Source organism: Passer montanus, unplaced genomic scaffold (assembly GCF_014805655.1).
Source record: "Passer montanus isolate IOZ18808 unplaced genomic scaffold, ASM1480565v1 scaffold10, whole genome shotgun sequence".
Lineage (NCBI taxonomy): Eukaryota > Metazoa > Chordata > Aves > Passeriformes > Passeridae > Passer > Passer montanus.
The window spans coordinates 28479978-28552066 of NW_024356505.1; the positions used below are offsets into that span (position 1 = coordinate 28479978).

The 72089-nt window shown below is 43.4% G+C and overlaps 1 protein-coding gene across 2 annotated transcripts; it reads right to left on the bottom strand.

Moving 5' to 3' along the window:
- Nucleotides 1-5985: 5985 nt before the first annotated feature.
- On the bottom strand, nucleotides 5986-54650 carry MKX (mohawk homeobox). 2 transcript variants are annotated; one of them, XM_039713559.1, is made up of 7 exons: nucleotides 54553-54650; nucleotides 54078-54324; nucleotides 51986-52145; nucleotides 43794-43947; nucleotides 42243-42578; nucleotides 8702-8735; nucleotides 5986-8589 (listed from the first exon to the last, which is right to left on the bottom strand). In XM_039713559.1, exons 2-7 carry the CDS (start codon nucleotides 54257-54259, stop codon nucleotides 8403-8405), a joined length of 1053 nt encoding a protein of 350 aa, XP_039569493.1. In that variant the 5' UTR covers nucleotides 54260-54324; nucleotides 54553-54650; the 3' UTR covers nucleotides 5986-8402. The 2 variants fall into 2 exon arrangements, with proteins under 2 accessions (XP_039569493.1, XP_039569503.1); XM_039713569.1 differs by lacking the exon at nucleotides 54553-54650 and having other exon boundaries at nucleotides 54078-54442.
- Between the last annotated feature and the right edge of the window lie 17439 nt (nucleotides 54651-72089).

A 72089-nucleotide genomic window follows, 5' to 3' on the forward strand; every position in this document is an offset into this window, starting at 1 on the left:
GGGGATTGATCATCTCCGAGCTTTCTTAAAAGAAATCCAAAGAAATTAAACACAGTTGTCCTGTTCCACAAAATGTTTCCAATTTGCTGACCTGGCATTTAATTCACAAAGATTTAGCTGAAATGCTGCTGACCATTTTTCATGACTACACTGGCTGCCACTGAGTACTTGGAACATTTTTAAATCCGGCCACATATTTTGTGGCCATTTCACAAGATTCCCAAAGTTAAGATTAACATTTTAAGTGCTGCCCAAAGCATTTAGCCCTGTACTTCAGCTATACACTCTTACTCTTCCCTATGAATAGAATTTTTTCTCTGTATGTGAAGGCAACAAACATGAATCTGGAATTTACTGTTGAAAAGGAACCCATTTGTGCAGTGATGGCATTGACCCCAGTGTGGTGTCTATGTCCTTTCCCAAAATGACAGTAAAGTTATCTTGCGTTGCCTGACTTCTCTATTTCTTCTGATTCTTATGAGCACATTCTCCAGTTCTCAGACCTCGGAGAAGAATTCTTTAAAAGATGCAAAACCAGAGCTTTAAACCCTTAAGAGTGAAGGTTCTCCTCCCTGTACCAGTTAATATGAGGAAAATCAGACTGCTCTGCTGAACATTCCCAAGTCACAGGGACTGCCCTAAATGAAACATCTTATCTTACACCTGAACTTGTACATCCACAAATTCCTGGGCAGCAAGTCTTTCTTAAAGACACATTTCACACTTCCTAGGGTGAGGTTATCCATGTGCTTCAGTGTGCTTCTCAGTTGATATTACAAAGGAAGGTCAGTAGTGGTGGCCTGGGCCCAGTAAGAGTCTTTGTGGTGTGGGTCCCAATGTCTTGTTTCTTGAGAGTGTGGTTTGTCTTTCCCAACTTCAGCTCTGTCAGATTTGGACATCTGGAATCAGTAGCTCAGTCTCCTGCTGCAGTCAGTGAAGAGATGGAAGTGCTGCGGAAGGTGATGCCTGCACTGGGACATGTGACTGAGATGAAGTTATAAATTACACTTAGTGTCTGAAAGCCACAGTTCCTGAGTGTGCCACTTATGAAACAGCATTGCTGTCTCCTACCACAGCAGTGAGGGACATCTCAAGACATTCCCTGGTGTTTAGAGCATCCCCAGGGAGGAGTCAGCTTGTCTGCATGGACCAAACTCAGGTAAGGCTTACCTGGACTCACACAGGGAGCCTGTGGCAGAAAAGGGCCTGCACTCCAATTCTTTACCAACAAACTATCTTTCTTATGCTCAAGATAATGTGCCTTTACTGTAAAGAAAGAAATGTCCCTAATTTGTGGTTATTTACAGCACTGTAAATCAGGCACATGCCACGAAGTACCAATAAAAATTGTTTAAAATCAGCCTTAAATAGCTAAACTCTCAAAAGCAGCTCATAAAATGAGACTTGGCAGTTCTTAGGTAGTTATGGTTAAATTGACAGTCCTTTTGGGAGTTAAGATAGCCAAAAGCAGTAGTAGTTAGGAGTGAAGTGATAGATGGTGAGCTTGTTGGTTGAAGAGCCTCTATTGCACACTCCTGATGCTTCATATGTTCACTGGCCCTGGACTGTGAGAAGGGAGATACCAAACTTTGTCATTGAGGACCAGCTTGTTGTACCACGTATCGTTTGCATATATGGCCCTAGAAACTGCAAAGCCAGAAGAATGAGCTTTGGTGTGAAGGATCCTATTGCTGTCTGCTTGAAACAGGAGACTTTTCAGGAAGGAGGAAAGATAGAAGGACAATTAAGTCCAAAGCAGGCAGAAAGGAAAGTTAAGGAAATCTGGAGAAAGGACTAATACCAAGAATGAAAAAAGCCCATCCATGAAGAAACCAGATCTCAGCTCCTTTTAAAACGTCAGGTGCACAAGTTATATTAGCCTTGAGCCAGGTCTAACTTCCGCTGCCAATAACCACTTCCACTGCCAATAACCCAAGCTGACATAACAGCAACATTAAGGAGGTTTGGTGGTTTTTTTTCTGTTGCATTAGGCATTCATGTCTCTTTTCCACTTCTTTTTTTTTCTCTTCATTTTTTTCCCCCCTCAAGGTACTTGAATTTTAGCCAACCGCCTCCCTTCTTGTTAAACAAGAGGAGTTTCAAGATGGGGCCCAAACCTAAACACTGGCTCAGCAACCCAGCACTGTGAAAGCTGTGGGTTTGGGTCTCAGTTCTGCTGCTAATGAGAATCGAGCACACCCGGGCACTTGCAAATCAGCTTGTAAAACATGAACTGGCATCAAGGCTGGATTCCTGTAGCGTCTCTCGCAGTGTGTCAGCACAGTGCTCCCCAGCAATTCATCCCTTTGCATCATGCTTCACCTTTCTTTCCTGCCCTACCTAACTAGGATGGGCAGGGATGTCACCAGAGCAGCTTCCAACTACCAATGTTCTCCTACAAACATCAGCTCAGCCCCACAAAGCTGTATTATTGTTCTCTTTGGAATACTGCGCCAAAGCACAGAGAAATTTGTGGACAACGTGAATAAGACATAGAACAATCAACGACCCCAAAGCTGCACAGACATATTCACACCATACTAAGTCCAGTTCATGCTCTTTGGGGGATCTTGGTAGAGCAGCTCAGGCTTGATGCCAAACTTGGTTACCCAAGTTTCTGTCCAGCTGGCTCAGAGGAGGCACGCAACTGCCTGCACTTGGCCATGGAAACATGCCTTGGCCCTCAGACCTTCAGAAGTGTTTCGATTTGTTAGGTAAGGAGCCTGAAACCCTTTGAGGTTCTTTCTAATTTTCCAAGAGTCTCACAGATCGTTCATAGTAGCACAGGAATGAGAACAGGGGGTTGTCATGCTTAAAGCTGTCACTGTGACCACTGAATTGGTGCCAACTGGGCTTCAGAGCTGGTAGTGGAACACTGGAGAGGATCTGGTGCTCTCAGTCTGTGCCAAGTCCAGGCTCTATTTTCCTGCAAGTACCAGGCTCAGGTTTAAGAAAGTGTAGTCACACCAAGGACTGAATGGAAGCACACTTTTGTTGAAGGTTTCATAGCAGAACATGGGGTTTCACAACAAGAAAAGTTTGTTTGTGTGAGAAAATCATTGAATTTGGCCAGAAATGTGGGGGGCACTAAAAAGATTTTTTTGCAAATGTATTAATGGTAATAGGCAGTGCAGAAGCAACTTTGGACCATTATAGGATGATGTTCACTCCACAAAGAGGGAGGGACATGGACATGGCAGAGGTGTTTAATACCTTCTTTGCCTCTATCTTCAACATGGAAGATGGACCAAGGGGGATGATGATTGGAGGACCCTGATTGTGAGAATGATCAGTTTCCATTCAACCCCAAAACTGTGCAGGATTTGCCTCCCCAGCTGGATCCCTACAAATCTATGGGATCTGATGGGAATCATTCAAGAATTCTCTAAGAGCTGGCTGATGTCATTGCAAAACCTCTCTTAATTTTTGAGCAGTCCTGGGAATCTGGAGAGGTCCCAGCTGATTGGAAGCCGTCAAACATTGTCCCAGTTTTCAAGAAGAGCAAGAAGGAGGACCCCAGAAATTACAGGCTTGTTAGTCTCACTTTACTGCCTGATAAAGTCATGGAGATTATTCTGGGAGGTATTGAAAAACACCTGAAAGACAACACAGTCATGTGGTCACAGCGTGAAGTCTGAGAGAGTTCAAGAAGTTCAAGAATGCTTTTGGGCATATGGTGTGAATCCAGAGAATGGTACTGTGCAGGGATGGGATCTGTACTCGACCCTTGTGGGTCCCTTCCAACTTAGCTTATTCCATGATTCTGTGAAAGTCAAACATGATAGAAACAGCTGCACCCTTCCCTTTGCCACACAGCAAGAGGACATCTGAGGCAATGCCAGGAGCAGTGGCAAGCTTTGCTTTTCTGTTTTTCTCTCCTGGCATTACCAGGATCATGGCTCTGCCAGGGCTGCTCCGAGGTCCTCAGTGTTCTTCTGAATGCAGAAATTATGTGTAAGACTTGTATAGCCCTGGTGGAGCTAAATTTATAGAAGCTTTTCTGCAGCATTGGAAAGTTGGGTGTTTAGTCACCCATTGACTCTCATCTTCAACCCCACACAGGGGACTCACCAGCAGACAAAGCCATCTCCTCCGGCCCCTAGAAGCCATGTGAGGAACATGGCCCAGGACTTCCACAAGACTGAAAGATACAGAGGCATGATGGAACCTGAAAGCCTCTGGAAAGGTTCCTGAAGGAGGATCCGAGCTTGGTGGCTGCGGTCCCACTACTGGCAGTGCCTTAGTAGGCAGGGGGAATTGTCCTCCACTGGCATGATCCCTGACTGGCCCTGAGTCATTCCTCATGCCAGTGATTCCTCATTCACCACTCACTGTGGTGAATCTGAGAGAGAAGGCAGTTCCCTGGCATTTCAGACCATCCCCCAGGGCAGCCACCAAGGCCTTTCCCTGGTGCACAGCCCTTTTTGACTAATGCAGAACAATTCCTAAACTGTCTCCTATTGCTGGGGATGATACACAGGGTAAAAAGGACTTTCTGAGCATTAAAAGTACAGCAAATTCCAGAAGCTCATAATTATTTTTATAACCAAAGCTGATTCCTGTAATAGCAGCTCACACTTGGTGTTGTTGATCTCCGGTGATGGATAATTTAGGTAGATAAAAAGCATAATTCATCAAAGTCAGGGAATATAATGAAAATCTATCTGAGTAAAGAAATCATGAAGAAACAGGTTTAAGCCTGCATAGGCTTTCCCATAGCAAAAGCTATATCCATTCTTCCTTTCACAGTACAGACATGTTATCAGCCTCTTCCCCCATCTTCTCCTTCTGGCTCATAGCACAGTGGCCACTTCACACATTGTGTGTGGGTATCCAAGTCTAGCTGCATCCTTTGCCAAACTCCAAGTTAAAACATAAGCCACCAAGTTATCAAATGTCCTCAGAATGGTCTATGTGTTGTCCTAGGACTTGGTCTCAGTCTCCCTGGTGGAATGTTTCACCTGGCATATGTATTTTATGCATTAGGTCACCAGTGGAGGATATGAGGCTACAAAGTGAGAACTATAGCTCAGTGGTTGCAGCAGTTGAGTGGTGCTAGGAGAGGAGTCTGCATTCCTGAGCTCAATATATATTCTAACTACTGAATTGAAAATTGGAGCTCCCCTTACTCAGTGGTTTATAGCAGTTTGGAGTGCTCAGCTCTGGCAAATGATGTGACAGAGGAGGTGGGAGCAGATTGAGTTGGTGTCTTCATGTCAGACTCGGGTACAAAGTAGGTGCCAAGTAGCTCAGCATCATTAAGATGTGGGTGTTTTTACACATTCCCAACAGCAAAAGTCAGGCTGTACATACTCCCTCAGGAACTCACGTGTCAGCTGAATATCCAGATCTCCACTGACATGTTGGGTGGCCAGAGGTGTTGCAGCAGTATGCTTTGTCACAGATCAGCAGGACATAAAACCTGAAAGTGCTGATTGCCCACCAAATCTGAGCTATCACCCTCCCACACAAGTGGAGCAGCTTTGCCAAGCACAAAATTAAGAGATCACTTGCACTGGGCTCTACTATTAGCACTGAGCTTCTGCATGGGCTGGCTTCACCTCCTTCTGCACCAAGGTTCCCCAGCCAGATATCTACACAGGACAATGTAGACAAATGTAGCCTGTGCTCCCAAAAAAACCCAAATGACCAAAGTTTTTCCCAGCTGATGGACCTTCTCCAGGGACTCGGGTCAGCTACGGCTTCCCCCTGCACTCCTCCAGTGTGGTGGATTTATCAGCATCATGCCACGTTTTCATTAGCAGTCATCACTCAAACCTTGCTGCAGCCATTTTCATTGGGTAGGAGCTAAAGTACTTCACACAACTACGTACCACAAGGTGTATTGATCAGAATAACTTTTCTGTTTTGTCCTTTCCTATCACAGGTTTGTGTCCCACTAGAGGGAAACCTGACTATTACAGGAAACCAGGAATGCAAATGCCTAAGGACAGATAAATGAATATTTAATTCAAACCAGCAAGATGTTGTTTGCAGTTATTTATTTTACTAAAATGGTTACATATGTTGAAACAAAGAAGAGCAATAGTAATAATGTTTGTTTTTCCAATATCATAAATAATTACTGAGTTTTCATTAGCTGTTGGCTCAGCACTGATCATGACTTTCGTTATTTAAAAAAGACACACACATAATTCATCAGAATTTGTGTTTTCAGAAAACTCTAAAGCAGCAGTAGAAAAAAAAATAAATTAAAGGAAACAGTAACAAGAAATTAGGCCAAGTATTTCTTAAATTTAAAACCCACTTGATGTGTTTTACAGATTATTCTTGTGCTTTGATCATTGGAAAAGACAACCATTAACAAGTTGTTTATATAATGGCTTGCCTTCTCCAGTTTTACTTCAGAGGAGTCCCCAAAAGTACCCTTTCTACATGACAAATTTTGTTGTTTATACAGACAAAAACACTGAATATTCCTAACAGAAGAGTTTGTCAAAACCATGAATTTATTGTCACAAAATATTTAATACCAGAATAACTTATAATAGTATGAACAAAAGTGAAGTATTAACTCTCTGCTATTAGTTATAAACTCACATTATTATGCCAAAATCCAGTAAAGTATTAAAAATTAATGTCATGGAATTTAGACATATAATGATGCAAGTCAGTAAAACATACTTCAACTGTTCATACAGTCACAACATACATTTCTTGCTTGGCACTTTAAGTCAATGCAAATCAGCAATTTAGAAAACAAAGTAAAAATATATATGTACAAAATATTTTCATATCAAATAATTTTCATTGTACACTAAATAAAACCAACAACGTTATGTTACATCAAGAAGTTTCCTAAGAAGTCACACCAAGGCTGATATTTGCAACGTGTCTTAACTATTTTAGTGCAACTGAAACAGCCTCTATTTGCAAGTTAGTTACATCATTAACATAGTCCTGCTTCCATTGATGTGGGAGTTCTGCCATTAAACTCAGCAGGAGCAGAACTAAAGTCTTGTCTTGTTCATTGATGGCTCACCAGAAAGAGAAGCAAGGAAAGGGATAAGTAGGAAAAAACCTGACAGGATACCCACAGGAAAAAATCCAAATCCTAGCAACAATCAGCTCTTTTCCAGTTTTCTGTAACAGATTCTGTATAAATTGGTTTTGGCTTTGCCACTGTTTATTCAAGCACTGTAAACCTCATTAGACTATTGTTATATGACTTAAGAATAACTTGTACACCTCCAGATAAAATTTAAAAATAAACCTGGTTTTATGATAGTTATTACACTCATGAGCAGTCAATTTTAGAGACATGACATTTAATACATGGTTTAGTATCTTCTTAAAACCCTCCTGTCTTAAATGCTGAGATTTTTCAATGTTTCAGTTCCTTCTGTGATTCTTGTTTGGGCTTTGATAGTTTACATGATAGGCTTTTCTTACTGAAATGTGAAATGTCAATCAACTGTCCTCATTTATGCAGTACATACAAAATAAAAATGTTTAAACCACATTAAAGTAATAAGTTCCACCATGGAAACATTTCTGAATGGCACTATAGTTTTAGTTTTGTACAAGAAGAAACCAATTTTACTTCTATCAAAACTTCAATAAGTCACTAGTAAAGCTTTAAAATTATAGAAATTCAACTTGAATTTACAACTAGTCTGACTAAAACCTTCTCAACTAGAAATCTTTAATGAGCAACACAGCATATGTATAAGTTCAAAATAATCTGAACAATTAACTTATTTCCTAAATTTGTGTGTTCTAGAGTATTGCACTTTTCAAAGGAATGGTTTTGGTATTTTAATATACTGCATATACAGGTAAGAAACATGCATAACAACCTTATCGTCACTTTGACAAAACATACTGTACAATTTTTATAACACTGTTGATTAGAAAAAAAGAGAGTGAGAATGATGTAACAATTTCATTAAGACTCATCAATTTGTACAAGTCAAATAAGCACAAGTCTCCAGGGCCTTCAGCAGTAATGTGTTTAGCCCTCGGCTGCTTAAGCCCACTTGGAATAATATACAAAGTTGAAGCATTATGGCATTGTCATTTTGAGGCATAACACTGTTGTACTATGCCCACGTTATAGCTTATTTTTTCAAAGCAAGGCACTTACTGTAATAGCAATGCAAACATCTTATACGCGCTTCGATTAACATAAAATAAGTTAATGTTTTGATAAAAACAGGGTTTTTATAATTTACATGCCTTTTATAGAAGCAGTTGAACCTTTCATTTGATACAATGAAAACATCTGAGTCAGAAGGGACCTTAATTTTTTTTAACTGACCATTCTGTAAAAGGGGACCTATTTTCCACATTTTCCTCCTGTCTGCGAATCGGATTTTGCTGAAAACAAATCCTGTGAGGAAAACGTCTGTTTGATGTGTAAAAGAAAGAGGGCCCATCCCTTAAAACTGCTGAACTAATGGCACTTTAACAGTCTTTACTTCTGATATATGTGATGATTTCTGAATGATGCAGCTGGTAGTTCCCTGCAGTTTATCCTTCCCCTGGGCAAGGTTCGTTAGGGCCATAGCTGCGTTGATCTCCTTCCAGTACGTCTCATCTTTGCTGGGTCCCCTTCTGTTAGCTGCACTAGATTCAAGCAATAATAAATATTTACACACACATCTTACATAGCTACGTGGTATCAGGAAAACTGTAATAGCAACAACAGTTTTGGAGAACTGTGAAGTCCCTTACTCACCTTTCACACTTATTTGGTCCATTCTCCAGATTTTCTGAAAACAGGAAAAGAAAAGTCTATTTTATTTTAATAGTTTTAAAAACAAGCATGTTCAGGGAATAGGCATATTGAAAAATAACCTAAGATTTACTCAAAATTTGATACCAGATCTGAAAGAAAATCTTTGCTTTGACACACATAAAGGACACGGTTCATGCAGGCATCTTCCTGGAGAAAGCTACACTGAAGGTGTAGCTGTTCCTGAAGGTTCACCTACATTTTTTAGGGTAATAGAGGAGTTCTTCAAAACATATTTATGTTTTGAATACCAAGGACATAAGGAATTGCAAAAACTAAAAATAAAAATCAGCTTCATTGCCCTTCAGTGAATGCCTTCTAGTATGCACTAAAAATAGGACTCCCACCCATGCACACATGATGAGTGTGGGTTTCAGTGTGCCCCTTGCCCAGGCAGTGCCTCAGTCACAGAGGCAGCTGAGAGGGACACAAGTAACAAGCACACCTGGTTAACAGCCCTCAGAGATGAAATTGCATCACAGGCATGAGCTACACTTCCTCATCAAGAGTCATATTTGTTCATTCACTAAGCCCTCACGTCCCAGAGAAGCCAGAAATATTTGCCCGGCAGAAATGTATAAGCTTTATTCAGTGGGTTTGCTATCCTGACACAGAAATACATTATAGAGGAGCAATAAGCCAATGCCCAGCTGCAATTCCTATGGAAAACAGGTCAAACCAAAGAAACAGCAATGGCATGAGCACTAATGGCTACAAGACCCAAAAAGCCTCTAAACACAACATAAATCTCAAAAAGTAATGTACATTTTTGCAAGGCCAGATTCCCAAATAAAATCAACCTTGCCGCTAGATTTCCATCAGATTATTAATTAAAAATTGATCTTGTCTTTAAATAGAGCTTCCAGTGGAAGAACCCTTGGTAGCCCTTCCCTGCCCAGACAGACAGCAGCCCATTATCTCCTACAGCCAATAATTCAGCTCAGCTGCACTGCTCAGTACTCAGAGGTGACTGCTGGAGACCACAGCCCCACTAAAGAACTACAGGGAGAGCAGTTGCAATTTCGGAGATCAGCTGCTTGCCAAAATGAGCTAGCAGCCCTCCATCCTTTCGAAAAACAGCTTTATAAATAAATGTTCCCAGGTGGCCAAGATTTAAGTGTTGTTCAAAAAGTGCACGGCTTAAATCAGTATTTCTTAAGATTTCCTAGAACAATGCTTGAATGGCATTCAAGAAGGGGAAGACCAGCCTATGCAGAGGACAAGTAACCAAGGAAAAAAAGAAACATTTGGTCTAGAAGGAGGTACTGGATGACACAAAAAGTCTCATTTTTCACACTGTCCTTGGCTATGAAGAACTCTTCAGCCCTGCTTCATTGTTTTTCTCTACTTAGAGACAATTTTCAAGATGATGTTTAGGACTGAATAGATCAGTAGGTATAGAAATGGAAATGGCAAGTAATAGAGAAGATCATTGCCAGAGCAAGCCTGGATATAAATACACCTCTCTCAAGCATCTGTCAGTTTCTTTTGCTGTTGGAAAATATTTCCTATGAACAAAAAAATTGCTTGTACAAACTTCTGAGGGAAGTAGGTGTGAATGGTGACACACATTCCAATTCCAGCATTTATTTCAAGGAGTATTTGCAAATATTTTTTACTGGTGTTTAGCCAGCTTTCAAAGAAAGCATCTTGCCCATGGTATATAAAAGCAGTATCAAACTAAAAAATAAAATCCAGGAGGAAAGAGCTGCCCATTCTTTAACTTTGCTGAAGATTTTTCCTGAATCACACATATTTTCTTATTCTGTTAATATTTTATGGTTTTTTTCAAACAAATAATTTATGTCAAAGAAACTCAGAACTGGGTTAAAATAAAACTATCAGTGATAATTTGCAAATCTCTGGCTAATAACTGCTCCCAAAGCTTGTTAGTACAATGAAGTCTGAAAATCCATAATTTCAAAGAACGGGCCGTCTTTTCCTTGCCAAAAATCCTTTTCTGCTATACCAAACCTCTGACAGCATATGCCAGTTTGCACTACCACAGCCTTTAGCAAAGGAAAGAAGTATTAACTTTATTTTTTTGGTTGGGGATAACCGCATTGAGAGAGACAAAGACCTTTCCTTATGCTCTCCTTGACATCTTGCCAGTCAAACCAACTTGATGTGACTCAAATCAAAAGTGGGGTTCACTTCCCATGCCATGAAACTGCCATCTAAGTCACATAAATTTGTATCTTTATTTGTCTGGACTCCATTCATAAAGAACAGAGATGTCCTCCAAGAAGTGGATTCAGCCATTCTGTTCAACACTGCAGCCCCATGTCTGTAAGTGCTGCTGCAAAGCCAAATCCCTGAGCCTTGTTCTGGCCCCTTCCTCACACTTTGTCCTTTGGACAGCATTATCATCCATGTGCATATGCTGAGAGCTGGATGGGGGGAGGACCATATCTCTCCTTTGGCTATTCAGTATATCAATGATTCATATCTATTTTTATATAGACATTAGACACTGCTAGGATAACTACAGCCTTAATGGCTTAGCTCAGCCTGGAAGAAATGCAGCCTGGTCATGTCTGGCTCTTCACTCCCCAGAGAAAGAACATAGATGACAAAATGTTATCAAGCATATAAAAAAACCTGCAAATAGTGAGTCTTACCCAATATTTTGCTTTTTCTTAATATTTTGTAACCTCTCTGCTCTGCCTCCAACTACTAATTAAAGATTTTGATAATTGAAGCTTTTAATATTTGAGGTACCTGCACAAGAATTGCAAAGTATATTTCAATTGCAAAAGCAAAATTTTGGTGAGATTGCCCCATAAAAATAATCAAAGAACTGCATTCTCAAAATGGAAAGTGTTCATTTGCTTGACCATCACACAACACATCCTTAGATTTCATCTCTAAAGCAATAAGGAAATGGTACTGGGGCTGGGCAATCTCTCTGGAAATGGTGATGAAAGGAATGGAAAAAGGATGGAGCATCCTGAATCCCACCAAGTAGCCTCAGCTACTTACTCACTTATTTAGTCACCCCAGAGCAAGTGCTGATGGGCACTCCACTCATGACCCTCTCTCTACTACATGAGAAGCAGCACTTTACCAACCTTGAGGTGCCAAAGTTGCACCAGAGGTGTTCTCTCCAAGCACTGTGGTTACCTTTAACCTCATACACCTTCAGTGGCAGAACCTCTGGTCTCTTCCTAAAGAGTGTGGCTCTCTCAATAGTCAGATCAAGGCAAGCTGCCACACCAATTTAAACCCCTACAGACTGGTCAATTTAGATCAGTGTGTGAAGTGACTCCTGGGAAAGCCAGCACTGATGAATTATTGTATTCCACACCGTTCCCAAAACTCATTTTGATAGGTTAAAAAATTATATTTATCTTACTACACACAAACATAAATACATTTTAACAGCATACAACTGGCCAGCACAAATAATTTTTCTAAACAAACAACAGTAGTGCTTAATAGTATATTCAGTAATTTAAACCAGAAGAAACTGCTGCTGAAGATGTTTTGTAGTGTCTCAGAAAGGATTATGCTTCTTGTCAAAGGATGCTGGTAGGCCTTCAACATATATTGAAATCATATAATAAATATATTTAATATTAAACATCAGAAATACTTTTTGCTACAGGTTTGGAAATCACTTAAAACAGTGGTCACTTTCTCTGTAGCCAGAAAGTTTTAAACACTGTGAAAATAGAAACTTAATCATTTAAAATTAGGTGTTGTCATTTATACCTCACTTTCTGGTGCTTCATTCTGTAAGCATCCAGAGAATCACTTTTGCCTGGCCAAGAATGTCTCATTCTGCTCTCAACATCCACCCAAAGAAACCAGCAAGGCAGGATATTTGTTCCCTCTTGTTTATAATAGGAAGTCATTATAAATCACCTACCAATGGAATTCTGTATACCTTTCCATTAGTATGAGTTTTCAGTATACAGTTTACTGCAGGGCACAGTGCCAAGAGTGTAGACACCAGACAATACCAGCTTTGTGATACAGCATGGTATTTTTCAGGACTCACATAATTTTTAATAATATACATGGCATCTTTTTTTTCCACCATGAAATTTCTTCATAAATATTAACTCGCTGATCCTGACAACTCTCTTGGAAGGTACCCTGCTGTCCCATTTTAGCAGAGATGTAGATGACACAGAAGTCCAAAGTCAAAATACTGCCTAGGCAATATTTCAAAAGCATTTAAGAACAGAATTTTCTAGGATTTCTTTTATATTTAAAGCATTTTTCATTGTTCTTCTGCTATCAGAAAGGACTAGCCAAAGAAAAGGAAGCCCAGCATTCTTGCAGGCAAACCAACCTTAAACTGCACAAGAGCATCACATAATTCCAGTTTACTATGCACAAAGGCTCTCTGGTGACACGGAGCGTGCAGCACATTCAATATTTAAGAACAACTCAGACCCTCACTGTTCGCTGCATCCAGACTAATGATTTTTTACACATTTGGACAACTTTGGGGGTGTGCTAAATAATGTTAATTACAGTTACATTTTATCATTTGGATCTGAGAATTCTAAACGAAGCACTGCATGTGTGCAGTGATGAACTACACCCTAAGGCCCTGCTGGGAGCAGCAAAGGCAAGGCTGACTGACCCCTTACGTAGCACCAAGCAGCCTCACACTGCTGCCTGTGGTATCCGGCTCCAGCTGAGCCACAACAACTGGCTTAAACCCTGCTTTGTGTTATCAGGTAACACTGACAAAGCAAAGATGGCTTGAAACCAACAGGGGAAAGAATGTGTGAATGAGGGAATGAGACAGAGATGGAAGGGTACAGAACATTATGTAGTGGGGAAAAAATGGACATAGAAGTCAAGGCACAGTAGGTCAGTCTCACATGACCGTCGTATTTTTTGAAGCTACTTAAACATGTACAGATTCCTGATGAATTACACATCTTCTATTCTAGCTTAAAATAGAGGGGGGAAAAAAAGAACTGCTGGCCTCAAATGGTGAACACTATAAAACATTTGTTGGTTCAATAAAAGGTCCTGTATAACTTATCTTCATTTTAAAATTGGCAACATTATTCAGTTGTTTCTCTCACTGCCTCTCCTGAACTTTCTTTTGTTGGTTTTGGAGACTCTGGCTTAACATGTGTTGACCAGCATTTTCAAAACAAGCAAGAAGAGGAAAAAGAAGGAGAAACAGGAAATAAACTGGGGCAGCTGAAAGAAAAATGAACATTACATGTGTAAGTAAATTAGTGGGGAGATGAAGTATTTCTGTAGGACACATACTCACACACACCTTGACTCCAGTATTTTCCAAACCACAATTTCAGGGCACATAAGACTTTCAGATCCCCAAGAACAAAGTTAGGTTAATTTGAGTTAATACTCCTGTGCTCTTCTGCATTGACACAGCTCCTTTACCCCTGAAGGATCCCAAAGTAAACTGTGAACCACACAACACTACTAATGTTCACCCACATCTGGGGAGGGAACGTGGCTTAGCCCAGGCTGCTCAGCAATGCAAGGGAGGGGAAATTGTAGCCCAAAGCAGCAGGCCAGGGTTCTTATAAAAAATGCCATTTAATCTTGGTGCAAAAACTACAGCATGTTTTGAAAAACAAGAAAACCTCAGCTTCTCTAGCTAGAATTGGAGGAAGAAGGAACTGGCCATCCCATATTTACACTTGCAGCCTCCCATTTTGAGCCTAATGTAAACAGACAAATGAGCCTGTAAACACGGATAACTGCTCAGCCAGCGACCCACGCTGCCACAGGCTTTCCACACACAGACAGGACTCATCCCACCCAGCACTGGAACTCCTAAACCCTCTTCCTTTTGCACCATCCTCCCAGTTTCCTCAGGGACAGTAGACCTATTAAGGATGAATTATGAAGAAGTGCAGACAGGAAAGCTCAAGCTGGAAGAGACTCCAAACCGCAGAGTCTCCTACAGAAATATTCCCAAACATGCCCTGGTGGCTGATCTCCTGCAGACCCCAGGCCACCTCCACATGGGATCCCTTCAGTGTTGTCCCTTGTGAGCCCTCTCCTACCCCAAAGCAGGTCCTGGGCTGGGAAGGTCTGTGTGAAACTGTCTGGTTGGGGCTGGCAGCGCTCATGCAGCAGAGCCTTTTGGTGGAGGAATGAAAGTCCCTGTTGGAGTTTCAGGTGACCTGTGGCTGCAGACACAGCATGGCAGCGTGACCTGGGAGAGTGCAGGATACCACTCACAGCTGGTCTGATCTCAGGGGTGTACTGGATTTCTACTGACAAAGATTTATTGCCGTGTCCTTTAGTTGGTTGGGAGGAGGAAAGCTGTCAGAAACTTGCAGGAATGAGCTCTGGGCCCAGGCTCTAGAGAAAGCTCCTTTTCAGCAAAGCATTATTTTACCACTGCTCTTTCTTCCAGGAGGAGGTTACAGAGCAGCTTGTAGTGAAGTCACCCCCATAACCCTGTTACCTCACTCCTTTGGCTTCACAGGGACACCAAGTACAACAACTGACCTGTCATCAGCTGTTATGTCCTTTCAGATGAACAAACTGCATAATGACAATTTATGTTCACAGTGACCACTAGAGTGAATATTTTTCCCTGTTCACCCAGTGGGTTTTTTCCGAGGAACAGCCATAGCCCTGATCTGACATCTTCTATTAAGATCCATTTGCTGGGTCTTGCCAATGTTAGAAACATCCCTTTTCCATCATGCCCTAGACCAAACCTTTTCTGTGAAAATACTTCCTTGCAATTTGTTTCTTGCATCAAACTTCAAATAAAAGCTTTAACTGTGAAGGACTGCTAACACTCAAGTTTTTTTGCTGAATATCTGAGTATCCAAAGACTTTTTTATGTTGTGCAGCCTGGAGCCTGCAGTGGGAGTAGGCATCTAATTACATTTTAATACATGTGATTTTTATGAAATGAGTGTACATGCCCACAGAGACTGCGATAGGTGCATTTTATAAATCATAAAAGAGAGCTGAGTTTGCAAGTCTATATTAATAATTGCATTAATATGTGCACTGAAAGCCCCACATAATAGTAGGCTTGGTGCAAATGGTTTTAGTCTTGAATTATGCACACGAATGTAAGAATTAATGAGTTAGCAAAATAGATAAAAAACTGGTGTAAACCACTTCATTGTTTGGGCTGTCACAGCTGACTCTAGATTTCCACTGACCAGTGACAATGTGTTCTCCTTGGTGAGATTCAGAGCACTGTGGGAGTCTTGTTTTCTTAGCCAGGCCTATAATGGGAGCTGGGGCTGTGAGTGTTGAGGTGAGCTGTTAACAAACTGATGGTTATACGGTTTTATTTTCTTTACGAGTTTGCTGCAAAGCTGACTGAAATAAATTTTTTTCTCATTGAGTTGGCATGTTCCTCACTGAGTCGTGCAATGTTGTCAGATTCCTTGGTGATAGTCTCCCACATGAATTTCACAATGCATAAAGGAACATCTGACCTGGGCTTCTTTTGTGTGTTTGTGTGAGATATTTGGGAAGGGATTTATAACATGTGCTGTGCTGACTCATCAGATGAAGTGGTTTGCCCTTCTGTTGCAAACCATTAGGGGTTAACATTGAAAACCACATTAGGCAGCAGGTAAGGAGGAGGGTGAAATAAAGAAAAGAGGGAGAAGAGGAAGAGAAAAAAGAAATAAAGGAAAGACTATGGGAGATGTTACAAAAAAAGAAAATGACAAAATGGAAATGAAGATTCACCAGGAAAAACAGAAGTAAGGAATATAAAGGGAGAAAACATACCACTATGTCAACTTTCTTTATTTTTAATACAAAAATATCCTTCACCCACCCAGGAAAGTTGCTGTTGTGCAGGCAGGCACGTTCAGCCTTTCATTCTGGATCTAAAGATTTTAATTGGGAGCTCTTAAAGACTAAAATAAGGCTTTAAAAATAAAAAGCTAAAGTCAAATGCAGCCAGGGTAAGCACTATTACACTCCAGCACGATTGTTTTTCATTAAAAAAGCAGGGTGAAAGGGAGGGTTTCAAAGCCATATTTCAACCCTAGGCTGACACGACAGCAGTAAAATCTGATTTTGTTATGCTAGTTGGCTGTGGGTTTGGGAGCAGACCCTATATATGCGGTGTAATGTTATGATATGAATGCATGCACACAGGATATTTTCAGAAGCTTCTTGCAGAATTTAGAGAAACGTGCCACCCATTCCTGCAGACCTGCTTGCAGGAGCCAGCTCCTTTCCTGCTCCTTGGAGCCAAGCATATGCTGTACAAAGACAATTTAAATTACAAGGTGCTGTATTTTCAGGCAAGTGGAGGAACTTCTCAGTGAAGGTCAGAACTGATTTCCATGGCGTGTTTAGCCAGAAACATGGAATAAAGAATGGGTGAGTATCTGAGAGACAAATTCAGTTTCTTTCACTCACCTACAAGATAAAGAACTGACAAATGTGGTCTCTTTAAACACTGCTTCTTCCACCCACTGCATGGAGTACTGAAATGTGCACAATACTTACACAGAATCATAGAATATCCTGAGCTGGACCCACAAGGATCACTGAAGCCCAGCTCCTGGCCCTGCACAGGATAGCTCCAAGATTACACCATGAGCCTGAGAGCTTTGTCCAAATGCTTCTGGAAGTTCAGCAGGCTTGGTGCTGTGACTGCTTCCCTGGAGAGCCTGTTCCAGTGCCCAGCCACCATCTGGGTGAAGAACCTTTTCCTAATATCTACATAAACTACTGCTGACACGTGTGCAAATACTAAACCCAGACACCTCAGTAGTGTCCCAAACCTACTGTGCTGTGAGATCATAAGTATACAAATTCAAGGAGCTTGTAAGAAAAGTGGATCAGCAGGGCTCCAGCAATCAAACAGCTATAAAAATCACTGTAAGCTGCAAAAGAGCCTCATGGTAACCCAGACAACTGTTGCACAACAGATCCTGCAAATCCAGGCATTATATGTGAAATTTAAGATTGTTTATATCTCCAAGGAGATGCAGATATTTTCAAATATATACCTACCTGTATCTGCTTCTACATTATGTTTGCATAAAAATGGAAATGGCTAAGCATTCTGCCTTCACACTATGAGATGCAGCAGTACAATCACACATGCTATTTTCTGTATTTTCTGTGGTCACCACTTCCTAAAGGCACACGATGGAGCTGTGCCAGGGCTGAACCTGCAGCAGTCAGTGACACCTTTCCCTGCACAACCTTGGTGCCAGGACACAGCAGCTCCAAGGCTGTTGCAGAAAGAGGACACAAGAAGAGAGAAGACAGTCAGGTGGACTTAGCACATTAAGTACTTCATGTTAGTGACTGACAGTCTCTCTGCTTGGGCTACAGGTTTGTGTGGGGCTCAATAAGTCATTCTAACTAACACTTTCACAGGTGCTACAGTGCATTCCCTGGTCTCTAGACTCTGACTTGAGAGCCTGGGCTTCCAGCTTCAGCATGGCTGAGCACTCAGAGGTGCAGATGATGTTAACAAGAGTGTTGCTCTGCATGCATAAAAAGCCATGAAACCATGAGCATCCTCAAGGACTTAACCAGCTAAAATTACTTTAAATTGTAATCGTTTGGTGCCTTACTTATCCATTTGTGAAATCCAACAGGTGTTTTATGAAAACACCTTTATTAAACTTCAAAAAGGGCAGGACAGAATGTATCAAGTGGTACTGAACAGCACACCAATAAGTCATCCTGTCCTCAGGGGGACTCAGCTGCATTCATGCTGTGGCTTTGGTGGTACAGAACCAGCAGTGAGCAGCCAATGAGGATATACGTTTTGAGGCATCTTCAAACTAGGCCAGGTCATATATGTCAGAAAAGTATCTCTTTCCTGATCTAGCTTGAAATGTGATGGGAACCTCTTTATTCAGCATCCCAAGGAATAACAGAAACATGAAGGGAAAGCTGAAGTCACACACCGCCCTGACAATATACAGAATAATCAGCAGAAAGAAAGTGCTGAGTGAGCTGCAGCGGAAGGGGCTGCCTGTGGATTATTCTCATCTCCAGTTGCACAAAAGTGATTTTAGTGTTTGACAGCATTATTTTTGAGTCAGCTCTTCAGTTTTGTTTCCTCTTCTTTCCCTTGTGAAGCTATTGCAGTCTTCATGTTCCTGCTCACCACAACTTGCACTGTTATTATTTCCATTACAGGATTTCTTCCCAAACCTAAATATTCCCAGGCACCTTTTAAACAGGTCCTCAGAGATTTAGTAAATTGGGAGGCCTATCAAGAAGGGCTGTGTTTTCAGTTTTCCTATTCACTGAGTGAGTGAGGGGCAGTGCACTAAAAGGCAGAAGGCTCATGGAGCAGGATATCATTCCCAGAGTTATTCAGGAAGATGTGCCTATTTGCCAAGAGCTTTTGAAGAAGCAGAAACACCTCCTTCTATACTCTAAATATCATCTTGTGTTTAAAATTGAGTCCTAATGCAGTGCAGTTCCAGTAACCCTGCAGAAGAACCATACTAAGAAGAGCTCAAAGCCTCTCTGGGAGATTGGTGCAGTGGAGTAAATCAGCCACACTGGGCTTGAATTGTCAAGGAGCAGCTAAATTTTAACACTGCAGATGCTCGCTAATTGCAAGTTGTAAGCGCCCTTCACAGCAGAGCCTTTGCCTAAGAGAGACGAGGCTCCTGACTCTGAAGGAGCACGTGTGGGAGGTCCTGAAACAGTAGTAGGCTAGCACTTAACATTGCAGAGGCCTTGGATGTGAACAGCTTTGTGGAAGAAGATGAAATTGCTTCTCTGGCAAAATGTATGAAACCGTCTGTGATAACAGAAATGAGAGCGAGGATGACTGAACAAATATTTGCACTGAATGCCTTGTCAGGACAGGGAATTGCTACTGATATGATCTTTACTTTCAATGTTACTGCTTCTGACAGTCTTACAGACCTTGCAGATGTTTATTGGCCACTAAATCATTCTTCAAGAATGTTGGCTCTGTTCCCAAACCTGAAGAGCCTGAATGTGAAGGGGTTTGTTATTCAACACACAACACTGCTTTTGGAGACAGTAATTTTCAAGAAACCAGCAGGGAAGCATCGTCAGCTGATAACAAGACAGGGACTGGGTTCAGATTTCCCTGCACACTCCGGGCCTCAGGCTGAGTAAATGAGCAGCACGTAGCAGGGCACTGAGCATCCATCCACGTGGCAGAGACATTGCCTGAGCTGTGACTGCACCTTGATAATGGACCTGCATCACAGCAAAGGGCTTACAGCTCCTCCCGACCAGAGACACTGCCTGCTCTTCCTGCTAGAGCACAGCTGCACGACTTCCAGAGCCTCAGGAAAGCTCGCTCCGTGGGGCTGCAGAGAGCAGCTCTGCTCTGCTCTCCAACTGCAGACACGCTGCATAACAACCAGGCTCATTCAAAGCCTTTGCCATTCATCGCAGCAAGAGCAGCTCGAAAGACGCAGTTGCTGAGCTGTGGAGGACCCTGAGCCACAGCATTTCACAGCAAACAGATTTGCTTCCAAACAGAGTTTTTGAACTACGGGCAATATGCTCAGGCTGCTTCTCTGAGTGAAGAAGATGATTTTCTGAGATCATTGCAAACAGTTCTCACCTGAAAAAGCTACACTAACCACAGGAAGCTGTACCTAAATAGACACTGGACTAAAATGGTATTAATAATATTTGTGACAGTAATAATACATATCTTTTAAATAATAAGTGATAAAAAGTAATCAATTCCCTTCATACTATAAAATTATTTTGTAACAAATTTATTAATTAAATTTCATAATATGATGATGAGTTATTGATGCAGTGTATCGTTACAACAGGAAAAATATACTATCCATAGATATTGAACATATTTCTCCCAAAAGGCAGCAACACATTGACCAGTGAGTGGGATCTAAAAGGAGTTAAAGTCAATAGCCTCCTCTAAAACCTAACTGAATTGCTGGCTATCAGCTCCCAAGATAAAAGACAATTATCTAAAGTAGCCCTTGTAACATTTCCTCTCAAAATAGGGTGAATACTGTTTAAAAGTATCAGATTGGTGCAGACATAAGGTGCTTTAAAAACACGTAAGACAGTTGCAGAAGGTGATAATGTCATATTTACTACGTATTTGTTTTACATTAGCTCATACATGTTTCCTGGAAGCCAGGAGACTTCTGCCAGGAAATTCTCTCCTGCAATAGTTTGCCATATCAGACTTAAAACACACATACATATTTATGGTAAAGCCATATTGTATTTATGGTTAAATCAACCAACATACTTCAAAATATATAAATTTTGGTTAATTTGGAAGCTCTATAAATCAAAACCAGCTCAGAAGCTTTATTAGCATTATAAATAACTAGTCTTTCTTCATGTTACCATAAATAAAACAAAAAAAAACCCCAAACCCCCCCCCCAAAAAAAACCCCCAAAAAACCCCCCAAAAAACCCAACCCAAACCAAACCAAACCAAAAACTCTTCACCCAGCAAGGTTTGCAATGGGAAACTGAGCTATAGATATGTGAAAAAAATTTAGAAAATACCAGCATTCATAGAATGAACAACAACAATTCCTTATACAGATGCAGCTGGAAATCACTGTGAACTTTTTGTTCAAGGAGCAATTAAATTAACTTTATCTCAGAGTAATTCACATTTATGGAATTTTTTAATGTGTCTTCCCTGATCTACTTAGACATTTTCCTAGCAGGAAAAGGGTAAGCAGCATCTGCAACATATTTGTACAATCACATATTTGTACAAATAGCCTTGCATTCTCACCTGCCTTTAAGAATTAAGATCCTGAATTTCTACTTCTATAAAGAAAATCAATGACACATGAAGCCATGGCTCCAGACATAAAGAACATTTATATTTTTTAGGAAATAACTGTGGTGGAAGAAAGTGAGCTCCTGTGATCCCTCTAACACAATTCAACTCTAGGCTTTGAGCTTTTGACCAGAGGATAAGAGGAGGACTTTCAGCAGCCATGCAAGCCAGGCAGCTACAACACAAACTCTTTAAGCTCTGTGAACTGTTTCATGTTTTTTAATTAACTTGCTGCTATTATTAGTAGTACTTCTGTTTCCACTTTTATAACAAGAAAGGCTTTTTCTTTAATTTTGCAAGAACTTTTTATTTTTGCCCGTGAGCCAAAGCTTTGCCATAGAACAATTGCCTATATATCACAGTCTGTGAAGTTTATGGGGCTCTGCAAAGGGCCTGCAAAGCAGACACAGCAAATCCCTTTGTGGAGAGTGCCTGCAATCCTGCCCCCCATCCTTCTCCCACAGAGGGCAAACAGACCTTGCACCACCAGCAAATGCTGTATTTGATAGTGTGGATTCATCAGGATGCACAAAATCCAGCCTAGCTGGGTGGCACCAACGTGTTACTTCAGACAAACCAGCTGGTGAGGTGCTGGCAAAGCCAGCCCCCCCAGCAGCCCTGGGAGTTGCTCACCCAGCTCGTGGCAGGTCTTGGGAGTGCTGGCAGACACCACCAACCCCAGCTGTGACTCCAGGTTCAGCAAATCTTTTAAAAATTATCTCTGGATAGCACATCCTCGGCAATTACTGTCTCAGGCAGGAGCATCCTGAGAGGTGCTCAAAGCGACCTGAGGGCTGCTGCCCACCCCCAGCCCCACCTGCAACAACACCCACCCTGCCTCTCACACCTCCAACACAGCTGGCTGCCTCAGGCTGTCATAACACCAGGTGAGTTCTGCCTGAGTGGTCCTAAGCTTTGCAATCAGTACTTGCCTTGCACCCTTCAAACCCCCAGAGGCCCACTTTGGGGGCTTAGGGGACACCCGCCCCCTTCCTTTTTTTTTTTTTTTAAATAAAACTCATTAGCCTTTGTGGTGAAGCACAGATTCCAGAGTACAAGCCAGGACACTGACACTGTGAGTATCCATGCCCTTAGAGCCCAAGGAGGAGCTGCCCAGAAGAAACAACAACTAAGTGTCTAAAAACCTGGCATCAAGGACTTTTCCGTATTATTTTGGTTAACATTAAGATGCCACATTGCTTAGATAGACCTGGGAGGGGAGCAACACCCTCTGCTTTATTTGTGAAATCTGCATTTCAGTAGAGAGAACAAAATGCAGGAATGTTCAGCCATACCCAGTGATTGCAATTCTCAATCAAAATTGCTTCTCAATTGTGTTGTCCTCTTTTCTATCAAATCTGTCTTTTTCCACTTCCTCCCCATTTCCAGCTGGATCCTCATTTTTCTCTCTCTACTATGATAGGGGAAAACTGAAGCAAGAAGAGTTCTTTCAAGAAACTACCAACTACAATCCAAGGCTACCTGTTGGGATGGCACTTGGCTTGCAAAACCAAAGTCCCACTGCAGCAACCCATCAAAATATGAGCAGCAGTGCATGTTCAGCTGCTGGCATTAAATCCTTGTTCTGTAAGAACTGGGTAGAAATTGGTAATTGCTGCCTGCCAAAGAGGCAGATTGGGAAGAATGACTTGTGAATATGAAACACAAAGACATTGTGAAAGTTTTCCCTGGCCACAACTCTGTGCACATGTCCTACCCCTGAGTTTGGTATGTAAGCTGGTTTCTATATAGCACTTAAAATGGAAAAAAAAATCCCTTTGAAAGAAGCGCCTTGAAACACAGATATTGGCAATGGATGACACTCACTTGCTGTAATTACTGAAAGACAAATTTTTGATCAGGACTTCTATTTGAATTCTCTCCAAAGCCTCTCTGAGCTCCAAATGCTGTGACCTTTAAAATCAAGGGAGCAAAATGTTCTCTGTTTTAATGACTGGTACTGTAAAAGCAGAAAATCCATGTTAAAACAAAGATTTAAATTGTACTGTTCGGCAATAAAATCAGTCTTGTTTCTTTTTGGGTATCAGAGAAAAACAGGGTCTGTACAAAAAGTTTAGAAGGATACCAAGCCTTAGAAAAATGGGCAAAAGTTATAAATAGGAGTCCTATGTTTTCAAGGATGATGAAAACAGTATCTAAATATGTAATGGCATAAAATTTACTGCCTGAACTCCACATTTACTTGTACAGAAAAAAAAGCATTTATGTTTCAAGCAAACAATAGAAAATTTTCTCTGATTATATGATGAAGTTTCAGATGAGTTTACAGCTCTAACTGTTGTTTGTGTTCTCACAGATACATGCAAGAAACACTTCTGTACAAAACATCCCTACTTTCCAAGCAGCAGAAAGGATGCCCTCCTTTGGACAAATACACACTTTTCATTTATTGGGAAAAAAATATTAAAATTAAACAGAACAAATTTTCAGTCAACACTTGTTAATTCAAAACACTAAAAATTCTCTCATATTGAAAGCAGATTGCTCTGAAAAAAACATTCATTTTCAAGGTCATAACAGTGCTGGCAGAATGCAAAAAATTGTAGTCCAACTTGCTTGTGTTCAGCTGTGTTTACTTAGTCTCAATTTGACAAAAGTCTGCCTCTGATTATACATAGCAGTCATCTGCCCACAGATAAATAGATATTACACAAATGCTTGGAGGGAATGACATTTGGCTACCATTATTTTTGGAATAATGTACCCTGCATCCTGAACTTAAAACACCAAAATGATTCATAATGGTTTCCGGATCCAAGTATTTCCATTTAATAAATAAATTTACCTCTATGACCTTTGTGGACATTATATTGTACATGTTGCTGGCTAATAAAAAAAAAAAAAGAAAAGAAAGAAAAAGGCAATTTATTCTGTATTCTTGGGAAAGATGTATTCACCCAGAATTCAGACACACACCCCACCACTACCTGCAGCACAGGGGCCTTGCTCAGCTCTCTGCAGAACATTCACCTGCAGTGGAAGCCCACACAGCAGAAACCATAACAGCCCTGCCTGAGACAGAAATGTGTTTTCTATTTCAAATGCTCCCACCTCAAATGTAAACTTAATAGTTCTCTGCCTATTATTTGTAGGAAGGAAAATTAATACATGTTGGATGCCAAAGTGAAATTTTGTGTTATCTGAGGGAAATAGTTGTTTCGTGACATCTATAGGATATCTTATATTTTAAAGGAGACCTGCAGTATTTCTCTGATGTGGATAGAAATTTTGTCTAGTTGAAGATACTACTCAGTCTGGGGTATTTTGTGTTATAAATTATCCATGAATAAGGCAAAAATTTTATGAATAAATTATAGTTCCTACTCTCATTCCTTCCCTAATGCCTCTTCCTAATTCTCTCCCCTTCAAGTAATGCCCTGTCAGTTCCCCAGCCTCAACTACCCCAAACCATATTTCCACATCACACACTAGAAGTATTGAGGCAATTCAAAGTCCATGAGGTATACTGTTACTGCTGCACATTTAAAGTGGAAAATGGTTCCAGAGTGTGGTGACAGATGGAAGAATAAAGCCTAGACCCAACAAAGTCAGATTAGTTTCTGTAAAGTTAGCATGATTTCAAAAATGTCTCTTCAATTAGAACACCAAAATTAAGAAAGTCCCTGATGCAATAGGAACCATATGTGTTTGATATACCCAGCTTCTCTAAAATAACATGTAAATACTCAGTTTAAAGAAAATTAAGAGACTTGTTTACAAAGAACTAGTTTATGTGTTTACAAAACTAAGCTGAATATTTTTAGATGGAACAATTACATACAAGTAATTTCCCCTCATTTTCCCATGTTTCACGAAGGAATATTACTGTGAAGAAGGAATGTTTTTTCAATGTGGACAGCTGGAGGTACAGAAAACAGATTTCTGTCACGTGGAACAAATGCAGCAAATTCCTTCTTTACAAGGTGTTTCCTTAGAGAGATTAAGTATTAGTGTTCATTACACTATGATGCAAAGCCCCACTCATTCAGAAGTGTGCTAATGACTGTGACCCAAAGAAGAGTTAATTCAGATGGAATCCAGGAAAATGAGGCAACACACAAACCTCATCAGCAGTCCAATCACATGACAAAATGTGAGGCATCTCCAAAGCCACTGCCTGCCAAATAAAGAAAGGCTGCTGCAAGAAAAATACTTTCACAGCTTGATATCTGGGTCTTGTGACTGCTATCCAAACAAGGAGTAAGAGTACTATATAATGTGGCAGGGTAAACAGAACGACCCACTCACCATCACCAGTCACGTTTTTAATTCAGATACACTCTGTTTCTTTAAAAAATGATGGAGGAAAAGGAAACAAAACCTTTTGTTGAACTTGAAAATTATATGTGTAATTATCAGATCTGGCATGACATATTTTAGGTTCATATATACCATGAACTGTACAGGAATGCATGTTTTGACATACAGGATCAAACAGCCAGTCCATGCCAGGTGATGTCCTTTCCACCCTACTGACAGATGCTCGTCTCAGAGGAGCACAAAGACACTGCCCCCAGCCAACCATGCATTAGGTTAAGATTCCTCTCTTTAACTTACAGATGATGACTTCAAAAAAATTCAAAGAGAATATCTGATTTGAAAAATTTACAGAAAGGAGCAGACCTAAAAGAAGTTAAAACTTTCAGGAACACTGGGCCAAGGAAGCCTCCACACTTGGCCAAATTGTCTGACAGTAGCCTGAAAACTACTTACAGTTTTCAAAACAGGTCTTGGTAGAATCCGCCAAAGTCTGGATTGGGTATGATTAAGCCAAAATATGAGAAGTATTCTATACTTTTGTGTCCAGCTTAGTCAGGGATTGCAGATGCACCAAGAGACTGGGAAATTAATAACCACACACCTCACACTAACACCACACGCCTCCATCGCTACCACCACCAACACTGGAGTATTTCCCAGTCCCAGAATAAGCTGTGTTTTTGCCCTGAGTTATGGAGCAATAGTTTGGATTAATTTGCTTTGTATTCTAAGCAAGGTCATACCCTTTCCTGGAAGCGTATTTGCTCTTAGCCTGTGTAACATGGAAAGAAATGCCAAGACACCACAACTGGACTCAAAGGTTCCTTTCAAGAAGAGTGGCAGTATCTTGAATGCTTATCTGTCCTCATTTCTCAACTATGTTGAAAAGGAAAATATCAAACTTCTAATTTTTTACTGTTAAAAATGTAGATATCTCCTACCCTTCTCTAATTTATTCTAGAACCCTTTCCTGTTACACTCAAGATTCCTACCATTATTTCCATACCTGCTTCCTCAGTATTTTATTCTTGCCTTCATCCCTTTGATCCCTTTTATTTCATTTTCCTTTTTGTTCTGGTCCTTAATCTTTCCTTAATCATTCCCCTTTCAGCATCCTTTCCCAGCACTATCTTCTCTTCACAATCTTCCAAAACTTTCTGCTCTTTATTTTCCTATCTGTATTTATTTCCTGGCTCTGAGTTTTTATTTTCCCCTTCATTCCCTATCCTTTCTTCTATCTTTTCCCTCCTAGAGCTAAAACGATACTCCAGCCGTGACCTACCTGAAAAGAAAGTTACATCTTTTAAGTCCATTGTCAGTACTAAAGGGATGGAAAATATCTCAAAAAGAGCTAAACGACTATTCCAGTCACTGTCCTGGACAAACAAGTGTAACTCCCATCAACAGCTGGAGGAGTTCAGCACCTGAGTCAAGTTATTTCCCATTTGCCACCAGTGACTGTTTGGCGTGGGAGTCCTGCTATAGCAATCTGTCCTCACACTAGGGCACGGAGGCACAGACAGAATTTCATGCAGTGGCTGCAGGGTGTTGGTGATGAGAAAAACAACTCTGATAATATAAGTCCTTTCTTCACTCTTAACTGAGAACAGAACCTAACTGTACTGCAACTTTGCTGAAACTTAAAAAGCAAGGAAGAGACCTGTATAAATTTGTAGACAGCTACGCACCACTTCACCCCAGTATTCTGCTGGATCTCTAAAAAAATACCAAAACATCACAAGAAAAAAATCCATGCATGGCATGCGTTGTGTAATCACGAACACTAGTAATGAAAGTCTAGCTCTTGGCTTCAAATAAAGTGGTGTAACATCCTGTCAAAGGACAGAATTACTACACAAGCAATTAGGTCAAAAGGATAAAAACACTAAGAAGCACTTGCTCCCTGAAATTCTTGAGATCTGCCCATCAAAGCAGTAATGTTTGCTTTTCAAAGCAAACAAAACAAGCTAACAGAAACATGCAGTAGAAATCATCTTTATGGCCAACACTGCAGACAAATTATTGGGGAACACTTTTGTTTTTTGTGGTGAATAAATTGCCCCTGTAACAGTCCCCAGCTGAAAGCCCATTTTCCCCTTCAGCTGGTGCTGCCTGGACAAGCTGGAGCTGTCTTGTGCATGGCTCAATCCAACTTGCACACCAGATCTTACAAAATTTTCTCTGTTTTCTTTGTCTCACTCTTTTTATATTGCTTCTGGTGGTTTTCTCTGTGTGTTTTTGTTGCTGCTTGCTTCCCACCCTTACCACTCTCCAACTGCTTGCTGGGCAGGCACAGCAATTCCATGTAAGGAACGCAGGAAAGAGAAGCATTCCTTGATTTTTCTGTGCACAGTAACTTGCACGACATTTGATCATAGACAGAGATTAAGTCATTCATGAATAGGGCCCAAAGGGAGGAACAACTCCAGAAAAACAACCCTCCTCACTGTTAGTGAAGCATCCAGGACTCCACAATCATTACTGCCACACTTACAGTTCATAGCCGATCTGGCAAAGCAAGGAATCCAACTGCAGGCTCTGTGGTTTAAATAAAATGTATCTACAGCAGCTTGGATCAATGTTTAAAAATGTTCCATGTTGGTTTAGTCCAAGGGCAAGCTTTTAAAATTAAAAGAAAACTTTGGCTTTAATTACAGATTAAAAGTGAAAGTTGTTTAAAAAGAATGCATATTCTAAGAACAGCAATAGAAGTTACTTAAAATTTAAAACTCATTTTTCTCTCTCCCAGAGTGTGACAAGTCTCCTTGTAAATATTTAAAACACAAGCTTAAAACTATTAATTTGTGGACAATATTTAGGGTGCTTCTGCCTTGCTGTTGTGAATCTTTGGCAGAGCTCAACTTTTTCCTACATTTATACTTTTATACTAAAATAAGTGTCAGACTTTGATGCATGTTACACTGGCCAAAAAATAACCACAACTGTAACTTGTACCTCCTTTTCTTCCCCTAAATTTTGTCACCACATATGTGTGAGGCAGCAGATGTCACCACCCTGTACATAAATGCAAAGGGTTTATTCCAGAGCAGCTACAAGCAATGTGATCCCACAGTGGTTAGGTGCTACAGTGGAGAAGCTGCTGCTCTTGGGACGATTTTCAGCAACAATTGCCCATCTGAAAATCATTAGTGCATAGCAGTGGATTTTCCACATGTTCATATGCTGGACAAGCAGGTTGCCCTTGAAGTATGGTTCCCTGGGGGAAGAAGGAAAACCCAGAGAAAAGTATTCTATTGTCAGATCACGGTTTCACTAGAGCCAGACAAAAATATGGTCAAGCATTCACATGGCTGCTCTGCTGACAAAACGATAGGGTACCGAAATGGAGACAGCTAATGAGGAAGGCAAACAATGAGTCTCAGGAAGAAGACCTTAAAGGAGTACAGATTTTTTTTTTTCATTTAAAAATTCAAAAATAGGGGTAAGTATGCAAATGTAATGACTTTCAGATTACTGACCTTTCTTTTTATAAGGTCAAAAAGGTTTAGAAAGGGTAGTATTTCCAGTAAAATATCTCATCTTTTAATTCAGCTGTGTTTGAAGCACCAATAAGAAAGTATTGAAAGAGCCTAAGTAAAAAAGTGTATGATTCTAACTAGGCAGTATTTGTTACTTAATGCCCCATTAATCGATAATTTGGCTTGAAGGAGGAAGAAAAGTTGGCAAAAGGGAATGGAATTCTTTAGCTCCTTGTTTTACTTAAGAAAAATTCCCAACGGGCTTCACTTAAACAAAGAACTTTAGTTTTCCACTGGAAAGACAAAAAGAAAATCTTGGTCTAGCATGTCCTGCCACATGCTTTAACTACACAGTAAAAGAGTATGTACTTGGATCCCAGGCACATTTCAAAAGTGTAGTATTTATTAGCTGCTCTGTTGCCAAGTTCCACTATTATCATTTTATTATAACTAAGGTATATTTTTACTAACTAAATTATATTTAGGTTTTTAGTTTAAGCATTTGAAGGCCTTGGAGTGTCACGTACAGATGACATACAATATATCAAAGGCCTTTGTTGATTTTCTCCCTCCTCTCCTCTCCAAACAGTTACCCTGTATTTGTGAACTCGGGGCGCCTGATTTACCTAAACCCATATTCCAGCTGTAAGATGTGCAGGGGCCCAGGGAGCAATATCCTGGGATGAAGCAGAGCTCACCAAGGATGAAGCTGAGCCCTGTGGGTGGATATCCCACTGCACACATGTCCCTCACACCCTGAGGGGCAGGACAAACCCATCTCTCCTGACTACCTCCTTGCTCCAACACTCGTCTCTCACTCTTGGCCAGCTCACCTAGACCTGGATTTTGTCCAGGACCTCCTGTTCCCAGCTGGGGGCTGGGGGTGTTGCATGGTGGGACACAAGTTCCCCATGGGCAATGGTGGGCAGGAGCCAGTGGCTCACGGGGAGTCGGGGAGTTTACCTCAGCAGAGGTAAGCCATACCTTCTGTAAAAGGAGTTTTGGTCTTGTGGGGAGGATGGAACCACTGTCTGGAGGCTGTCCACACACGATGGGAAGATGAGACAGCCATGAGGCAGGAGAGGGTTTGGTGGGCTCACATCAGGCTGAGTGTAGCCACTGCTCTGGACAGGGAAGGGGTGTTTCTGAGCAGCCACAAAGCCCACGGGCAGGTATCAGAGCTCCCCAAAGCTCAGCAAATGCAGTAGCACCACAGCACTGAATGCAGCCTTCATTTTTCCTACTTTGTGCAAGGAATGAAGGATAAGGACTACCCAAATATGAACACGTACATTCTCTGAGGCTCAGAGTCTGATCTGTGAGCAAAGATCCCACTGAAAGCAGCAGGAGTTCACAAAGTGAAGTTTGGAGACATTTGTGAACACATGAACATTGTGTGTCAAATCATGTAGCACTCTTTGGGGCCAAAACACTCAAAACACAGACCAGATCTTGGCAAAAAAAAAAAAACTGGATTTTTGCACTTCCCAGCACTACCACAGGATTGCTTTTAAAACATATCAGAGTGCCTGTCCTTCAGTTATCAGGTGAAGATAAAGGCCTTTTGAATTGGGTATAGATATAATTGTCAACCCTTTCTGAAATAAGAGGGAAGAGAATCAGGTTTGTCAGTCTGTGATTTGAATGAGTTATAGAAGAATGAGAAATATTAAGGACATTTTCCCGGTATAGATTCACAGCAAATGTAATAAATACAAATTAATGCTTATGTGCACATGTAGCAAGGAGAAATTATCACTCACATCCTCATTAGACAAGGAGAGGAAACAGCAGCAGAAAGGCTGGGACAAAATACTAAAAGGAAAACAGGCTTATAAAGACACCTGCCATTTTTGTTCATTTAATTGTTTAAAAAAGTATTCCTTCACATTGGTTTAGACAGCAAAAATAAGCGTTTGCATGAAACAAAAGATTACTGGGATAAATACCTGCAGGTCAGCCTTGTCTTCTCTGCTGACTTTTGTGAAAAAGACTTTCAGCTTTGCAGGGGCAATCTGGAGTAAGCAACTCAGCAAGGTATGGGATTTGAAAGCAAGATATATCATTGTTTGTAGACAATACAGTTGGGAGCCTCTTTTCCTCTGCCTTTGCAAAATTCACTGCCATGGTGAACTTCTGCCCAGCTCTGAGCTGAAGGCACAAACACAGCAAAACAGCAAGAGAATATCATAACAGAGCACTCAGGAAATACATGTGCATCTGTGTGTATGGGTATATATGAAGCACTGTATATCTTACAAACACCACTATAATCTCAAGTGCTGGCCAGAGCAGGACAGCTTTTTTCGTTTCTCTTCACTTCAGAAAGTGTCACTAAAAATCTGGCACTACTGAGATTCAACAAGTAGGAGGCCCAGAACTACTGTAATTATGATATTGCAGACAGAGAGGGGCTCCAGGTTCACCCAGCAGCCCTGCTCCCCCAGCTGACATAAACTTCACAGGCTGCACGTGGCTCTCTGACACTGCTGCCACAAACAGTGCTGCAGACACCCAGAGCTTTCCCTGATAAAGGAACAAAGGCTGCTGCCTTCTGGAGGAAGCTCCTATTTGAAGATGATCCCAGGGAAATTATTTGATGCAAAAATCAACAGCTACACTGGCTAAAAAGCATAAAAGGGAGAAAAGCAGGACAATGATTTTAGTGTGTCTGTGTAAAGGACAATCCACCACCACAGTGCAAAGCTGCCATAAATAGCCAGGAGCACAGCACTGGATTTGCACACCAGATCCAGAACCTGCTCCCTGAGCAGCCACAGTGGGACAAAGCCAGCTCCTGCTCCTTGGGGTAGAAAGAGCAATTAGACAAACAGGGACCTGGGGTAAAAGTCTCCCTGAAGTCAAGGGCCGAGAGGAATTCTGTAGCACACCAAGACCTCATTAAAACTGCCCGCAGTGTCTGGCCCACAAAGCACACCCCGTGCAAGGAGCGCAGCCCTGCTGCTGTTTTGCAATGCATTACAAAATACCTTGGCTAGCAGAAAGAATTTGAGGCAATTTGCTCCTGAAGAGCCAGGTCGTGAAGAGCCTTCATTTTTCCAGAAAAAAAAAAAAGAAAAAAAGAAAAAAAAAGGGATTTAAGTCGACAAATAGTAACAGAGAGAAAAAACACCCTGACAAAGTAAGGGGAGATGGAGAAAGGGACAAGGTTTAACTTGATCTTCGAGGGTGTAAATCTGTCAATACCCACAAATGACCACAAGGCCACATGCCAGTTTTCACTCTGAGATACCGTAACTAAGACATTTGGCTGGTACCTCACATTGGAAAGAAAGTTTTTACATTTAGAAATGTAAAACATTGTAACATTTAAGGAATTTTGGCTACAGCCCACTAGCCAGCCTTCCCCCAGCCTCAGCTAGGGGATTATTTTGAATGTTGCTTTGCTTTTCGTGCATCTGTTGCCTAAATCAATGTGGAGGCATGAGGGAGGGACTGAAAATTGGCTCTAGAAATAGTGGTATATTTTAGTGTCATAACTGAGAGTCTTGGCAATCCCTTTTAACTCGAAATGTCAGTGCCATACCAAATGATCTGGTCATCATAACCTCAATTTCTGGCCATCAGTGAAAGAACAGAGATAGAGTCTCTGACATCGGGTTTCAAGGCCACTGTGAAAAATTAAGGAAAACAGATTTCATGCCTCATTAGAATTTTGCTTTATCTATTTTTGTGTTTCTTTTCAGCTATTCCAGCTTGAAATGTTTATCTGATCTCCTTCTGTTTGAATAGTTTTTCACTTTTCCAGATTTTCTACAATGTAATTTACCTCTCCAAATCTCTTCCCTGCTTTAAAAAACTCTCGGTCCTTCTTTTTTTTTTCTAGCTCACATAAAACTCACTTATACAAGCCTTTTGCATGCTTTTACTGTTAGGACATATTTCTCCTTTAGCAGATCTAAAGTGGTGATTTGATGCCAATTTAATGCCATAAAGCATAAAAGACCTCAACAGGTCTTTAGTAATCACTGGTAATTTCCACATCTGCCTCTTTATCTCATACCCAAGTTTTTAAGTCTGTGTGAAGTAGATTTAATATCACTGAATCCAACTCTGGCTTTCTGGATAATTAGAAATTGAACTCTACAGATGAACACTAGACAAGGTTTTGCAGAACAGGTGTTTTTAAAAGCACTCCCCTTTCTCCTTCAAGCTGACAAAACTCCCCTTCACAAACAATGCCTACAGGTTCCTGACATTTTTTGAATTGCTCTGTACAAACTCATCCACAGCCCAGAATTATTCCATGCAGATATCCCTTCAGTCCACTTCTCAAATTGTGTCAAAACCCTCCCAAAAGCTTCTCTGCGAGTACACATGAAATATCAGAAGTCTGGTCTCACTAAACTGCTTTCATCATTATGTTTCTGGTATTCACATTATGGACAAATGACCTAAAAAATTTCAGTTAAACACATATAGGAGGGTTGGGTTGTTTTTTTTTTTTTCAAATTACAGAATTACTTTTAAAACCCACAAACCTGCAAAGGGAAATAGGATTTGCTGGATCAGATAAGATCATTTGTTTATCTTGTCAGGCATGTTCAGTGTCTAGCTTTTTAGAAAAGAAAAGTAAAATGGGAGGAAGCAATGGTGAATAAAACTAATTTTGCTGTTCAATACTCTATCCTTTTTTACAGCATTTTAAGAAGAATTAAAAAAAAAATCTCACCCAAAAGAAAACAATCCAGTCTTCTTATTTCCCTAATTTTTTCTATTACAATCAATAGATAAATTCTACCATTTGCACCAGCACAAATACAATTTTTTAACCTATATGAGAATCATCAAACACTGCTTTGGTGCACGAGAGTGGAGAGTTTCAAGTGTTTGCCACTCATATCAAAATCTTGCCATGGTAAGAAAAATGTGTGTGTTTGTGCATGTAAGCAAACACAGAAAGACCCAAAACATTTTCTTTATTTACAGCTATATGACTGAACACAAACAAGCTGCTTTTCACTAGTTTCACCACAGGCATAAAATATTTCAGACTCCAGGACTACTGAGAAGCTCACAGTTTTTTTCACCAGTCATCATGCTCCAAATTTACAAGCCTCACTCAGATGGTTATTACTGGGATGTACCTGCTTAAATCCCTTCCACAGATGGGAGAGTGAACACTGCTCATGCCAAGTTTCAGTCTGGATTGAATTTTTACAGCTGGGTCATAAATTTGCAGATTAAAAGGGTTCTAATGGAAACACAGGTACAACCTTAAGTACAGCAACATGAACAGCAGCAAGGTAACTAAAACTGCACGAGGGACAGTCTGCACTACAAGCAGAATCTACCAGGATTTACCCAAAGTCACATTATTTCTCCCCAGCAGCGGCGGAAGGAGGCTGGGACATGCAGAAAACTCATGCCAGGTGTGAAGTTTCAATTCAGATGTTTTTCCAGAAAGAAGTGAAACTTTTATGGGCTTGCCATTCCTTTAAGTTTACTGCCCCAGCCAGAATGTGAAAAGTCCAGCCCTTTTTTCCCTTCTGCTACTACCCTGTCTCGCCTGTGCCTGCCTTGTCTGCACCCTGTCCCCTCCTGGTCACACTTTCTTGCACTGCACACACATTAGTATGTTAGTAAGGCAGTGGTTACTCGTGATGAAGATTATAGATTTCATATGTAAAAGTGATCCACTGGGCAATAAGGAAGAGTTTTGTCCCTGTCATTTCTCTTCATGCAGGTGCCATGGGCAGATGTCTTGGTGCAGGAACAGAGTCAGCTGCAGCGCCACAAGAGCCCTGAGGAGCAGGACAGGCACATTTCAGTGTTGGAGCCAGAACAACCCAGTGATCTGCCCCCAGCCATGGCTTTGTCTGCTCAAAAGTGCTACCCCATCACTGATATAAAGTTGTGTGTGATTTCTAAGCCACTTCTGATGAGGTGACAGCACACATCTCTGTGTTTTATTCCTCTGTTTTGCTATTCCATGTATAAAATCGTGCTATATTTTAAAAGTTCATTGGCATACATCTCCCCTTTCCACAAACAGCTGATACTCACATTTTGCTGCTGGGTCTCCTGGGTAAGGGACAGAGCAGACACACCCTTCTTTGTGCCTTCAAAGCATTCTGGGGGACAGCAGCAGTGCCAGGGCCCCTCTGCATGCACACCAAGGCAGCATGGGGCAGCCAGGCTATGGAGACATCCCACGGGATGCAAACCACTGCTCCTGCCTGGTGCTGTCCTGCCCTGTCCCTGGCTCTTGCACAGGGCTGCAGCACCCAGGGCTTTTTGCTGCTCTGCTCCAGCTGGTACATGGCTCATTTACCTCGTCTTGTTACCTCCCCCGAGCCCCACTCTGCCCTCCTCTCTGAGCAGTGTTTCTTTTTGCAGTCTGGATGCTTGCAAGGCTGAGGCATCCCCTGAATCAGGGCACAAGCCACGGCAAGGCAGCACGTGAGCCTGGCGTTTCTGCTGCAAGGGATCTGCACACAAACTTGGCTACTGGGGAAAGTCCTGCTCAGGCAGTGGAAGGAAAGAAGGAATCACATCCATTTCACTAAATGAGTTTTCCCAAGCTGTAGTTTCACACACTCTTTAAATATCCTTAAATTAACTGCTAATTTTCTAACTAATTTCCCTATTATATTCATTACTAACCATGCAGTCTAGAGCTAAAACTGGAAAACAGACTGATTTATGACTATGTGCTTTTCCATGCACATAATTTCCTGAAACATTCACATTTTGGCTGGCCCCAGGTTTTAAAACCAAGCATAATTCTGAAGACATTCGGAACAATGGGAAAACAGGGATAAATATTTTTTTCTCGTTGAAAACACCTTCACTAAATGAGTGAAGCCTAAGATTTGCCAGAGAACAGCCCTTGCTGAGGCCTGGAGCATTGACTAACTCTAAAGAGGAGTATTAAAATATGTAGTTGTTAGAAATTGGTGACCACACATTTTTCCTGCTGTGTCTGAGAGAGGTCTTGGGCAAGCACAGGGACCTGATGCTTTTTGGCCACTGCAATGAATATTTGCATTGGGAAAATTTTAATGGTCTTGGAGAAACAAAGGCAGGCTTGCTGTACCAGCACAGGCAGCAACAACCCGTGGCCATGGAAACATGGCTGGTGCCCTGATTTTTTTGGTGTCTTCTCTGATTTTTCGGTCAAATGTTGTAATATTTTCCATTTCAAATAGTTCGTGCAGGAACATCCTATTCCCTACAATGATAAAGCTGTCAGGAGTCCTGACACGTGCTGCTCTGAGGCAAGCTGGTTTGCAGAAAATCCTCTGCAGCCAATACCTGGCTCAAGACAGTTTTTACCGAAGCATGTGGAAAATTTGCCATGACATCAACAGAAGCAAAACCAGAAGACGTGCCCACATTCTGCCTCTGCTCTGTGGGGTCTCCACAGCAATTACACCTGAATTATGGAAGAGGCACAAATATGCTGCTATTGAAGCACAACTTATCTGCATCCAGGCAGATCTCTGGAATCTTTAATATTTTGTGTTTAAACAGAAAAAAAAGCCTTAAACATTCATAACCTTTTGCATCTGAAAACAAACAGATAAACCAAGAATGCACAGTTTTTGCATCCAGCACCTGTGAGAAAACAAATACTTTCCAATGAAAGAATGGAGAGAAGTGGCACAGGAAAACTGCACTGCCCAGAGTGCTGCTTCCCTTCCCAGCAGGGCTGGCTCCAGGCAAAGCTCTTCCTTGCTGGCTGCAGTCCCTGGGTGCCCAGGCTTTTGGGACAATGCTCTGCCCCAGCTGTTGCTGTTGCCAGTCCACCCAGCGCTCTCTCCCTCCATTCTCCTACTTGACAGAGGTTGGAACTGCTACCTTCCCACAAACAAGGTTCAGTTTTGGTGAAGCACTGTTTTTTGGGGTCATGTGGAGAAAAGCCTGGCCCACTCCCCTTGCAGCTCAGGTACTGAGAAATCAAGAAACTAAAGAGAACGAAAAAACCAGCTTATTTGATTTGTGGTGTTTGAACTGAAAGAAATGCAATAAGTGAACCAAACTAGCAGGGAACGGGTGGGATCTTTAAAGTTCTCAGGTTTGGGCTATCACATCTGGTGTATTAAACCTGATGCTTCCCGTGCAGTAAAGCCATTTCCTTTTATTCTTTCTTTAGAAAAAACAACAGAACAGTAAATTAAACACAATCTTCTCCTCAATTCTCAATTCCATGCTATTTTAGTTGACGAATCAGTCATGTAATAATAAAATTCCTGCAGACATACGATCTTAAATTGTAACCTTCAAATTGCAGTTATGCTGCTGTGTGCATTTAATACTGTACTTGACAGTCACCTTTTACATTTCACTTCTGGATGACATTAGGATCTGCAAAAAAGACCTCCTTCAGCTTTCCCAGGTTACCATTTATTTCAAAGTATCCCCAAGGTCTCCAGCACTGTTTAGATCCAACTTGCAAAAGTCACTGCTGTGAGCAGTTTTTGTAGGTCCCTTGAGTTGTTTCTGAAAACAGGTTCCATTGTGTTCATATTATGCTTTCAAATTTTATGGCTTATTTTTAAATTACACGTTAATTTCTAAAAATGTTAAATTGCAAGGAAAAGTTGGCAAGGACCACACAAAATCACAGCACTGTTCTGCAGTTTGTGTCTCTCTACAGTAGTTCTGTGCATGGCTACACCCTTAATTTAAGTGCTCTGTAGGAATGTGGACCTGATCCTGCAGAGTGCCGAGGGTCTCATCAGAGGTGCTCAGCGTGCTGCAATAAATGACCCAGGATAGTGCTTTATAAATCACCAACTTTGCAAGATCCAAAGGAAAGAAAGAAATGAAGGTGAGAGCAAAGAAAAATTCAGTAGTAATGAAAGCATCAGAAACAGAGCGCACTCCTGAGTATAAATGTCTAAAAATAGAGATCAAACATCTTCAAAAATCAGCCAGTCATTCAAGCACTTCTTTAAACCACCCTCTTTTCCAGGCCTGCAAGTCTTGAGTTTCCTCACTGTTTTTATTTGTTCTGGCTTTTCTACCGTGCTAAGTAACATATAAAGTGAAATCAATGAAAAATCTGCCTACAGAAAAAGGACTCCCTGTCCTGCTATTTCATCTCTTTTTCTCTTGCTTTAATTTTTCCTTTCTTTCACTAGACAACAATATCCCAGAAAGCTGGGAATTTTTCATTTCCTTGTGCTACAACGATGCAAAACATTTTGTTTCCGCAGGTGACTGACAATAGGGTACTCAGGGAGCATTGCAGCTTGATTACAGAAAAGTCAGCATTTTAGTGATCCGTAAACCAAAGACTGACGTTGCCTCTTTAGATTAATATTCAGCTTCACTACAAACATTAGATCTTTTCCTTGTAGATTTCTGGAGTGCTCGTTGCAGTCAGGACTGCTATTTCTGCATGCATTTGTACAACAAATACGGGTAGACAAGTCTGCTTTCACTTATTCCTGTCACACAGAGAACCCGCTGTGAGTGACTGCATGCCAAGCAGTTAGTGAAAACCAGTTCTCCAACACGGCTTTTTAGCTAAACAAAAACATTGAACCGAGCCTTTCAGTCATCAGTTTAAGACGCATATTTCACCAATTATCTATACTTATATATTATACCTGCACCAGGATTGATCTGAACCGAAATTTTCTGCTTTAAGTGAACACACTTGTGTGTGTCCCGCTATATCCATAAGAATATCAGCTTACGACAGAAGGGCTTATGGAAGCCTGTGCCATCCCCGTGGCACCGCGCTCTTCCCCGGCTGCCGGCACTGTCTGCCCGTGCCGCCTCCTGCAGCAGCTCCCTGGGGGAGAAATGTCCAGGGAATGGCAGTGTGGGCACTGCACCTGCCAGGCTCCCACTCGGGGTTTGCTGCTCCTGCTCCAGCAGCGAAACTGCTTCCCATGAGCTCACGGTAATTGCACGGAGGTATAAAGAGGCTGCTCTGCCGACAGTCACTTACACAGCCTGTCCTTGATCTTTATGTGGGATTTCCCAGTTGCATGAAGCTGGAATAGCATATGGTCCCGTGTTTATAAGCATGTTAATGGCTGAAATGGGAATCTCTACAACCCGTTTTCCTTATAAAGTTTAAACTGCAATTTCTTGTTTTTGTTATTGGACACTGCACGCATACGCCGTTAATTTGGCCAGGCTGTTGAGACACACATGGCCACGCTGACCCCGGGCGCTGGGCACACAAAGCAGCTCCAGACACACTGATGTACCTGAAATCAGGGTCCAGACCCTAATCAGAACCAGACAGGGCGAATAAGCTTTCTTACTCCTGATCTGCTACAAAATGTTACCTTTCCAGGAAAGCACAATAGAGAATTAGCTTAAACTCCAGTGACTTCCAGTCCTTACAGGCACAACGACCTTGCCAAACATTTCTCAAAAATAAAACATCAATCAGTTCTCACTCTGTGCTTTTTGAAATGCTGCTTAAAATGTCTTCATAAATTAAAATGTTTAGTAGGGACTTGTACAAGCCTGCAACAGCTCCTTTGTGTTAAAAATAACCTGTTTTGTGCTACAAGAAATTGCAGTGTGGAACTTCTTTTACGTGGTGATATCTCACTTAAAAATACACTTGCCACTTTCAGGAAGGTAAGAGTGGTAAAGTCAGGCATACTGTGCTATTTGCTTAATCAAAATGTATTACAGCTATTTTAGTAAAAACACAGATAAAGGTCTAGTACTGTACTGCACTGGGAACTGCCAACCCAGGTATTCCAATTACAAAGAAAAAACATTAAAAAAGTATATCATACTTATTTATCTCTCCTTACCTAACAATCATATGGATAATTTCATCTATTTGAAGGTAAGTTTCATAAATGGACAATACCTTGAAAATATATGCTTTCTTAATTAAAAGTTTAATTCCTGCATGTGTAATATCAGAAAATCATTAATGGGACTGTAATCTTGTAACTGAAAAAAGCCCATTTATACCCTATATTTCCTGAATGTTCACACATCTATAGCAGTGATACAACAAAAAATTCATTATATATATATATCATATGTATATGATGTGTATATATATGATCTTTTTTTTTTCTTTCTACATAACCCTTGTCTGCTTTTGAAATGCAAAAAGAATAAAACTATATCCTAAGAGCTGCTGGTCTGTTCTCAAAAAATGTGAAAATGTTAAGGAAGATATTTAGGAACTGAATTAAATACAATCTCAAGAGGAGTTCCAGGAATGTCACTTAGGAACTTTAAGGACAAATATACTAGTTTTTAGTCATTCCAGCACAGCTGGTAAATTTACATAGGTACCATGTGCCACCCTCAGCCTTCACATTAATGACCATATTTTTCAGTGCAGCTTGAAATTTGTCAAGAAGAACTTAATTCAGTAGCAAATTTATTATAAATTTTAGAAAGTCATTGCATCCATTTTTAGGTTATGATATAAAGTACAGAAAAAACATAAGTTTACATATCTGAGCTTCTGCATCTGCTTTTGAGTAACTTTTCACTTAAAAATAAAGCTTGGCAGACAATATACTTATAATGCAGGCCAAATGCATTTGGTATGTTCAGGAAAAAAAAACCAAGACTAACAGAGAGAGTTTATTTTGAAACTTATTGATTGAGCTTTCTCTCCACGAGACCCCATTTCTCTACAGGGCCCCAAATCGTTCCCAACAACCTGCACACACAAATATCCTCCTAATCCCCACCAGAACTCAGACTTGTGACCCTTCCACATGGACAAAAAAACCCACAGGAAATGTGCCAGGAAAGAAGAAAAGAGGGGGTAAAGGCTGCAAAGTGGAGAAGTTGCAAAGGCACCTGAACCTGCCTGCCAAGGAAGCCAAGGGGAACCAAGTGCAAAATCTAAATCTGTATTAACTTCACTGCAAAATCCTCCCGTACTTTTCAGCAACACCCATGCCCAAAGTGATGCTGCCCTCAGGGTGGTCCCAGACAGAGTAACCTGCCAAGAAAGGCCCAGGACAACACAAGGGGCTGCTGCAAGGAGTTGAAACCCTGAGACACTGGTGGAGACCTTCAGAGACTGAGGTGCAAAACTTCGTGTTTTTCAAAATAAATTTTTTTTACCTTATGTCCAAAAGAAATACAGAAGAAGTTTCACAAGAGGAGCCTTCCAGCACCCCCTGACTCACAGGAACTTAAGCAAGTCCTGATCTTGCCCTGATTTACAGCAATTTACTGGCATGAACCAGGCAGTCCCATGTGCCTTGCTCTGACTGGTAATACAGTGGATGACATTACATCACATTTGTATGCTTTTATTGATAAAACTAAAATAATAAACTATGTTTAACCCTTCAAAAACCAGCAAGGTTAGGTATTTAATGGCCAAGTCTGAGGCCCCTTAGCTCTGGAGAATGATGCAGAAATGAGTCTTCACTAATGCCTGTATTCCTAAGAGAAGCATGAGCACCAAAGGGTCACATATTGGACAAGGCACTCTGAGGACAGAAAAGGTGCTGTATAACAGGGGAAGGACTCCACTGAAGGACATACGACTCATGTAAGCGTCACAAATAGCCACCTTGAAATTTCAAAGCCCTCTTCCTCCTCCCAGCTGTGGCCAAGGAGAACTTCAGTCCTCCTCTAGTCCTCCCTTATTGTAATAGAATACACAGAGTTTTCTCCTTGCTTAGGCTTGTCTTAGTGCTAACAAAAAGTGGCCTATAAGTGTCATTTCAAAAATTATCCCCATTCCTCCATTTGAAAAGCAAACCAGCTTCATTAGTGGTCAATAACAGCACTTCACTGTGATACTGCAGGCAGAACTTCTCCAGAGACTGAAAGGATGAACAGGATTTATCCACTCTGATATGAGAGGATGGACAGGAGTAATCCACTCCCATGCAAGAAGATGGACTGGAATTTTCCACTGTCAAATGAGAGGATGGACTGAAGTCACCCAGTCTCATAGACGGCACAATCAGGTGACACTTATTCCAGAAGCCACTGTCTACTGAAGATGTCTGTAATAGAAATCATGCAGAAGAATATCCCTTACCTGTCCGATAGACAAAATTGCCTTCTGTCTCTGATGATGATGGAGACACCAGTTCTTCCTCAAATTCATTGGAACTAAATGAACCAGAATGATTCCTTTGCCTTGTTTTTTCCATCATAGCTGCATTAGTAGCCATGACGTGCCTCAATGAGTCATTTAGGTAACGATTCAGTAAGCTGCTTTTGTATTTGGGGGGTGACACGTAATCCTCATTGGCACTTGCTTCTGCTCTCACTCCTGATTTTATTACTGAGCTTTCAGTTTTAATCACAGTGTGATGAACTGGTTTGTTATATCCCCCTTCATTCATATGGTTTCTGGGAGGATTTTCTCCATCTGAAAACAAAAGAACAAAGATACAGTAATACAATGAGTACTTAATATTTAACATGAGGCTTTCTCTACATGTTTTGTTATATTGTGATAAATATAATTAAAACTAGACAGTAACTTCAGCATTAGACACTGATTTTAATTTTCTTCTGTTCACACATTGTTCATAGTAGTTCCCATGACTCTCAGATGTTCCAGGTATTCTAAATTAATTAGCTGTAGAAAAGTCTTTGAGTCTAATTTGTTCATGAGTAACACAAGACAGGTAACAAAGAATTGGAAAGTACCCTAACTCAATGATAATAATTTTAAAAGCTGTGTGAATAGGCTGAATCTTACTGTCATAACTTGAAATTTGGTTCGCCCCAACACCACAGAATATTTAGGTACATTTATTTAAACAGTACTCTTTAAAATGTTCCGCAAGCAATCTTTTCAAGGGAAGTAGAAATGTGAGTACATTCCCACATTTTTCAAGAAATGTGAGTACAGACTGAAGCTGGAACAAAGATATTTGAAACTGAGTACAAATTGAGACATACTCTTCTAAAAATTCACATACAGATTTCTGACAATGTTCTGTAGGATTTGTTCCTGTCATTGTATCTCCATGTCACAACTGTCTAAAAAAAGCACTCAGAGACAGAATTAATACAAGAATTCTATTAAAAATACAGGGTACTTTAAAAAAAATCCTGCTTTTGTTAATTTGAGTAACAAAGAGAATTCCAGGACATCCTTTATGAAAAACAGCTGCTAACAAAAATACATCAAATAAATAACAGTAACATTCAGTTTACCATCTAAGATGCCCCACTAATCAACCCTTTAATGATGTATATTGCTATAGCCCTTCCATGAAGGAAAGTAACAATCAAATGATTTCTCATTTCTTTATACTAACAAACATAATCAATTTTTCTTCCTTTAATGCAGACTAAAGGAATAGGCTTGTAGAATGTAATGAACAAACAATTATCTTTCTAGCAACAATGAAATATAATAACACACAGCCAGATTGCCTTGAACAACTTACTCAATCCTGCTTTGCGAGGCTGCGCAGTAGTTGGGAGCAAAACTAGACACCTAATTCACAAAAACAACAAAGGCAGATCCACTGAGGGTATTTGTGATTAAAAATTAGAGCTAACTTGTGTATCTAGTACTTTCTGAATATATTCAAATCAGTTCAAAATCGATAAAAGAGCATCAACAAACCTTCGGAGCATGAGTCATCGCTGCTCACGCTGAGTCGCTCAGCATTTCCCTGAACATATTTGTTGTACAGTTTTATTCGTAAAGCCCAGCTAAGATCTGGCTGCCTGACAGTGTTCTTCAGGCGACGTCTTGCGTTGGCAAACCAGTTTGATACCTGCATACAAACATGTGTGTTAGCTTCCCTTGAAAATCAGGCAAATCAATCAATCCATAGAGCCCTCAAGAGTCTTACGTGTGCTTCAAGGGGACCACAAACAAGAGAAATATGAACAGAAGTCCACAAAATTACCACTAAGCAGAGCAGGAATCTCATACAGGAAGGCAATTTCAGGCTTCCCACCCTTCCCAAGTGTTAGTAAAACCACATTATCACAAGGTTTCAATTAAGGTGTCCCAAATACCAGTTTTATATTAATCCTTTTTTTTTTAATTTTAAAGATAAAACCCTGAACTTTTAATATGAACCTTTTAATATGACCCTTTAATATGAACCTATTACCAACTTCCTAAATTAAACTAATATCTAATATTCAGGAATTTCCTTTGATATTTATATAGGCTACAATAAGGTTGTTAAACAGAAAAATACATTCTAGATTTGTATATATAAAAGCCCAAATTCTCCCTTGCACTTTAACAGAACTCTTAGCCTGACAAGCCGTGGGCATCAGGAAAGTCTTACACAGAGGATAATGCACTTTGACTCACTGCAGAAATCCACCATTTGCTCTACAGAGAAGCTGATTTTACAAACTCTTTTTGTCATGGACAGTTTAAAATACAGTAAAGATGCAACTCCTCACAAAGTGAACTACTAAACAATAGTCTGCTTTGTCTTCCTTCCCAACTTCAAAGCATTTTCAAGAGTTTGACTTAGCAAAACGGATTCATGTCAGTATCCCTCTAGCATACAGGTTCATTACAAAGTCAGGCTCAAACACAGTATTTCACAGAGTTTTAGCCTCTGAATGAACAAAAAGGCACAGTCTACCCTTCAGTGCCAGCAGTGCTAATTAAACCACCAAATGGCATGTGTGTACTTGCAGTGACTTTGCATGAAAGCACACCTGAGCAAATGCTGGCCTTGATTCTACTGCAACTCAAAAAGATAGAAAATAGAAAATACTGACAACTCCATCTTTACTATGAGCAAGAGCAGAGGCAAGTGACCTATATTACAATGATATTTGCTTAATGATAAATAAGGTGTTAAAAGTACTATTTAACCCTGCCAGTGCATTTTGACATGACCTCTGCAAGAAGGAGGCAGAGTAGCATCACTTGCAGAGGAGGATATAAAGAGTGTTAGCAGCCTACAGCCCTGTTTACATCTTTGTGCTGTGAACACCCACAAAGAGAAAGCCAGGCTACTGTCGTCATATTCTGACCTGGGAATGATCACACCATTTGATTTACATCAACCTGCAAAGCAAGTTCATACATGTTTTATCAATACATGCTACCCCACTGAACAAACTGTAGACCTTAGTGTTGGATTTTGGCCCTAGTTTTGTCATCTGTCTGTTGTAGCTAAGGTCACTGTATAAATCACACAGAAGTATCTGTCTAATTATTCTGGATCAATAATCTAAAGTGATTATGAGAAAAATAAATACTACATGCCTAAAGAAAAAGCAAAGCTTCAGTTCAGAATCCCAGCTAGAACTCAGCAGTGGTGCCTTATGCCTGTCACTTTGATTTTACTTAAAATTACATTTACATGAAACAGGGTTCCACTGAAAATACGGTGAGCAGTGCACCAGCGCTCAGATGGCAAACACGTAACTTTACAAGCCGTGTAGTTTACTATGACAGGTTAGAAAACCAAAACTGTAGCTGGCAAAGTAATTTTAATTTTCTTCTGAGGTTACTTGCTTGTAATTTTCGTATTTACACAGTAATTTTTACAGTAAATGAGATAGGGTGGGCTGGAATCCATGCACTTTCTAATGCTGTTAGCAAAGTCACTCCAGACTGCTCAGCTGAAGCAGCAGTCACATGCTGCATGACAGTGTAATTCTGAAATCAAGTATTTAACAGTAGAGATGGATCAATCCAGCATCCCAATCAACAGGATTGCAGTTACTGTAGCATCTTACCAAACTGACAGCTTTCCAACCTCTCACAATAAAGATTTCATTATGCTTCATTTTATTACATATTGAAATTTTTCACCAGTGAAGTGCCATTTACAGAAAAGATAGGGTAGTATTAGTGTGATTCATACATAAAAGCAATTAAATTTAGCAGGAGTGATTTTTGTATGGTACTCTTGGTTTATTTTGGGCTCATTCTTCCCATGCCATTCCTTTGCTTTCTGCATATCAATATGAAAAGATGAATCATATTTTAAGTCTTCTGCTATGAGAGAAGGGAATGGTAGTATTTGATCATTATTTCATAATGAGATAAATATATTGCACCTTGTCCTCCTGCTCTGTATGGAGCAGATGATTTTAAGTGCCATCACACACCACACACAAGACACTCAGGGGATCAGGCCCAGCCAGCAAGGATTTGTGAAAGGCAGGTTCTGCTTGACCAACCTGCTCTTCATCTATTGACAGTGTGATCCACTTAGTAGATGAGGGAAAGGCTGTGGATGTGTCTACCTGCACATCAGTAACATCTTTGACACCATTTCCCACAGCAACTCCTGGAAAAGCTGTCTGTCCATGGCTTGGATGGATGTGCTCTTTGCTGGGTAAAAAAAAGTTTGGGTGACCAGGCCCAGAGAGAGTTGGTGAATGGAGCTACATCCAGCTGGTCACTGGTCACCAGTGGTGTTCCCCAGGGCTTGGTATTGGGGCCGGTCCTGTTTAATGGCTTTGTCAGTGATCTAGATGAGGGATTGAGAGCACCCTCAGTCAGTTTGCAGAGATATCATGGTGGGTGGGAGTGTTGCTCGAGGGCAGGAAGGCTCCACAAGGGATCAGTACAGGCTGGATCCATGGGCCAAGGCCGGTGGTATGAGGTTCAACAAGGCCAAGTCCTGCTCCTGGTTCACAAGAACCCCTGCAGTGCTACAGGCTGGGGAAGTTGGATGGAAAGATGCCTGCTGGAAAAGGATCCGAGGGTGCTGTTTGACATCAGCTGAACATGAGCCAGCGAGTGTCCAGGGGCCAAGAAAGCCAATGGCATCCTGGCCTGGATCAGCAATTGTGTGGTGTCAGAGACTGGAATCCTTTGGCATACGGTCTGGTTTGCATTTTAATTCAGGCAGAGGCATTTCTAACAATTTTAAGAACCAGACCATAACATGTAGCCAGCAGGACCAGGGCAGTGATTGTCCCCTTGTGCTTAGCACTGGTGAGGCTGTAACTGGACCAGTGCTGGGTCCAGTTCCGGGCCCCTCAATTCAACTCAGGTGCTGGAGTGAGTCCAGGGAAGGACAATAGAGCTGTATTGCTCTTTACAACTACCTGAAAGGAGGCTGCAGCCAGCTGGGGTCAGTCTGTTCTCCCAAGTGACAAGTGATAGGACAAGAGGAAATAGCCTCAAATTGAATCAGAGGAGGTTTAGATTGGATATCAGGAAAAACTTCTTTACAGAAAGGATTGCCAGGCTTTGGAACAGGCTGTCCAGTGAAAGTTACCATGGTTGAGTCACTGTCCCCAGAGGTATTTAAAAGAAATGTGGACTGGGTGCTTAAGGACATGGTTTAGCAGTAGACTTGTCAATGCTGGGTTATTGGTAGGACTCAATGATTATAAAGGTCTTTTCCAACCTAAATGACTCTGTCATTCTGAAAGAACCTCAAGACAGCTTTTAGAAGAGAAACCTTTAACTAAAGCATGAAGCAGCAAACTCACTCTAGAACCTCTTATCTCAAATGCAATTACAACAAGGTCCATTAAAGCCTTTGAAGAAAGAAAAGTTAGTCAAATCCATTTAAGAGATTTTTAGGCTTAATCTATGATGTGGTAATCTCTAGCTGCTTTCCAGCTTTTGGGCACTGGTGCATGTTGCTGGAAAATCCTGATTTCTAAGACATCATGAGAGTCAACACCTCTGTCACCCTCCAGTCCTGGACAACCTCCAGGTGTGTGGACTGGAACAGGCTGCCCCAGTCAGCACACTCACCCAGACCCCCAGCCACCACCCGCCTCCTTCAAAGACAGCAGCAGTTTTACCACTCATTTCAACCAGCCCCAAATGTTACCTTGTCTATCCATGTGGTCTTTAAAAACCTGCCTGTCCACTGCTGTAGGTCCCACTCACAAAGAGTGCCAGTTTGCAACAGGCTTACCTAAAGCATTACAAAAAGGAACAACCAAAGCTGCCAAAAACATCCAACCTTTCCCATGGCCCCAAGCTGTGCTACTGTGATCTCCAAAAATAATAAAAGAACAACAAAAAAAATTAGATAAAAGCCAGTGGGAAAGTCTTTGTCACATAAACCTCCCAAGAAGTAAGTATCTTGAAAAAACACATGATGAAACTCGCTATTCTTGCAAAGTAACAATCCTGTAGTTCTTTGAGAAGTAAAAAGACAAAACCCAAAGGGAACGATAATAGATGTGCTTTCCAGCATTCATTTTTTTACAGTAGTTCAGTTGTTCTCTAAGAGCATCAGGTACTTATATCAGCATCATGAAATATTGACCCTCTGGCTTTACTTCTGAAGACATATCTTCAATTTTATTGTAATTTGTTCTGCTTCAGTGTTTAACAGCAGCCAAACTTTTAGAAAGGGAACAGACATCAAGTGATTCTTCTCCTCCAGTAATCCAGATATGCCTTTATAAATCTGAATATTATTAAATCCATAGCAGCACATGACTGATATACAAATCTTTGTATTGAAAAACTTTCTTTCCAACAATACACACATTATTTCTTTCTGGAAGGAATATACTGCCATTTTTCTTTTTTATTTCACAAGAACATCTAAACCAAAATTTAAAATAAAATAAATCAAACAGTGTGGTAATAATACAAATGAAAATGTAGCATATTAATAGGACAAGTTATTGGATTCTGAATTGAAATCTAATTGGAGTAAAATATAAAATGCCTTTTCAAACTATATTGCTTTTTTGGTTTCCTGCTTTGGCAGTTGTGGAAGTAGAAAACTTTGGACTGCTGGACTGAAATCTGCAATAACATTTGCCTTGAGGACTCCCAAAGACCTTGTTGGCCTGCACAGGAGTAAGTCAGCCCAGAATTTGCCCCAGGTTTTGCTACTACTACTTAAGAAACAAGATGATTTATGATTCCTGCGGAATCCTACCTCCTTGAAAGAGTGACTTTTCTTCAGCACTGCAGTTGGACATGCATCTGGAATAGTCCCCTCGCTGTCCCACTGCACCCAAGAACAGTGGGGTAGGCCAAAGTATTAGTAAAGTAGAACAAATTAATTTAAAATCAGCCAACTGAGTGATAGAAAGACAAATGAAAATAAAGTTGTGGAAGATTTGACATGCAGACATAAAAGTTATTAGTCATTAGCATGTAATTAGTTTGTTCTTATAACGAAAGTAAAAAATAACAGGGATGGATGTTCACCTCTCTCACAGAAGAACTGGTTTTATCTACGCCATGGTTCTGAAAAAAGGTCCTTTGGATAGATGGAATAAGGTTGATTAGATGAAAGAAAAAGCACAGGGAGGAGAGTTACATCTGTATGATCAGCACTACTGTGACCACACCATCTTCCAGGCAGCTGCTGAAGACCTTTTCCAAGGTCATCAGTCAGGTGAAAAACAAAAAAATACCCCAACCATTCACTACCTAAATGGGATTTTGTCAGAAACTCAAAGAGACATTCAACAGTATCTTTTGCCTTTCCTATGGCTTGTGACAACAAGGTGTCAGCATGTGAGGGATGCTGGGAAGAGGCAGCAGCTGTCAGCAGACAACAGCCTCCACAGGAGGGGAAAGCTGGGGGAGCAAACACCATGGGACAACACTGAGAAATGCAAAAAGTGTAGGAAATATGAGACAGGTCAGCAAATGTGAAGGCGTTTAACCCAGAGGAAACATCATACACCAATTCCTGTGTCTCCAACGATGACCAACAGTATTACTAGATTAGAAAAACAATTTATAGGCAACCCTGGTTGATGCTTTTGCAAAGTTCCCCTCCTGGGACAGACTGACAGCCCAGTCCCAAACCTGCTCTTGGTTGTACTGCTCGTCTGAAAAAGCACAGCCTTCAGGAAAGCTACTTCAGATGTACCCAGTGTGACTGGGACCACACCCTGGCATGCTCTCCCTCACTCTTAGAGAACAAAAATTTGGAACTGAATTACAATCTTGTTCTTTTTGAGCGTCCAAAAAGTAGGTGTAGGGTGTGTGTTGTTTAGCTCTTTGTGGCTCAGGAATTACTGCTGGTGCCAGACATATGTATTTACATCTCATACAGATGCTATCGAATTCCTGGATTAAAAGAGCATTGCACAAAAAAGATGAAAAAAACACCTGGGATTTCTCTTTGATGTTGTGCTTCTGTAAATGAAGATTGATATGCCTGATTGCACAGTTCTTTCAAATATTACAGTTCATAGAAACAAAACTGGTCAAATTCAGCTTCGGCGTAAATGCACTAGAGTGACAGGGGTCTAACAGAGCTAAAAGCAGCCCTCCCTGATTCTTTTTAATTTTATACTACTCTTTATGTAGATCATAAAAGTCTGTGGAAAAGTGGCCATGGCTCACTTGATGCTTTTATAAAGGCTAACCTTTCTTATCCCCATCAGGATTTATCAAAGCTGCCACAAAAGAAAACCTGCGAAAACCCACCAGTTCTTCTTCCTTCTCTGTTCATTCTGAGGGATTTTTAAAAGAACAGCAGAACTCCTCAAGATGTCATGAATGTGAAAATGTCCCAACACATATTCTGGATATATGTTTTAAATCTCATGTAAAAATACAGGGGTATTCTAAGGGCCATAGTCCAATAAAATACTCCTATTGAATTGTGCCATTGAAGGGATAGTGTTTATGTAATCATAGTTTAAACCTTTCATGTATATTTTTTAAAAGCAAGAGAAGTTGTTCTAACTATATCTTCCAGTTATAACTGGCATTTTCTGAGACATTAATATTATTTTTTGTCAAAGCTATAGTGTTTTTCCTAGTGCAATAGTTTCATAGTGAGGTACTGACTCACTAAATTTCCCATTTTGCCATTACTAGAATTGAAGTTCATAGCACAGTTTTTTTTGGTTTTTTTTTAAGGGGCACTCAAAATAATAAAGCTGAATTACCACCTGTTTTTTCTAATACTTTAGGTTACTTTGATCTCTTTGTGCTCTTTGCAAAGTGACACATAATGTGTTAGGCAGAGTGATGAGGACCCAATCCTGCAAACACATGGATTTCATTTTATGCACCTAGCAGTAGCTTGCAATAAGGAAATTAGATTATTCACAATGCATAAATCTTTGCAGCATCCAGACCTGAGATAGCATCACTCGGCAACTGATAGCATTTAACACATATTTCAGAGTAGAGTACCAGATGGCAAAGAGAACAAAGAAGTGAGATTTATAAACATTCGCAGCAAAATTTATGCCTCTGACAAAAAGAAAACTGCCAGTCACTTCAGGGGAGAATTACCTGAGAGCAAAACAATTACTCCCCATGTCTAACCGTATTAGAATAATAATTCCTGCAAGACTGTGTGTGCTGAGCCAGTGCACACAGTGTGTATGGTAACGCTGATGTCTGTGCAACAGGTGATGACAATTATTATCACAACAATAGAACAGTTTCCATCCTACCCCCTTTTCAAAAGGGAAGAGTAGCTCCCTGAAATTTCCTCAACAATTTCTATTCTGTGCTGAATTCTCCCGTGACCGATATTTTTTACTTGAGAATTTTTAAAGACTAAGCAAACATATTTTCATCGTATTTATGAATGAGATGAAAGGATGAGGGCATCTATTGCAAGGGGCGCATGCACACACTTTTTGCTGATTGTCCTTAGCAGTTCTCCAGCCACGACAGGATAGCTAAGATGTGGCAATTCTTGTTCGAGAGAGACAGTCCTGCTAGGGCGGGGGAGCCCAGGGGAGAGTGGAAGAAGGATGTGCACAGGACCCCTGGTCTTGCTGGCTGCACCGATGCTCCCCAATACCCAGCTCAGCTCACTGAGGAGCTACGGCAGATGCTGTCCCCATCCCTCCCGTCCATGAAACGCCTCGGAGCGGCTTTTAGAGGTGGGGGAAAGGGGTTCCCTTCCTTACCTGCACGAGGGTCATCTGGGAGCCGAGGGCCAGCAGGATCTTCTCCGTCTTGGTGGGGTATGGGTTGTCGCGGTGCTTGTAGAGCCACTGCTTGAGCGGCCGCGCCATGTCCTGCAGCGCCTGCCGCTTGTGCCGCACCTTCCCGCCGCTCTGCCGCGCCCTGCCGCGGAGAAGGGGCGCTGAGCACCGCACCGGCGGGACACCGGCCCGCTCCCCGCCCGGCCCCGCGCTCCCTGCGCGGGTGCGCTACGTGCGCCCCGTCCGAGGGGGCACCCACCCAGCTCGGGGTGCCCAGCCCTGCCCGGAGAAGCCGAGCTCTGCCCTCGCGGACTTTCCACAGCCGCAGCCCTCGGCCCGCACGATGCTCAAGAGAAGGTGATGCCACCAGCTCCCCGAACTCCCCGCGGAGGTCCGGGCGAGCGGGCTCAGAGCTGGCGAATGGCCGCGGCAATGCTGCGGGCCCCGCGGGGATTTCAGCGGGGCCAGGGCTCCGCCGGTGCGAGGGTGCCGATGCTTTGGGCGCTCGGCACCTGACAGCCGTGTGGCCGCTCTGTGTACGGAGCGGCTTCCCAGCGCGGCCAGGCCGCGCATCCCGCAGCTGCGGTGCGCGCTACCCCGGGGCCAGCCCAGCCTGATTCCCCCGCCCGGGTTTATTTCCCGCTGATGTTCAAGAGTTACCCGGGGCACCGAGCAGCTCCTGGATCATTTCCCTTCTGGGAGCCGGCGGCGAGTGCTCCTGGAGGAGCCGGCATGCCGCTCCCAACGCCGCCGGCAGCGACCCGAGGCAGCCCGTAAAGCCCCGCGCCTGCGAGTAACGCAGCGTATGCGGGGCAGCGAAACGCGGGTTCCGATTAAAAAAAAAAAAAAAAAAAAAAAAAAAAAAAAAAAAAAGTCCCTTTAAAATGAAGGGCTACAATAAAAAGTGAGTGAACAAAACGGGAGGAATGCCGAGGAAAGCCCAGCGGCGGGCCGGGGCCGGCGGAGCGCTGCGCGGGGCGGCAGAGGGCGCCGCGGGGCCGGGCCGGCGCTCCCGGGCTCGGCGGCAGCCCCGCTCCGCCGCCACGGCCGCGGCGACATCCCGGGGACACACACCTGCGTCCTCCCGCCAGCACCGCCGCTAAAACCGCCAGCTGATGCAATCGCTACGGTGGAAACTGGTCAGTACAAGCAGCTCCCCCGGACTCCTCGGTTTCGCAGCCGCCTGACTGCGCTCCTCGATCTTCACTTTGTAACGCTGACCCGAAATGTCTGGTCAGCGCACGCCAGTTCAACCCTCCGAGCTACGGCTGTCAACACGCCAGAGCCCGCACGTCCTCTCATCACCTTCTATTTCACCTGTTCCAGCTCCAAAAAAAATTCTGACCCAAAAAACCAACAAACCTAACACCTCCCCCCCCCAAAACAAAAAAAAAACCAAACAAAAAACCACCAAACAAAAAGCACCAAAAAAAACGGCTTCGGGCGGCTTAGCCTCAGCTGCCGTTTTAGCGCACCCGATCCTAATATCACGTTATCCACCCCCGACAGGCATCGCACTAGTACGTTCTAAATCCCATCCCTGGGAACGCACGGACAAGGCAGCTCCATCCCGCCCGTTCGCCCGGCGCGCTGCGAAGCCGCGGGGCCGGCGGAACAAGTGCCGGGGCCGCGGAGCGCCCGCCTCAGCCCCGCTGCCCCGGCACTGCCCCGGCACCGGCCGCGCCGCCGCCCCGTCCCCCGGCTCGCACACGTCCCGCCCGGCGCCTCCGTTCTGGAGACTTTAATTACATGAAGCGCCCGAACAAGCCGGTGGAGCCCCGGTGTTCCCGGTTTGTTTCTGCTCGGAGGCAGAGGGGGAGGTCAAGCACAGCAGGACAGGAGCGCTCTGTCTGGTACATTCCAGCCCAATCGGACGCCCCTGCATCACCTATTGCCGGAATTTCCCACCGCAGCTGTGGAAGGAGAATCCCAGAAAATACGAACCCGGGGCCGCGGGCAAAGACCCAGCTAGAAACCCATCTCGCAACCCCGAATCGGCGGCGCGGCGGCCGGGAGCGCGGGCAGGGCCGCCCCCGGAGCCGGTGCGCGGCGCGGAGTCGAGCGCACGGCATACCCCGTCCGCCGGTTGCGCAGGCTGAGGCTCTCCTTGATGGACGGGCTGTCGGGGAGCAGCACCTCGGCGTGGTGCGGGCCCTCCACCACCCCCACGTAGGACCGGCCGCTCCGCTCCCGCTCCTTGGCGTCCTCCTCGAAAAGCACCTGGCCGCTGAGCTTGCTGAAGACGATGGTGTTCATGGTGGGGGGCTGGGGGCCGCCGTCGTGCTGGCCGCCGGCTCCGAGGTGCGGGGGCTCGCTGTGCGCTGCGGGGAGGCGGCAGCGGTCACCGGGCAGCCGCGCCGAACCGCCGAGACCCGCCCGGCGCGGCCGGCGGGGGGGCAGCGCGGAGGCACCGGCGCCGCCTGCCCACCCACGGGGGGAGCAGCCCGCCCCTCCCACGGCCCGGCCCGCTCTCACGGCCCCCCCTCACAACCCCGGTCCGCTCCCTCGGCCCGGCCCGCTCCCACGGCCCGGCCCGCTCCCACTCGCACCTCGCCGCCAGCCTTCGCCGTGCTCTTCGCTCTCTGTCGCAATAGTTTTCTGTCGGCTTCGGTGTTTCTGTCTCGCTTGCTCTCTCTCTCACTCCTTTTTTCCCCCCCTTTTCCCTTCCCTTTTCCTCCCTTCCCCTCCCCCGGAATGATTTTCCCCCTCCCCGAACGGGGAGGGAAACAAATTGTTTTTAACGACCACCAAATGCGCAGAGCCGGCGCCCGGAGGCACGGCGGCCGCGCAGCCGCTCACACTGTCGGGACTGCCGCTGCCCATCCCGGGGGGAGTCACCGCTGGCCCGGGGACCCCGGCAGCCCCAGCCCGGGCAGAGCGGCGTCGAGGGGCGCTGCGTGGAGGGGTGGGTAGGAGTCCGGCCAGGGGCATCTGAGGGTACGGCAGTGCACGGCTGGGCAGCTCACCGCCTGTATGGGGGAGCCTCCCGGGGAAGGCGGCTGAGGACACCGGCTGGTGTCACGCTGACCGCAGGAGAGGCGTAGCCACAGCCCCGTGCCACTCATTAACACCGGTGTTTAATAATGCCATGCCAGGAACCATCTCCCACCACGCTTCCCCGTGTTCTCTTGTGAATCGTGTGTCCCCCCTACCAGCCCAAGGGTCGTAAATTAGCCCTCAGTCCAAGCCGGGAGACAGCCCCGTTGCCTTCAGCATCCCCGGCGCGCTCCCGCCGAGACACGATGCTCAGTTACCGGCGATGTCTGCGGTCGCCCCCGGCCCGCTGCCGCGGATGTGCCCCTGTTCCCCCGGCCCGCTGCCGCGGATGTGCCCCTGTTCCCCCGGCCCGCTGCCGCGGATGTGCCCCTGCTCCCCCGGCCCCGCCGCTCCACATCCCCCGCACCCCCGCAGCCCTGCGGAGCAGCACCCGCCCCCGCCGGTATTAACGTTTTGCTTTTCTGTGCGCGGAAACGAAGAAGATGGCCACAGTCAATATTTACAAGGATGTAATTCAGACGGTGTTTGACCGCCGCGGGTGAACGGGAGCAGGCGTCTGCGCCTGCGGGCCCGGCGGGACGTGCGCGGCGCGGATCCCTCGTGCGGGCACCAGCCGCCACTCCACGCTCTCCGTGACGCCTCTCTGTCCCTGTCTCTGTCCCCGCAAGCGTGGCCCCGAAGCGCCTGAGTCTGCATGCCGCTGCCACTCGTATCCCCCCGCCCCCGACCATCAGCCTGGCCTCGTTCCCTCCCGTTTTCCTGGGCTGCGGAGGGTACGCGGAGGGCGCGCGGTTCTCCGCTGGACTGGCGCTGCAGCGGTGGGGACGGAGGGGACAGCGTGCTGCCCTCCGAAGACCCCCGGCCCCCGGGCTCAGCCGCCGTGGGCTCCTTGCTGGGGCTCACCCCCATCCCCGCACCGCGCCGAAACGGGTGCGTGACGTCACTGCCACTCTCGGTGACGTCACACAGCCACAAACATTCGGGAAAGGGCTTCTGGAAGAGGGGCAGCTTAGCATCGGGATTCACCGACCCGGTTGTAATTCCTCCATTTGCTGATGGGAAGCAGGGGAGAGGTTGGGGAAGGGCAATGCATTAAAGACGGCCCAACGTCCAGGGAGAAAAATTACTGTCCCCAGAGTGGGAGGAAAAGACGCAAACAACTTGCTGCCAGTCCCCTGCTGAGAAAACAGAAGGTCTAAAAATGTAAATAACCACGCGAGTGCTCCTGTGCAGGCTGTGCATCCTGCACTTCCACAGACTTTTGGGCAAAGCCCTGGTAAGGCTGCCCCTCAGGACATGACTTGGCCAGAGCACTCAGGAACCACTGGGGGAGAAGCAGGCATAGGGGAGCAGTGTGGGACAAATGCCTCCTGTTAGACTGAGCTAACAAGATGATTAGGAGCTTCGTGCAAAACATGCAGCTCTGATCATTGCCATGCCCAGATGAGCTGTGTATGACATGGGAAGCATTGTTATAATTATGTCACAGCAAAAGGAGTCTTAGAAAGTGACAGGTTTGACCAAAATCAAGCTCCCACGGGAAGGTGATCTCAGTCGTTCACAGTCTCAGACAATTGTTTGCTCTGTTGTCATTCCACTCCCCTCTCCAAACCCCTCTAGCACGGCAGGGGTGATCCTCTCTGCTAGGTCAGACACAGGTCCTGGTCCCCAGAGCCTGAGGGGAGGTGCAGATGGGGCATGGCATGTTTCTGTGGGCCCTGCAGGCTGAGACAGGCTCTGGAGAAGGGGGCAATCCCTGCACTGGCAGGGTACTGAGCAAGTGCCCTTGGAAGAGCCTTCCCTCTGCCTGTCCACCGTGGTGGAATGCATGCTCATTTCCTGTGGGGTGACTCAGGAGGATCTGGGAAAGCAAGAATATTCCTTCCCTGTGTCCACTGATGTTGATGCTGCTTGAGTATGGGCTTGGAGGATTGTTGCACTTGCAGGGTGTGTGGCTGTCCTCAAGGACACGTGTGGTCCCCAGGAGTGGTGGAAATGTGCACTGCTCACCTGCCTGCCTGTCCAGAGCTGGGCAGGGCAGGGCAGCCAGGGCAGCAGGTCGCTGAGGGCCTGGCAGATCCCACACCCACACCCAGAATAAGTCACAGCAGCAAGAGCTGAGGGCAGAAATCACCGTTTGGAAAGCAGTTCTGGAACAAAACAAAAGTGTGTGTGGGGCAGGCATTACCAAACGTGGTGAGGCAGTGGCAGGAGCAGTTGGCACTGCGGCGCCTCACAAGCCTCTAAAGCAGTGAGATCTCCCAAATCATCACATGTAAATCTCACACACGCCCGCCCCCTCCATATTTTATTACATAGATCACAGTTGGAAAGCTTAAATGAAAACAGTGTTTCTATTTCCAGAGCTTGTTTAACATCGTGAATGTGATACAAACTGTGGGCTTCATGTTTTTAATTAAGGTTTCTTACCCTTCCATGCACGGAAAAAGAAGTCAATAGCTGCTGGCCGCATACCGCAGCCTGCAGCCGGCTCCCTGGAGGATGCAGCACCGGCTGATGGGAGCCCTGTGGCTCCCCTGCATCCCACAGCGGGACAGGAGCCCGGGGCACAGCAGGACTTCAGGCACCTGCCAGGCTGGAGCTGCAAAAACTCCTTGCTGCTCTTTGCAACACCCCTCTATTGGCCCATGCTTGTGTGCCAGCTCCAGACAGCTGGTAGGCCAGGCTGGCATGCCAAAAAGGGGCAGCAAGGCACACTTCCAAGGGATATCGTGCAGAAAGAGCCTAAAAGCGGTGCTTTGGGTCTTAATGTGTCCCACTGGAGGAGCCAGGAAAAAATCAACGTACTGTCAAGCTGAGAGGAGAATTTGCTCCTGAGGCTGCAAGTGATGGAGCTCCTCAGTGCCAGCGCTGCTCCAGCCCTTGGAGAGGCTGCAGCCCCAGCCCTGCTGCCTGGGGTGGCAGCCATGGCCCAGATGGCACCACTGGGGCTGGCTGTGAGTGCTGCTCTGCCTGCTTCCCCCTTCTCCAGCCATGAGCAGGGGAAAATCCAAAACCAGTTCAATAGGGTTCCATCTATGCTCCTAATACAGTTCTTGTTTATGGTGTCCACTTCCAGCAAAATGCTGCTTTTGTCTGTTGTTCTGGTTACTTTTTATATGCTATCAGCAAACATTTCATTGGTGTTGCATTCTCACAGCTCCTCCCTCCAGCTGCAGATTTCTTCACGGTAAACATATATGTTTGAAATTCAAAGAATTTCCTCATGTTCCTGGCACTCTCTGTGCTATGGCAGGTTGGATGGCTAAATAACTATGGCCATGTATGTTGAAAGGCCTGAAGTTGTGTAGGTGAGAAATTGTTTGGGATTATGTTTAGGAATGGGGTCTTATCCATACTAAAAAATAGCCACACTGGCAGGTAAAGCAGCTGCAGAGACCTGTTGCCATCCCTCACAGCAGCTGGATCACTGCTGACCAAAGTCCTGAGGCACATATAGACAAGGATGAATGTGCTAAACCATGTTGGCTAAAAAGGGGTTTGGTCTGCTTCTGTGAGGAGCCAGAGATGTCAGAGTACCTTTAGAACGGGCTCTTCATGCTCAGTCTAGTAGCTCCTAGCTCATTGGGATAAGATAAAGTAGGGATGAAATTAAATCTTGTAATGATGAGTTTTGCTGAGCCCTAAGAAAGGAAGAACTGCCTCTTCTGAAGACTCTGCTGGAGCAGTTCCTGCAACAGCCACTGTCTTAGAGCAAGGAGGGTCTCAGTGCTCCATTCTTGGTGTCAGCGAGCTCATCAGACTGGGCATATAACATCTGAGAAGGGATGTATAAATCCTAATCTAGTGGCCCCATTATGTTGAGCCCAATTATGTTGGGCCACTAGAAAGCAAAGAGAGGTTCTGAAGTTACCACCTGATTTTTGCATGCAAAGACCTGTGGAGAAATGAGCTTTGGAAGATTTCTCAAGTCAACAAGACTGAAGGAGCACTTGAAAGACAATATGTGTGCTAATTTCTTTTCTTTATGGATATTTGGTTTTGAGGAACTGGTAAGAAGGTGTGTTGGAATGATGCATGCAGGAAGGAAAGGCATCAATGTCATCTGTGACCATCCCTAAAGCAGCTTTAGTGCTGGTGCTGCAGCAGGTAATATTGTCAAACAGCAGGGCCAAAGACTGTGGGGACCTCTGTGAGCAACAGCAGCACAAAGATGAACTGAGGATGTTGTCAAGAGGGTGCTCTGAAACCTGGCTGATGTGACCATTGATCAAACCCTGGTTTCAGTTCCAAATAAAGTATGACTGGACTGAGATAAATGATGGACTGTAGCTCCAGGGTAGCAGTCAGCACAACTCAGGTTTCCTTACTGTGTGCACCTGGGAAGGATGTCCACCAAGAGAGCTGGTCTGCTGATGGTGGACTGTAGCTCCAGGGTAGCACTCAGCACAACTCAGGTATTTCCTTACTGTGTGCACCTGGGAAGGATGTCCACCAAGAGAGCTGGTCTGCTGTCTGCAGGCTGCTGAATGCTGCAGAAAGATGGATCAGACATCACCTGATGAGAAAGCCAAAAAACAATCCCTGTACAGATGTAGGAGATGACCTTGCGTGAAGGTCCAGTTCTTGCCTTCCACAAATCAGGAAGTTTTGCATGCTATTTGTGTTTGGAAAAGAGTAGGTTGAGGGCTTGGGCTGGTTTGTAGAGTTGGTTTGTGCTACAATATGTAATATTGGAAGGGGAAGTGGCCAGGGTGCTTCAGCTGCAGGAAGAGGTTACCCATAAAGCTGTGAGCATGGCTTCAGTCATGGCTGTCAGGTGTGACAGGGCTGAGACCTCTCTGAAGTCAGGGAGCTGGTCTTGCAAACATAAGGAGGGGGTATGTGCCTCTCCTGAAGCTGCTGCTGGCCCCTGTTTCTTTTAGGAAGCACAGGATCCTATGGATTGCCTCCCTGATCACACCCTCAAACTGGGGCTGGTGGCAGCAAGAAGCCCCAGACAAACTGCAGACCTGGAAGCCCCCAACACGTAGCTGCTGCTTTATCTAGAAGGGTGGAAGACCCAGTTCTGTTCTACATATGTGCCTTGTCTTAAGAATTAACAAACAAAACCAAAAAAAGGTCTCCAAACAAGGATCTCAGTTATTTCTACTTCCATCTGAACACATCCCCAAAGAGTCAGAAAAACAATCTCCCAGCTTGTGCTCAAGGTCTTTATTTTTTCTCACTTCTCTGCACCACCTCCATTTTTTATTGCATTTTTTTAGGTTTCCATCCCCTTGGGCCATGTAAAACAAAACTCCTTCCATAAGGTCTCTGCTGTGCATCAGCTGCTGTGTGCAGTGGGCACGGGGAGGAGGAGGAGGAGGGCCATGGTGTTTGCAGGGGATGTGTTTTCCCAGCAGCCCATAGCTCAGGCTCAGCTGGGGCTCTGTGACCAGCCACAAGGGCAAAAGGGCTCCAGAGAGGGGCCAGGTGGTTTCCCTGGGCATGGAAATGGTGTGTAAGGCAGTGTTAATTGGGAGGAAACGTGGTCAGCAGGAGAAGCTGTGCAGTTTGGCCTGGGACACAGTCATTGTCTTGAGATCAAGCCTCTTGGTTATTTAACTTATGTGTGTGAGCTGTTTTCCATTTTGTGCTTAGGATCCAGGTGGGGTCTGTGTGTGCCCCACTGCAGACTCCACTCATGGCACTTGTGGCCTGCCTGGTTTCTCCTGTTCTGTGCCCTCTGTGGAGCCAGGCTCTGTGGGTTGCTCCAGTCTGTGCCATTGCCCCTCAGCTAGAGCTTTTTGCTTCAACCCCAAGGAATGCAAAGCCAGAGACTTAAGCCTTAAATACATACACGAGCTCTTCTTTTCTGTAAAGAAAAACAACTGCAGTTCAAACATCCCCAAAGAGGATGATGTTCTTACTTATGTGCAATGCATCAATAGAATCGAAATTAGTAATTTTGCTATGTTTCATACATTTTATTAATTTAGCTGAGCTTTAAATCCTGTACTTAATATTCTCAGAGCAAAATCACATCTTTGGTGTCTGTACTGGCCTGGGAGTGACTCAGTTCCATCTGATGTAGTATCTCAGATGGGTGATGTCTGTCCTACATTTGGAAAATGAATGTGGATTTGTTTGGATTTAACATTAACGGTGCAGGTCACATTGCAGAAATCACTGCTCTGAAAAGTTCAGCATAAATGCTGAACAGTTGATAACAATAATAATTATAAATCTAATTTTTCTTCAGCCACCTGTGCAAAAATAAACACATCACGCTCTGTTATTGAATTCCCTGCTTTTTATGCCTGTTCTCTCATCTAGCTCCACTGGAGAGCATAAAGTCATTTTTCCACCAATATTCTTCAGTATTACAGATATAGAGGTCTATCCATAACTTGAAATTATCTGCAGAACAGTTCAAGCTGTGATGATTATTGTTCAAACTTGTCTTTTTTAGGCAGGAAGAGAAGAGGCTGTGCACATGTGTGAGAGCAAAGGTGGTGCAGTAATGTGCAAGGACACTGTGATTGATGTGGTTTCTGCCTGGGACCCACCCCCAGGGACTTAATTCCTCTACCAGCCCCAACTCTTGAGCATCCCCAAATATCCAAAAATGTCAACCAGCCTGGCAAGGCAGGGAGAAATGCGTGGGCTGAGGGGATGGAGGGGGCAGCTGTGAGGGTCTGACTCCCTTCCCCACTTGAGCTGCACACAGTTTTGTGTGACCTCAAGGATTTCACAATCCCCATGCTTCTCTTCTGCAGCTGTAAGACAGGAATAATAACGCTTCCTCCCCTTTCTCTGCTTCCTACTCTGCTTTTGGCACACTGCTAATACAAGAGGGCTTGATCTCAGTTGGAATCTATCACTGCTACTGACATGTTAATAATACCAGTAGAAACGTTTCCTCTTTCCTTTGTACTGACAGAGCTCTGCACGGGGTAGCAGCTCCCAACACGTCAGCCCACAGCGTATTCACTTTCAACCCCAAATCTGAGGCGTTTTCCGGACACAAGACAGAGAGGATGCAAGATTCAGGCTGACTTTTAGGATTTTAAACAGGGAGTAGTCATAACACGCTTCAGTTTGATGGTCCTCCAGTTATTGCATAAACCTCTGAGTTATCCTCAGCCTCTTGGCTGCTTGCACGGCGTTAAACCTCGTGCGGTTGAGTCAGGGTTTCAGTGATTTCTGTCTAGAAGCTCCTCTGGTAGATATCGGGTCCTGGAGAGGACAGGGAGAGTTGGAGTGCGTTGCCTTGGCAACACGGATGTGATCGAGGGGATTTTGTGTCTTGAAGGAAAACCCCAAAGTTAGTGCCAGTTTCTATAAAGACTGTGTGCAGCCAGGCACCCGGAGCTGCCTGGGGAGAGCTTCCTCTGGGACACAGGATCCTGCTCTCTCTGCCTCTGCTCGGGAGTCCTGCAAAGGAAGCCTGAGAAAATCTACAGATAAAATAAGGTTGCAGGAAGATTCTTCTAAAGATGGCTTGCAATTAATGTTTTTGGCCTGAGTTTGAAAATCTCCTTTCTCATTGCTTGCAGTCATACAAAAACATCTCCCTAGCTGCTATAGCTCTTACATAATTGATAATTTACAAATCTCTAATGATTTAGAAGTTTTCTGAAAGTTGTCCAGTAATAATAAATATGTTTGTTCAAGAAGATCAAAAAGTCAGGCCAATCACATTAATCTGTTTAACCAGTGCTGATAGCTGTATTATCTCCTTTTTAGCAGAACTGAGGTTCTGTAAATAGCTGTAAAATACACAAAAGCTGTTTTAGCAGAGGCTAAAGCCAGAGACTCAAGATGCAATTTGGCTTTGACAGCTACTGTAAGCCTCGAACGTGGATACCCAAGGAGAGGCAACAAACTCGCACTCTGTCTGTGCTCTCCTGCCTGGGTACAGAATAGATGGATTCTGCAGGGTGCAAAACATGAGGTGCAGCAGCATAACTCATGTACACACTGTTACTGTTTAATATTGGTGAGGCTGAGGCACGCAAGCCAGCAAAGGAAATAGCTGGCACATCTTCATTAATTCCTTCTGGTTCTAAAGTAAGTAGCTTTCAGGAAATAATTCTCCAGGACCTTGGCTACACACACAGCGTATTTATTCAGAGTTGGCAGGGGCACCAGAAAACATATAGTTCATAGAGCCCTCATTTCTTTGGATCCCAAAGGTGTTTATCAAAAATGATTTTTAGACAGATTAGAGCCACACACATGCACAGAACCATGCCTATGACAGTTGCTGTGTCTCCAAGCACATTAGGTTTAATCATAACCCCCATCCACCCTTTGAATAAACTTCAGAAATTCCCTGATGGCATTAAGGGTTATTTTGAGAATGAGGAGACATCCACCTTAGCTTGGCAAGTGAATATTGGCTTCACAGGTTTTTTTTCCTCCAAGTTACTTGAATATAACTATTATACTTTCCTCTGAATTGTAACTATTTGACTTGTGACCTCACAGATACTTTACTTGTTGCTTTGAGATCTAGCCATGACTAAACCCAGAAATTTAGATATATATCCAGACTTTTTTATCTGAAAAATAGACTGAAAATCTTGAATATCAGTGTCTCTCATGAGATGTCCTGATTTCATGCATTACAACAGGGCCAGAAATAACACAAGAACAGCTTTTCTCACAGTATTTCAGTAGTTCTTTTCTGGCCATTGCCAAAAGCAGGATGTGAAGACATGCACGAACATTAAAGCAAACTCTTATTGGAATAGTTCAAGTTCCTTTTGCATTGTGGTAAAAATTTGTGTCAATTTTCATTCTATTCAGATTATTTCAACCCTTTCAGTACTTCAAAAACCCGTCAGTGTTTTTTCTTAATAAATCATTCTGCTAGCTTAAATGTGTTTTGTGGGTTTTCATGTTTTTTCTTTTTCTTTTTAAACACAGGCCAAGGATATGACAAAGGGCTCAGACCCAAACTGCACATTTGACTGTACACATAAATGTTGGCTATCCCACTGGCTATCCCATTGGCTTTGCAAGAATTCCTCATTGGTGTAATTTTAATCCTGCAGTAAGTGTTTGCAGGATTGGGACAGAAGGTGCTCTAGGATGCCCAGGGAAAGATGCAGCTGCCATCAGTGGGGATGTGCCCCAGGGGTAAGGACAGATTCAGTTTCAGGTTTGCATAATTAAATTGTTTCCTTCAAAGCTGTCGGCAGACTCAGGTGCTGGTTGCCTCACAGTCCTTCCACAAAGCAATGAATTGCTCTGAAGTTAACTGCTTCAGCTGCCAGGGTGAAGGCTGGCAAAAAGCAGAGCTGTGGCCTCCTCCTGTGGGCTCCTCCAACGTGGGATGTGGGATGCGCACTGGGCTGACAGCCCTGGCAGGGATGGGGCAGATCCTGGTGCTGTGCCTGCCCCATCCTGGCAGTGCCTGGGCACTATTGCAGCGAGCCCTGAGGTGCCCCTGCCCTTTCAGAGGTGGGCTCCTCATGTGCTGTGCCACCAGGCCGCTCATGCTCTCCTGGAGAGCAGCTCCCCACCCACCCCGGAGCTGTGGTGGCAGCAGGTGAGGTTACAAATCTCTCTGCAGAGCAAGGTTCTCCAGATGTCTGAGCATGGGTGCTTCCCAGGGCACAGAGGAGATCAGCTAAGCCCTTTGGACTTCACCTTCTCCAGCAGGTACATCCCAGCCTGTCTTAACAGACCGGTGCATCCCCTACTTCCCTGATTCAGTAAGGAAAGGATTGCAGGGAAGGGATGAGCAGCTTGTCCATGCAGCACCTGCAGGGACACCTTGCACCTCGTCGTTGCTGAGGAGCTGAGCACCTTGCCCATGAACTAGCCTCTAACCAGGGGGAAAGTGAACAGAATTTTGAGCTGCCCAGGGCAGTAGTGGAAGCTCAGATCTCCTGAACTGACCTGTTCATGAGCTGCAAACTTCACATCACCACATGGCACCACATGGTTGGCTCAAACCCTTGGTGTCCTTGGGAGAGCTGTCTCCCTGTCAGGTCCTGGCTGGAGAGGGTCAAGTCACTGCTATAATAGAGAGGAGACCTCTAGTTTTTTGCTGATACTCTCCCCAGGGACAGCTGACATATTAGTGTCTTTCTTACTGCAGATGGGTGAATCAGAGCATGAAAACACCTGCCTGGCAAGCCAAGAGCTGTCAGGCCATTTACAGGATATAGTACAGAGTTTACAGCCCTGGGATCACGAATCCTAAAATCTCAGATCAAGAGGGCACTTCAGGAACAGTCAAATACTAGAATAGGATTTTGCTGTCCACCTTTCTAAGGACAATAAGAGGACTAAAAACACTTGGCTACATAGTATTCAAATTGAAAATTGATTTCCTTCTCAACATTTGTTTCTCCTTCAGTGACCTATAATATCTGCCTCCATGGGTTGGGATGCAGATATCTGGGAAGGAGCAGATGGCCTTTTACAGTGCACAAGTGACACGCTACTGGTTTTATTGAAGAAGCCTTTGAGGAGGACACCCACTGGGCCTCCTGGAGTTCAGAGAACTCAATTCTGAGATCTTTTTCAAAGTTGTCACAGCCACTGTCCTGTAAAAGGCTGCTACTGGGATGCCTGGGCCCACTTGGAGCACTGTCTCTCTCAAAAAAAAAAAGCACTTTGATTTGTGCCTCTGTTCATGTGGGAGACTCCATGGGCTGAGCCATAACGTCCCAGTTAAGGTAATTCTGCCTGGCAGCAGCACTAGATAGTTTACAATGAACATTTACAAACCATCCAAGAATATGATTTCTTACACAAAAGATCCAGCTTTTTTAAGCTTTTACTCATGGAGCTGCTTCAAGCAGTCCTCATACCTCAGTCCTCCCTTGGATGGAATCTGCAGCCCTGCACCAGGCAGCTGATAATCCAGAAATGCTCGAAATGCCTGGAAAGGACACAGCCGTGTCAATTGTCTCCTGTGAAGGTAGCAGTCACAAACACACAGTTTGCCAAAAGTCCCTGGCTAGTTCCAAGATGCTTTCGTTTGTTTGCATTGCTAATCTACCAGAGACTGCTGGGAGAGACACCAAGCCCTTGGTGAGCTTGCTTTCACCCTGCTCCTGTTGGCATCTGCCGGACAGCAGCCATCTGAGGAGGTTTTGGGAGACTGCACGGTTATCAGACTGAGACAGAAGGAAACAGTCTGAGCTGGAGGCAGGACAGCCTGTGCACATATTCATTCTTCAAGTCCTTTTGCTTCTCAGCAGCTTGTCAGGGCTGTCAGACTCAAGGTCTCACTGCAGCAGGGTCTGGACAGGCTGGAGGAATGCCCTGCTGAGATGCATCCCCATAAAATTCAGTTAATGCTGTAACAGATAGGGCATTTTGCTCACAGATCATTATGGGATCCCCACTAGAAGAAAATTCCTTTAAAACATTCTGAAGCTCTCTTCTCACAGCAGAGAGACATGTACTTTTGTGTATTTATGGAAAAGAGAGCAGCATGAGAGTAGCATAGGCCACGTATCCCTTTTCTGAGTAGATGCAGAGTTGATTCATTGTCTCTTGTTGGCCAGAATGATTTCTCAAAAGAGGGGCTGGCTTTGGATCCTGGCAGCCTGGGTCGCCATTCCATTGTGCAGGATCCCAAAATCTGTGTTTATCAGGCTAAGAGACCAAATAATCTTTCCTTGCTTCTTGCTAAGGTCTTTCCTTAATAAAACCTTTCTTTCCACCTCACTTTCTTCCATGCAGCGATGTGACTGACCAGCACCTCCCCTGCAGCTGAAGGTGCAGCTGCTCTCACCTGGGCCCTGCAGCAAAGAGCCAGGTGAGAGGCAGAGAGCATCAGTGCAGCCCCACTGCTCCCAGGGCTGGAGCACACTGGGTGCCTGCACATCAGCTCAACAAGTGGGACTCACTGAAAGCAACTCCTCCATCCCTCACTCAGACTTCCCTTGGGCAGGAGGGATATCCTACAATCCATGTCTGGAATTTTTATGCAGTTAGTTATCACCCAGGGCTGCCCAGGGCAGTGTTCCTGCCACTGCAAGCTGGGTTTGCAGCTCATCCTCAGCCAACAGGAGCTCTCCAGGGGTAGCCTGAAGCCTCCCTTTGGCTCTCTCTCAGCTGTTTTGCCATCATTTTGTTTGCAGTTATTCAGGACATACCTATCCAAGTCACACAAGGCAAAATGTTACCTCTCTCAGCAAAGTGAGATTTCACCTATTTTTCCACAGACTTGAATGAAACCTTGAAGGGGTACCTGCAGGTGGCAGCCACATTTTGTAACTGAATTCTCTCCACATTCTTACAACTTCGTAAAATTGCTACTAGTTGATTACAGAAGCACAATCTTGTTACTTCATTGGCCTGTTTAATTTAGAAATGTAAATCTCATGGACTTTTGACAATTACTAACTTTCCCATTGTATTAAATTCTTAGACAGTTTTATTGATTCATTCTGCAGTGTTTTCCAAGGTTTTCTTTGGCTGGGCCAGCTTTTCTAAACTGCCACTTAGATTTGCTATGAAAACATATGCCTCTGCATGCAGTGCACACCCTGCCAGATGCAGGGTGGAAGCCCTGAGCCCAGGCTGCCCATCAGCCCCCTGCCCAGTGCTGCAGGGTGCTAACACTCCATTGGGACAGCTGGTACTGGGAACCCTCCCGGGGAAGCTCTGTGCTTGATCTCAGCCTCTCAGGACTCAAACTTGAGGTTGCAAAAAGATGCTTCACATCACTAAGACTGCTTGTGGAGTTCAGCATTTTGGCCGGTGCTTTGTGAGGCAGCAGCATCACAGTTGTGTTTTGTCCCAGTTGAAATGGATGTCCCTGATACAGAATAGCTGTTCCAAGGCCACAAGGGGCCTGTCTCATGTCTGCGTTCTCTGAGGGAGACTCTGGGTCTTGCAGTTTCTGAGGATGCTGTGGGACAGTTGAGCCTGCATTTCTCATCTCCCAGAGCAAGAATGTACATGGCAGAGTACAATGTTGTACATGGTATTTTCCCCTTAAAGCTGAGATCTATTTAAACTCTTTTGGGATGGTGGGTGTGGATGTGGCAGTCTTGTAGGAGAGGAGACACACAATTCAAATGCAGTTCTAGCAAAAGTTGAAGTGGTTTCTATTACACATTCCTACAAAGTTCAGAACAGATAAAGTGGTAATTAGATATCAGTAATTGCCAGTGGAACTAAAATCATAACACAGATCTCAGTAACTGTTGATGTAGAAATGTCCACAGTAGGGTGTCTACAGCCATACTCGTAGAGCCCCAAGACTGGTGAAAGGAGCATGTCCACACAATGGAAGTGTCTTAAAGATACTCAAAAATCTGAAAAGCAACTTGAGGGGACTGGAAAGAGTTCTAGTTTGGGCTGTTATTTTTTTTAATGCCTAGTTTGGAAATAATTAGCCTGAGTTTCTTCAGACAAATCATTCTTCTTTGTTTTTGTAGGTTTTTTTTTTTAAATGTCTAGTTTGGAAATAATTAGGCTTCAGTTTCTTCAGACAAATCATTCCTCTTTGTTTTTGTAGTGTTTTTTTTTTTTTAAATGTCTAGTTTGGAAATAATTAAACCTCACTTTTTTCAGACAAATCACTCCTCTTTGTTTTGTACCTCTTCACGCCACATCAGATCCAGTGCTTGGCAGTCACCTATACTCCTTAGTTGCTGTGCTGAAAAACATTCACCTAGTCATTACATTCTGGGAAGCATACCAAGGCTGGCCCACAGATGTCCGCTTTTCCAAATATTTTTCCTTTTACATGACACCCCACCACAGACAGTTGTGGAACGGGTTGGAAGGAGGCATCAATCTGACCATAACTTCTCTTTCTGAACATATTTTGCCCCTCATCTGTAAGTGTGTATGGAATAGCTCTCTCCAAGGGTTGCTCCAGCTTCACTTTGAATATTTTCCTGCCTAACCTCATGCAGGGGTAAGGATTAGGTAGTCTGCTTTCCAAATGGTGCCATTAAAAAACCAGTCAGCCATAAATGAGTTCAATGAAGGTCTGCAGAGCAAGACCAGCAGCCATGGGGGCAGAGATTTTCCCTATACTGAGCCAACACAGGACAAAAAGAGGGCAATCCCAGAGCCTCTGACTACTGCATCCATGGTGACTGAGCAGTTATCAAGGACAGCACGACTTTGGTTATGAGAATGAAGCAATACTGATCTCTTCTCTCCGAACATTAGGAGCTGTTTTTCTTTTGGGCTGATCACCTCCTGGAAAGTGGGCAGAGCAGACCCACTGGTTTAATACATGATGTTGTCTTCCAGTGGGTCTCATCTCAGCCCTAATCAACCCCAGTCCCATAACCAAGGTTTTCATAACTGCTGACCATCTACCACCAGCTTCCTTCTCCTCTTTCTTTTTGACTTTTTGAGTGTCTGTTTGTCCCAAGATGTGTTCCCCCACCCTTCCGTCATTGGAAGGTTTAATGCTGAGTGAAAAACCACGAACAGCCTTTGAACGTGTTCTGCCAAGTCTCTTTACAGTACAATACTGGCAAGAGTAAAACTCTGGAGCCAGGCAAATATGCAAGCTTCATCACATTAAAGGAAGCAGAGCTGCACGGTTATTGCATCATTCTATGGCTTCCCAGACGTTGTTGTTATGTTTTCATTAGAGCAACAGAACTGCACTTGGTGCTTTCTGCTGAGGAGCCAAGGAGGCCCCAAAAGGCTGTCAACTGGGGCAGAGAATGTGGCAACTGGAAAGATGAGTGGTTTACTGCACTAATTTTATAGTGCAGCCTTCACCAGTTAGTGGTAGAGGGAACCAGCAACATGATCTGTGTTCATTTTTTTTTTTTAAAAGACACATAGCCAAATACTTATAACTATTTGCTTGTTCAAGACAAGTTATTTGGAAGTTTAACTACTAGAACCAGCAACATGATCTGTGTTCATATTTTTTTTAAAAAGACACATAGCCAAATACTTATAACTATTTGCTTGTTCAAGACAAGTTATTTGGAAGTTTAACTACTACTGAATCAACCAACATTTTTCAGCACTAAATCATTTCAGCTCCATATCCATATGTTTTTAATTTTATCAGCATCTGTATTTTTTTAATTACCATTTTTATTAAAGCCTTTTTTTTTTTTTTTCCCAGAAGCAGGACACAAATCCCTAGGTATCTAATCTGGATATTAGAAGGTATGGTTCAAGGCTCAGCCATTGAAGAAAAACCCTGCTGCCAGATGCAGCCACTGGAGCACAGGTGCTGAGCTTTGCTTTCTTGCCCTCACCAAGCCCTTGCAGAAGTGGGGTGTTACACAGCATGGCTGGACAAAAACTTACCACCACTACCAATCACAAGGAACAATCTGGAGCCCCAAAAGCTTCTCAGCCATTTCTCACCTAATGAAGCAGGGAGCAGCTTTAAAGGCATTCAGGATCCTGGTGCAATGGGGAGTTGACTGAAAACTGCTGGTTTATGACCTCTTGATTCATGGTTCAGCATTAGTACAATGACATTCTTACAGTCCTTTTCCAATACAGTCAATGTAACAAGAGGCAAAGGTTTTGACTGGCCAAGTACTATCTTATCACCATGTCAGGATTCTCAAATGATGGAAGAAAACATGTGAAACTAGTGAAGATGGCTTTGTGTCACGGCAGAACTATGGAAGTGGCAGGACTAGGTCACATCACTTTGTATGGAAGCCAAAGTCAGCACTTCCTTACGTGCATTGAGGAGCCTTTCAGAAGGATCATGTTTGTGTTTAAAGTAGAAATGATTGCAGTTGTAAAAGATCAAGCAACTGAAGGGTCCTGTGCTCTATGTAGACCAGGATAAAAACACATAACTTGCCAATGACAACAACTGGAAAAGAGAAAGGAACTTGCCAACTGAAAGGGGTCTGGCAGATAACACAAAAACAAGTAAAGAGGATAAATACAAGCCATGATGATGATGTCCATGGAAATACTTCCCAGAAAGTTGTATTACTGAACTGATAACTAAGCAAAGCAGAACTTACAGTGAAAATTGCACTCAAGGAAAAGGTTCATGAAAATGGGTGATGTTTGTCTGCTTTCAATAGCCAAAGCAACAAGATATTAAACACTGAAGAATATCACTGTTTAAGCGAGGGAGAGAACAATAAGTGGCAAAATTGATTCCTTTAGAAATGGTGCAATGTAACTTACCACTGCAATGGCTATGGCTGAAACATGCTAGCCCTGGCCTGTGCCAGGTGACTGAACAGTCCACAATTAGGTTGTCTGAATTAAAAAGTGGCCAAGATGCAGAACTCCTTCTGTTGTTCTGGATCCTGAGCAGTGTGTGGCAAAGCTTAAGTGGCTAAAGAAGAGGCAAACCACAATTTGCAGTTGGGGAGCAGTCAGCTTCTGACTCTGGAAATAAGCTCTGCTAACAGCCTGCATGGAAACTTGAATTCCACTGCTGAAGAAACACATTACATGTTTCCATCGCAGTCATCTTGCTGTCATGTATAAAACAAAGATTATTTTGGTGGAAATGTGAAAGGAACAACCACTTAATTTATTATGAGATGAAATTCTTAAACTAACATATTATCTAGTTCAGCCTCCTGGGATAATTCACATCTGACCCCCAGCGTAAGCAGCTCACTCAACTCATTTTAGGAGACATGGATTTAAAAAGGTACCAAGCTTTCAAAGTGATCAGTTAGCCTAAAGCATATTACTGAGTCAAATCTTGAGACAGCCCTGTGAGTCTCAAACTCATTTACTTTCCAAAGGAAAGTTTTGGTGATGGAGCAGAATAACACAGCCCATAATATATCACAGATTCCTTGCACCCAGGCCGTGAAGTTTATATTTCTCTTACAACTTGGAGACAATATCGTGTGTCAGAACACATGCACTTGTCATTAGCATGAACACTAAAAGGAAATGAACATAAATCCCAGATTCAAATGTGTAGTTTGAACATCCTGGGACAATTAAATTATTGATAATGGTTATCTGTCACCAAGCAATAAATCATGAAGTCATGGAGTGGTAGAAGAAAAGCTATCTTGCTGCTGACAGATGTGTAGACTGAAAGATGTAGTGGGCCTATAAGGTTCCAGAAATAATTGCATAAATGTGAAAGATTTCTTCTCTTGCTTTTTTTCTCATCAACTCTAGTATTTCCATACTCAGAACAACACTTTCTCATGACAACTTTTCTTACTTAGAC

Coding starts and splice junctions, on each gene's coding strand:
- MKX (XM_039713559.1), bottom strand. CDS start 54,259: ATGAACACCATCGTCTTCAGCAAGCTCAGCGGCCAGGTGCTTTTCGAG. Junction 43,948..51,985: donor CCCAGATGACCCTCGTGCAG/GTAAGGAAGGGA, acceptor GTTTGTATGCAG/GTATCAAACTGGTTTGCCAA. Junction 8,590..8,701: donor GGACCAAATAAGTGTGAAAG/GTGAGTAAGGGA, acceptor GCTTGAATCTAG/TGCAGCTAACAGAAGGGGAC.